The 58849-nt window shown below is 46.5% G+C and overlaps 1 protein-coding gene across 2 annotated transcripts; it reads left to right on the top strand.

The window, feature by feature from the left end:
* Positions 1–19640: 19640 nt before the first annotated feature.
* Positions 19641–54565, top strand: LOC142577926 (cytochrome P450 4V2-like). Of its 2 annotated transcripts, none has more exons than XM_075687374.1 (11): positions 19641–20332; positions 34247–34356; positions 36812–36900; positions 38508–38707; positions 38886–38958; positions 45417–45543; positions 46017–46211; positions 47959–48132; positions 52235–52301; positions 53040–53219; positions 54256–54565. In XM_075687374.1, exons 1-11 carry the CDS (start codon positions 20083–20085, stop codon positions 54474–54476), a joined length of 1686 nt encoding a protein of 561 aa, XP_075543489.1. In that variant the 5' UTR covers positions 19641–20082; the 3' UTR covers positions 54477–54565. The 2 variants fall into 2 exon arrangements, with proteins under 2 accessions (XP_075543489.1, XP_075543481.1); XM_075687366.1 differs by lacking the exon at positions 19641–20332 and adding an exon at positions 28189–28702.
* Positions 54566–58849: the final 4284 nt, after the last annotated feature.

Here is a 58849-nt window from a genome sequence, read left to right as displayed (position 1 = left end):
CGTCACCTTAGCCCATTGTACAATCACGTGCTCGTCTATTGAGGGGTTCCTTCTTGCCCTCAACTGCGAGAGTATAAAAACAGCTGCCCCCGGACACCAAAAGGAGGGCTCCGATTTCTTCTGTTGAGTAAAGTGCTCTCCCGTCTCTCTACTTCGGTCAACCTGACCGCCAACTCTTTGCGATGTTAAAATAAACAAGTTGTTTTGTTGTTACCAGTCGACTCATGCTTTGCCGGGACCTTCGGATGCTTCCAGTTGTACCCCAGGCCGCCAGGCCAACGCTACCCTTGGGGCTTGCGACCCAGGTGCAACAACGGGCGTCAGCGCCGAGTTCGCAACAAATCGTACCAGCGGGTACGACCACAACAACTCGTACCAGCGGTGCGATTCAAACAACTGGTGGCAGCGGTGGGATCGCGACAACGGAGGCCAGCAGCGAAGAGATGCAGTTGACTGTATGCTGAGCAGCTCAACGACGATCCGGGAGCAGTGCAACGAGCCCTGTGTGATGACTGGTTGCCTGCAGCGGAACGACTGCGCTGAACTCTTGACTGCGAGGTTTGGTGAGTGCGGGACTTTCTTCTTCTGAGCTTTGCCAGGCTTTTGTTAGTGTCAGAAACAGAGCTGGTAATTGTGGTTGTCGTTGCTGCCGGGTTAGTTTGCGGCAAGACAATAATAGGCAGTAGAGAAAGCAGCATTCAGAGCAGCCATGGATTTGAAGTCGTTGCGCAAACCGAAATTGCTGGAGCTTGCAAGAGAGTTGGGTCTGGATGTCTCAGACAAACTCAGAAAACCAGAACTGCTAAGGGCTATTCTTGAGTTAGAAGCTGAGGATGACGAGCTGTCGGAATGCCTTGAGACCATTGAGGAGAGGGAGACTGCAAAAAGACAGGAGCGCGAACATAAAGAACAAAAAGAAAAAGAAGAGCGTGAACGTAAAGAACAGAAAGAGCGAGAGCAACAAGAGCGTGACCGTCAACACGCTTTGGAAATGAAGCGTCTTGAGGTAGAGATGGAACGCGCTCGTAATGGAAGTCAGGCACACGGTGCAGGAGAACGAGTATTGTTCAAAATGACTGACCTGATGCGGCCGTTTAAGCTTGGAGAGGACATTGGTTTGTTCCTGGTTAACTTTGAGCGAACGTGCGAGAAGCAGGGGTTCTCTCGGGAAACGTGGCCACAGCGCTTGCTCACTTTGTTACCCGGCGAGGCGGCCGACGTAGTCGCTCGCTTGGATAGAGAGGAGGCAGAGGATTTCGACACAGTGAAATCGAGTCTTCTAAAAAAGTACCGGCTGTCTGCGGAGGCGTTCCGTCGGAAGTTTCGGGAAAATGAGAAAGGCAAGAATGAGTCATATACAGAGTTTGCGTATAGGCTTATGTCAAACATGCAGGAGTGGCTCAAAGAAGAGAAAGCGTTTGGTGACCACGATAAAGTTCTGCAGTGCTTCGGGCTAGAACAGTTTTATAGTCGGTTACCGGAGAACGTGCGGTACTGGGTCTTGGATAGGCCAGACGTTTGTACGGTGGCTAAAGCCGCTGAGCTAGCCGAGGAGTTTGTGACGCGTCGGGCTCGCGGAGCTAAGGACGGTCAAAAGGGTGAATTTGGCTCAAAGTTTGAGAGGCCGAAATTCACGCCCATGAGATTAAAGGGGGACACGCGTAGTGAGGATGCGAGTGAAAGCAGTCTGACCAAACGTAAAGAGACGGCGGCAGCCAAACGCAGAAAGCGGTTCGAGATGAGGCGAGCGCGCGTTTGTTATACGTGCCAGAAGCCGGGTCACTTTTCGGCGCAGTGTCCGGAAACAACACCAAAAGTTGTGTTTTTTTCAATAGGCAGCACTGACGAGAACATGAAGCTTCTCGAGCCTTACATGCGAGACCTCCTCGTGAACGGGAAAGAGTGCCGAGTGCTTCACGATTCCGCAGCTACAATGGATGTAGTTCACCCGTCTTATGTAGAACCCCATATGTTCACGGGCGAGTGCGCATGGATCAAGCAAGCCGTGGAAGCTCATAGCGTGTGTCTGCCGGTAGCAAAAGTGCTTATTGAAGGACCTTTCGGAGCGCTTGAGACGGAGGCCGCAGTGTCATCTATGCTGCCACCTCAGTACCCGTACCTATTTTCAAACAGGTCCGATCACCTCCTGCGCGAGAAGGGGCTTTTGTTTGGTGAAGCTAGTGTTCAGGCCTTAACCAGGTCGAAGGTTCGGGAGCTCGCTGCAAAGGCGGTAGTTGCGGGGCCGACGTTATCGAACAATGAGAAAGGGTCAGAGGCGCAGCAAGCCGATATTCAGAGCACGCCCGAACTGAATAAAATTGAGTCTGTAGCGTTGAAAGCGCCAGATACTGGAGAGGAAACGCCCGACACGGGAAAGTTAGAAGAGCTATCTACTGATTTGCTCATCGCGCCTACGTCAGACGGACTTGATAGGTTGCTAAAAGTCAGCCGGTCGGCTTTGATAGCCGAGCAAAAGAAGGATGGTAGCCTAGAAAACATACGCTGCAATGTCAAGGAAGGTATCGCCAGGAAAAATGCGCGTTTTGTGGAAAGAGGTGGAGTCCTGTACCGGAAGTATCTAGACCGCAGAGGAGTGGAGTTCGATCAGCTGATGGTGCCTCAATGCTATCGTCAGGATCTGTTGCGCTTGACGCACGGGGGTTCGTGGTCCGGACACCTAGGAGTTAAGAAAACTAAGGACCGTCTCTTGCAAGAGTACTATTGGCCAGGGTGTTTTCGGGACGCAGACCATTTCGTAAGGTCATGTGACACCTGTCAGCGGGTGGGCAAACCAGGGGACAAATCAAGGGCGCCGTTGAAATTGGTACCTATCATTACGGAGCCTTTTAGACGGCTCGTTATTGATACAGTGGGACCTCTGCCGGTAACAGCCACGGGGTACAGACACATTTTGACTGTGATCTGCCCAGCGACAAAGTTCCCTGAAGCAGTGCCGCTTAAAGAACTCAGCTCAGTTGAGATAGTCAATGCACTACTGTCCATATTTGCGCGAGTTGGTTTTCCTGCGGAAATCCAATCAGATCAGGGCTCAGTGTTTACTAGCGCTTTGACGACAACTTTTCTCGAAAGGTGTGGGGTAAAGCTGCTACACAGCTCAGTGTACCACCCACAGTCGAATTCCGTTGAGAAGCTCCACTCCGTCATGAAGCGCGTGTTGAGAGCATTGTGTTTTGAACATCGAACTGACTGGGAGCTGTGTCTGCCTGGGGTGATGTTTGCATTAAGAACCGCGCCGCAAGCAGCTACGGGGTTTTCGCCAGCTGAGCTGGTGTACGGTCGCTCGCTTCGGTCTCCGCTTCGCATGCTTCGAGAATCATGGGAAGGCAGGGGCGACGACCCAGTCGTGGTGGAGTACGTGCTTAAGCTCCTCGAACGCTTAAGAAGGGCACAGGAATTGTCAGGTGAAGCAATGACAAAGGCCCAGCAGAGGGCCAAGGTTTATTATGATCGGACCGCCAGGGCCCGTCGTTTTGAGGTGGGCGATGAGGTCATGATATTGCGCACATCGCTAAACAACAAACTAGACGTGCAGTGGGAGGGCCCAGCACGAATTGTTCAGAAACTGTCGGACGTTAACTACGTGGTAAGTCTGCCAGGAAAGCGGAAAGCACAGCAAGTTTACCACTGTAATCTGCTCAAACCTTATAGACAAAGGGAAGCAGTGGTGTGCATGATGGTAAACGTTCCTGAAGAGCTTCCGGTCGAGCTTCCGGGACTAGGCTCAGTGACGAACAGGGAAGACACCGGTCAAGTCATTAGTGACCTTATCAGTAAAGCACCGCTGTCGCCTGAGCAGAAAACCGAACTACACCAGCTATTACAAGAGTTTCAAGGTCTGTTCTCTGAGAGGCCTGGTAGGACTTCTGTCCTTACTCATGACATAGAACTTACCTCCCCAGAGCCAGTACGATCCAAGGCGTACCGGGTGTCACCCCGCCAGAGCGATATTATGGAGGCTGAGGTAAAGAAAATGCTACAGCTCGGTGTTATTGAGGCAGGTGAGAGTGATTATACCTCCCCTTTGATTTTAGTTGAGGTACCGGGCAAGGAACCTCGTCCTTGCGTCGACTACCGCAGGCTTAATTCCATCACTAAGGATCAAATTTATCCGATCCCTAACATCGAGGAGCGCCTTGAGAAAGTTAGTAGCGCTCAGTTTATTTCCACCCTAGATCTTGTCAGGGGTTATTGGCAGGTTCCACTTACAGAAGAGGCTAGTAGGTATGCGGCGTTCATTTCACCAATGGGAACATTCCGTCCTAAAGTGTTGAGTTTTGGTTTGAAGAACGCGCCATACTGTTTTTCAAGCCTCATGGATAAAGTGTTGCGGGGACAGCAAGAATTCGCTTTACCGTATCTAGACGACGTAGCGATATTCTCCGCATCCTGGTCTGAGCATATGGCACACTTGCGGGCAGTGCTAACCCGCCTGCGCGAAGCGGGCTTGACAGTAAAGGCTCCTAAGTGCCAGTTAGCACAGGCCGAGGTTGTCTACCTCGGTCACGTGATTGGTCAGGGTCGTCGCCGCCCCTCTGAAATAAAAGTGGCCGCTGTGCGAGACTTTCCGCAACCGCGCACGAAGACCGATATTCGGTCGTTCTTAGGTGTCGCCGGCTACTATCAGAGGTACATCCCCAGGTACTCTGATATCGCGGCTCCCCTGACGGATGCTCTAAGAAAAACAGAGCCCCAAACAGTCGTCTGGGACGAGACAAAGGAAAGAGCTTTTAGCGCCCTAAAGAGTGCCCTAACAAGCCAGCCGGTGCTACGATCGCCAGACTATACAAAAGGGTTCGTTGTTCAATGCGATGCTAGTGAGCGAGGCATGGGCGTTGTACTGTGCCAACGGGAAAATGGAGAAGTAGAACACCCCGTCCTGTATGCTAGTCGTAAGCTGACCAGTCGTGAGCAGGCGTATAGCGCCACCGAGAAAGAGTGTGCATGTCTCGTGTGGGCCGTTCAGAAATTGTCATGCTATCTAGCCGGCTCGAGGTTTATCATTGAGACGGATCACTGCCCTCTCCAATGGCTGCAGACCATCTCTCCCAAAAATGGCCGCCTCCTGCGCTGGAGCCTCGCTTTGCAACAATATTCCTTTGAGGTGCGTTACAAAAAGGGGAGTCTCAACGGTAACGCCGATGGCTTAAGTCGAAGCCCCTAACGTAGGAATCAGCCTCAAAATTGTTTGTTACTGATGTTTTTCTTCCTGAGGCAGGATTGTTTAACATATTGCTTTTGTTTAGTGTTTCAAAGTGATGATATGCTTTCTAGTGCAATTTTCCAATTTGTGGACGCGTTCTGAGTGATGCTAGACTACTGTAAGGAACTAGGCAGTGGTATAAAAAGGGGAAAGAGCCTGGCAGGGCTTAGTGAGGGTTGTGCCGTGCTTGCTGACTGAGCGGTTGAGTTTCAGCGTAGTTCTAACGCTTGCCGGGAACGAGAACAAGAATGTGAACTCTCCCGAAGTCACTTTGCAGTGTCCCGTGCGAACCTGAACGAGAGAACGAGGCCTTCTCTGTGCGCTGCGCTCAAGAAACGTCGAGGGACGCCCGACTTCGGTTATGAGCATCATCGAGCGACATCCCTCCGGACAGCGGATGCAGTCCCCTGTCCATCGGGATCTCCTTCCCCCGGCGGGGCGGTCTATTACGTTTCGCCTACGACGCGCGGTTTAGCCGGCGCGATTGCAACAAAGCGGCAGACATTTTGGCCCGTTCGGCGTCACCGCTACGCTCCCCGCCAGGCGTTTCCAGGCGTTTCCAGGCGTTTCCACCGATGCCACGTGTCTTCATGTGCGTGTGTGAGTGTATGTGCCATTGTGCCCGACGAGAGGCGCTACGAGAGCAGAAGTTACCTTCTCCTTCCAGTCATTGTGCCTGACCCGAGGCGCTACGAGAGCCGAGGTTACCTTCTCCTCCCAGTCTTTGTGCCCGACCGGCGGCGCTACGACAGTGTGCGTCACCTTAGCCCATTGTACAATCACGTGCTCGTCTATTGAGGGGTTCCTTCTTGCCCTCAACTGCGAGAGTATAAAAACAGCTGCCCCCGGACACCAAAAGGAGGGCTCCGATTTCTTCTGATGAGTAAAGTGCTCTCCCGTCTCTCTACTTCGGTCAACCTGACCGCCAACTCTTTGCGATGTTAAAATAAACAAGTTGTTTTGTTGTTACCAGTCGACTCATGCTTTGCCGGGACCTTCGGATGCTTCCAGTTGTACCCCAGGCCGCCAGGCCAACGCTACCCTTGGGGCTTGCGACCCAGGTGCAACAACGGGCGTCAGCGCCGAGTTCGCAACAAATCGTACCAGCGGGTACGACCACAACAACTCGTACCAGCGGTGCGATTCAAACAGCGAGTTGCGACTTTTCCTGCTCGACTTTTCCTGGTATACTGAACCCGATGTTGCCTGGTTGCAGCCACGCGCGTAGTTCTACGAACTACGCGCGAACTTCAGAAGCGGTTCGTACCTGGTGAGGAAGCGCCATAACGTGTACCTAAGAGTAAACACTGGTATCCAGACAACGTGGTGCACATGAAACATCCCTTGACTTGTGGCACGGTACGTTGCTGTTGATGATGATGACGATGGTAATGATGGTTTATTTGCATACCCTTCGTAACGGGGTGGTGGTAAATAGAGAGAGAGAGATAAGTTTAATGATACGAAATGCTGGGAGGTCGGCCTGAGGTATATTCCTTTAGTCACCTAGCCTGCTTGTGTTAACCAGGTCTAGCTACATGCAGCATGCAAGTGCTATATGCAATGCTACATGTCGAGACACGTGGTCGAATATAACAGAACTACAATGAAAAGTTTGTAGGTATCAACGCTACGCGGCGCTCATCTCACATCGCATGTGAATGGCACGTCATGATGCTAATCGTGGTGATGATAATGGAAAGGATTTTTTTTTAAACGGACGGTGACAAAGTTATCTAACCTGCTTGAATTAATCAGGTATGCCATACATGTTTTTCGTCACGTAAATATTTATACATCTCCATATACATCTTTTTCATCGTCAAGACTTCTCGATCTACCTTTTACCACTACCTATGGAACTGCTACATGGCGTTCCACCAGGCGCACTGTGGTAGAATAGGAGAGGTGGCCAAACGGCGCCACTTCGCCAATGCACCGCGCAATACGCGACGGCTCTCGAGTTGCGGCCGCTTTGCGCAAGGTGGCCGCAGGGGTAGTCTGGGTCGAGGAGCAGAGTTGGTCATAGGTCAGGCATTATGTCCCAGCTATACAGTGAAGCCGCTACTCGCGGGCGCAGGAGGCTAATGCCGCGCAGTGTCCCATTTGCTTTCGTTTTTTCTTTTCTTCTTTTTTTTGTCTGTTGGTCGCGAGCTACATCAGGCAATTGTTCGCAAGTGCTCAGAAAGATGGCACATTTTAATGCTGGCTACGCTCGAACCATTGGCGTGGCCGGAGTGGGGTAGAGTTCCAGCCTACCGGAATTTTAGTTTGTATGTACTAATGTACATGTACATATACAAACAAAGGCACGGACGTGCATATAGGAGGTAGGACCCCTACCCTCCCCCCAATTCCCTCAAATAAAATCCTTACTAAGCCCGTGGCTCGAATTACCAGCTCAAAGTTCGCGTGCAAACACGCAGTACCTTGCAACAAATGCGGTGCAATGTTTTTCAGCTTGCGTACGAAGTTTGTCACAGCAACTGGAAAGGCAATTCAAAGCAACTGGAAAGGCGACAAGCTATTAAGAGTAACAACAGGTTATTTTTGTTGAACTAATCACATCAAGATGGCAAATTTGCAAAGTAATTATTCACACATTGCATAATGTAATATGAGAACATACTTTTCTTGATCTCTTCACACTACACAGGTCAAATTACTATAACACAGCGCTTATTGATCATACAGGCAAAATTTTACATTCCTCGTGTCGAGTAAGGCCGATCTAAGAAGCAAGATTTTGCGGGCGCTAAATGCTGAAGCTATCACAGCTGTCTCATAAGCGGTAGCGCGCGATGTTTTCGCTTACAGCAAAAAAAAAAATTAAGACTAGCACGTGAATCAATGTTACATGAAAATTAAAACACCGACAGAAATAAATAACAGAGGAGAGAAAGACCAGGGTGCAAGGGTCAAATTGTATCTGCTAGTATTTACTCCGTTTTGAACCGACTGTTCTAGACCCGCATAGTCAGAACAATCGTACAAGCAGCACAGCGAATTGGGCGAGTTGGTAGGTTATATGTGGTAGGCGTATATGTGGGCAGCACAACGCAGACGAGTCGTTCATTCTTCGTCTCGCCTCTGTGTCGTTCTGCACATATACGCCGAAAATCATACAAGTGAACAACATCTCCTGCAAGGCGTAGGCATCTCAGCGTTGACAGGGGCGTTAATGGAGATAACTTATGTTGCTTCAGTGCAAACAAGGCGAACGCACCTCGCATAGCCCTTTCGAAGCCGGCCGGTCTCGGCCCATACGCAGTAGTAGTCCTACCAGTCGCCGGCTCACATTTTTCCGCCCGCACGGCACCGCGTAAAAGCTTTGCCACCGCGCATGCGGTTTGTGCAGTTAGGTGCGCTGCGCCGCGTCATGATGAAGCACAAGTGTCAATATGATGTGTTTCGTATCACTTCCCCAAGGTCCTTGACTTAATATTTTCGAATGCCGTAGCTGCAACATGGAGTCGATGAATGCAACGCACGCTCGACGGTCCGCTGATTGCAATGCCGATGGCACTGACGGAAACGACTAGTCGGCCATCGCGCCTGTAAAGTTGGCTTCGCAGCGGCGTCGTTGAACATTTGACGTCATTTTCCACCGCGTGATAACACTCGGTTAATAGCGGTGCGAGCGGCGCCGGAGAAGTTATGCGCAATTCTGCTCCCTGCGGGAGCATATATAGGAACAATATCTGGGCCCATTTCTCCGCTCCGCCATATGTGAAAGTACGTACCTGGCGGGTGTTCGCGAGCATTCAAACTGTACTTTTACCCCTGTGACCGTCGCCTAAAACGGACTTTTCGCGCGGATTTACTCGTGACTTCAGACGCGTCGTTTATTCCTTGTTTATTTAGTTGTTTTATTTGTTTATTTTGCGGGATACAGATTGATTCTGAGAAATATGCGGTGACTAATGCGCCATTGTCAAATGAATCACGTTTGACACGATTATGTTTTTGATATGTTCACGATAAATAAGTACATCTGTTTCTTCTTTCTTTTTAGAGTATTAATAAAAAAATTTTATTACCATGTACGACTACGCAGAAAGAGTATTTACTGTCTTGCCAAAAGTACTGTGGTCGTGTTAATCAGCACATATGTTGATAAACGTATTGATATACATATATATATATATATATATATATTAGAGCATATCAGAGCACACTCATCGACCGTTTTGAACCCTCTCCGGCCGATGCTACGGCCGAAGAGTATGCTAGAGTACCGTCGTAACCTTCATCCGGACGGCTCGGAGTTCGTACTTGTAATACCTGAACAGCTCCGCTCCACTGTTCTAGAAAAGCTTCACGACGCACCAAAGGCAGGCCACCTCGGCATATCTCGAACCTATGACCGTGTAGGTCACCGTTTTTTCTGGCCGGGCCTTGCCCGTTCCGTACGACGTTACGTCGCCGCTTGTGAAATTTGCCAACGACGCAAGAAGCCTTCCCAGCTCCCCGCTGGTTACCTGCAGCCGCTCGACATCCCTGCCGAGCCCTTCAATCGTGTCGGTTTGGACCTTCTCGGCCCACTTCTGGAATCTACATCAGGAAACAAGTGGGTTGCAGTCGTGGCGGATATATATATATACACACGTTTGCGTTTGCATGCTCTGATCACAAGGAAGCCATCATGGTTCATTTGCTGCACTACTACGTATCAATGAGAATGCAGTATGCAAAAGTAAAAAATCGAAAAGCGGAGGAGAAGACTAAACAAACTAAGGAAGCTATAAAAACTGGTTTGAACTAGTGCTTCGCAACAAAAGGCGTAGGAGATTTCGTGTTCACGTGCTTTCCTGCGCTCAATTGTGCCTTTGTGGTGCATTTTATTTAATTGTACACTGGAACCTTGAAAAGGTATTCTATTTCTAACATAGCGTAATTGTATTCACAAGTTAACTACCAATAAAATGTTTTGTTAAATTTCTTTTGCGCACTTTTTTTTCTCTTCTACAGGAAGCTGAAGAATAATTAAACAATTGGTGAGCGCACAGTGAAGTTTGGTTAGAACCAGGCTATCGTAAATCAACTACGTCCAGACTCCCAATGCTACCCACAATGACATGAAAACCATAGGTGTGTGTGTGTATATATATATATATATATATATATATATATATATATATATATATATATATTGCGCTCTACACACCCCGGTAAGAATACTTATTTTTTGTGGGCAAGGCCAATAGGCAGCCTCTAAAAAATAGTAAAATCATAAACACGGTTCTAAAGCTAGAGAAATTGCGACAATAACCGCCCTTTTACTGCACATCGAAAGCTTGCGATGCGCGTCTTACAGCCAATTAACCTCTTTCGCCACCTGGCGACGGCTGTAGAAACTCGAGAGGGGCGGCAACGCGCTTGCGGCGCTCGTTTGGCCACCGCTCTTATTCCACCCGTGACCTGGTGTAATACAATCCACTGCATTGCAAAGGGTCCACATATAGACGCCACGCGGCGCGCATCTCACACGGCAAGGTAAGTGGCACGATACGATGCTAATGATGATGACTTATTGGTGTCCGATTTGAAACGCGGCGGTGACGTAGTCACCTGGCCAGCTTTATTTAATGAGGTATACAATATGTATATAGATATATCTTTCTTTCTGGTATTTTTGTATGCACCTTTTTAAACTTCTTTTTTCTTCTTCAAACCTTCCTTAACTGCCTTGTGCCGCTCCCTGTGTTTTTACATGGCTTACTACCATGTGTAATAATATGCAACTACAATGCAAAATGTCCACGTATCGACACTACGCGGCGCGCATGTCACATCGCGTATCTCCTTGCGCGCTAGGATGCGTTTATAAGACGTTTTTTCTGCTGCATGCTAGCAAGCGCTGGCGTGGCTAAGTGCGTGAGTAGCTTACTCCCACGCAGCGGGCCCGAGTTCGCATCCGGCGGGAGGTAAGTATCTTTCATTCCCGGCGATAGCTGTTACAGACGGCGGAGGCGGTGGACACCATCGCCAACAGAAGGGGCTATCGGAAGGAGTCCGTAACAGCTAGCTTACGCTGCAAGAATAATATAACATCAATGTTAAAAAGGAGGAGAAGAAAAACCCAGCAGTAAGATTTAGGTGCTTTCAGTCAGCCTAATGTTATTTTTTGTGAACATAACGCAAACCAGCCGCGGTAGTTCAGTGGAGGCTTTGTGTGTCTGAGCACTGGGTCGCGGGTTCGATTTTCTGCAGCTGCGGCCGCATTCTGAAGTGGACAGAATACAAGACCAATTGCGTATTCAAACTAAGGTGCACGGTAAGGAACCCCGGGTGGTCGAAATTTATCCAGAGTTGCTCAATACGGCGTCCCCCCATAACCCACCGCGTAGTTGTTTCGGGACGTCGTTAGCCACTGCAACTTTAAGAAGGTATAATAATAAAACAGAAAGAAGAGCAGGCTAGCAAGTTTCTCATAAAGTGTACACCCCACCCACTTGCTAGAGAAGCCCTCCTGACGCTGTTTCATATGCATTTCAATAATTCCACGCGTTTTCTGTGGAAAACCGGGAGAAGGTCGGAGACGGAAATTCAAAACCGTGAGCAACACGAGAACAAGGTGAAAGCGGGAGCCAACGTTTCGACAAATGGACTTGTCTTTTTCAGTGCAGACATATGCGTTCCTCGGCGCAGTATATATATAGGTAAGGTTCTTCTGAACGGGAGAGGGAGTAAGGCGGGTGAGTGCGGCAACGAGCGAAGGTGTGTTAGCGGCGAGGGTGTAAAATTGAGAATAAAGGAGTGCTGTGCACAAGGCCGGCGACACGGCCGCCTGTCAGTCACGTGTCAACGGCCGTGTGTCAGCCGGCGTGTCAACGGCGTGCACAGCGCCCTTGTATTACCGGCTTCGCTGGTGGTCGTGGGCTATCGTGGCTCTGAAAGAGATAATAGAAAGAGCGGCAGAAACCGGTGCTCGAAACCGCCTTCAAAGACAAGTCCACCCGTGGAAACGTTGGCTCGCGCTTTCACCAAGTTCTCGTTTTGCTCGTAATGGGTTTTCTCTGTAATTCATAAAAAAAAAATCACGTAGATGTTCAGTATCAATTTCGCATTACTCGTATGAGAATAATTAGGAAAGCCGGTGCAATTATTGGAGCACATACGCACAAATGAAAAAGAAAAGGTATACCCGAAAGGGGAGACAGCACATCAGAAAACAGACCACATGACATAACATCAAGCGCTTCTGCGCAAGCTCATGCTCTGCACAGCTCTACAGCCTTACCTTACCGGGGGCCGTTGACACACGAACGACCTGTTCGACCGCCACCAAGCCAAACGTGATGACGTTGTTGTCTCCATCAAGAGAACGGCATTCAGCTAATTTTACGGAACCATCATATATATATATATATATATATATATATATATATATATATATATATATATATATATATATATATATATATATATATATATATATATCAAGCTTATCTAGCTTTGTGCTTATTACAAGAAGCCTTGCAACGGCTACACAATAAAGCTGCAATGTAATTCTTTCGCCTTGTTCGGCAGTAGCTAACAAGTAAGTTCTGTGGTTTTACTTGCCAAAACCATCGTTTAGGCACGCCGTAGTGAGGGACTCCGGATTAATTTTGACCACCTGGGGATCTCTAGCGTGTACCCAATGCACGGTACACTGGCGTTTTTTTTTCCTTACATCCCTGTCGAAATGCGGCCGTTGCCGCCACCGGGATCCGATCCCGCGCCCTAGGGCTTAGTAGTGCAACGCCATAGCCATTATGCCACCACCGTGGGCGTTCCACTGTAGTGAACGCCGCAGTCTGCCACTGGCTGTTGCATCTATTACCGCACTCTAATGCCGCGTTCACTAATTCAAGCCTTAAATGCACGTAGTAGGTTCTCTAAAAGCAAATAAATGGAAATAATACCAACAACTAACCAATAATACTAGTAATAATAAAATCTAGCTAAGGTGTATAGTCGAGCTTTTGAAGCGTTCCTCTGCTCCAGAGATGTCAGCACTGCACCCAGTGTGTCAATTACGTACACAGCACATTTAGCTGACGTACACGGAAAACGTCCATTATTGAGCGCAGGAAGCATATGATCTGACGACCTGCAATTGACACTTCATCAGTAGGAGCACTGTGTAGCGGAGTAGGAGCAGCACACTGCGACTCCTGGGCAGCCGATGCGTACGAAAGCCACCCGAAACTCCGCCTGGTTCGCGATGTTCGCCCGGAACAGCCTGAAAGAAACGGGGATACGTTTCCAGAAATAGCGAGGACACCGAGTTGTACTCTGCCTCTGACGATGAATTCGAGACCATCTTGCGTCGCAAGGCTACAAGAAGAATGCTGAAGGCACCTTCCATGTCGAGTGTGTTTAACCTGAAGCGCGTGCCTCAGTGCTGGCCCCATTAATTCATGTGGGTACAACAACTCTATGAATAATCGGCGAATCGTGAACAGGCAAGCTGTCTCCGTGTATCTTTAGAAAATACCGCGCCGACGTAACTAACGAGACAATAGCAGCGTTCGATAATCCGCAGCTTTATACGTAGCTGCTGCCTTTTACCGCAGGCCATACTGTGAACCTCGTTGGAATGAATTTAACTGCAATCGCCCACACACACAAAAAAATATACGACTTATTTCAATTGGCCTCTTTGGATTCCATGCACATAAAGGTTACCTTTTGTTGGGCGTGCTTAGCCTTCCCTATTCTTAGCGGTACGGGGCACGACCTTTACGACGTAGTCACGTGTATAACGAAGGATTTTGGAGGTCCTGAGAGTAGTTCGTTATAAAGGCGTTTGACTCGTTATCTGAAAGTTTCGAATGTTCGCACACTCATAGAATACCGCGGCAATTTTATTAATCTTTTTTTTTTCTTAGAGCTCGCAGCTGCGCAGCCCCGGTGGGCTGACCGTGTATGACATTCTGCAACTCAGAGAGCTGACGCGCGTTTGGTTTCTTGCCGCCCATTCCCGCACTCCGAAGCGGCCGAAGTGCAAAGCACCGAGAGTGTATTCAGATTTCAGGTCACTAAATAACCCAGCTGTGCAAAACGAAACCGAAGTGCTCAACCACGGTTCCCATCATACTAAATTGTGAGCGTTGATTCGTACCTCAAAACCCGTTAACCAATAAAGCGTGACCTGGCCAAGTCATACGAATACTTCTTTTTTCTCTACTAAAGCAGCGAACGCAATTAGTGTAAGCAGTCAGGGCAATCACCCTGCAATGGTTAACAAACAAACAAACGAAAAAAAGAAATATCGAAAAAGCAACACCATCCGTCGCCTGCTTGACAACAGCGAACAGCACTGAAGTTGTTCTCATACAATGATCTAAGTGCATTAAGATCACTGTCCTACTCATGCTTCTAAAGCAGGTGTTATCTATACGAGAAAGCACACACTGCCGCCAGATATGTCTTTTTTACACGCTAAGTGGCGTGAGTTGCGCGATGCACTTCCTCTGTTGAAGTCTTTGTCATCTTAAACGAGTGTAGTGCGTATAGAATATGAAACGCTCTTCGCACTGACGCTGAACTCCTGACATTTCATAACTATGACGTCATCCACTGGTGAGTTGTCGGTGTGCAGGCTTCGCAACGTTTGCACGTATTCGCTGAGGAAAACATCCTTGTCACCACCGCGGCCTGACGTAACTGCCAGCTCCGAGAGGGGACTTGACGCGCATACGCTGTCGCTCGTTACGCTGTGCGGCTCGCTATCTCCAGCTAAGCAGCGGCGTGGTAGTTCTCCTCAGGGCTGGCAAGGGCTGTGACGGTGCCACTGAGAGTCATCCTTCAACAAAATTCGCTTTCATTTTCTTTCTAGCGTGGACTTGGAAAAAAAAATGTGCTCAATAGAAGGCAATGCGTTCGCAACCGCGGTCGAACCAATAACCTCGACAGTTCCCGTGGCATGCAATGCCTTATGCAAACGAAACAGAAGTTCAGGAAAATTCCGCAGTGGGCTAGTTGGTTGGACATATTTAGCACTGTTGCGCAGAGCGATTAAGGCACAGGATCTGAGCGAGAAAACAACACACGACAGCTCAGCGTAAACTACCAACTGATTTATTTTTCCGCGAACGAAGCATCCATATAGCCTACACGCATGCGCACGGGTGCTTTTCCCGGTCTACCTAGACCCTATAGTGTCAGTGATTATGCTAATCTCTTCATTGCTGAGTAAGATAGACGGCGCGCTGACACATAAGCCTTGGGTGTCCATCTTGAAGTTGTATGCTTCCACGACTTCTTTTCTTCTTTGGTTCCTACTTTTCAGCAGAATCACCGTCTTGTGAAAGGTCGCCTTGCACTTGCACGAAGCGCAATGTGTGTCTAGGTGCCATGGTGCTTGTATCAGGCTGCAATTGTAACAATGTTCGCGCAGGTTCGCGCAACCAGGTGTTTCAGGTACGTAGATGACTTCCATCTATGCCTACCTGCAGAAAAATTTACTGAGAGCTGTAAGGACGAGGTGCTCAGGCTGTTCCACAATGAACACAGCGGGCTGCAGTTTACGTTCGAACTGCTGAGCGAGGATTCCCCTCAATTTCTAGACTTGAATTTACCCTTTGACAACAAGCACACATGCTAGACTTACAAGATAAGAAGTGAAAAAAGGATTTTGCTATATGACTCGGGGCACTCAAAGGTAGTGAAGAGAAGCGTTACCACTGTGTGCCTGCTGCAGGCTACAAGGAAGTCATGCGAACACACTGGGAAAGTCGGTGTTCGGATGCAGATTGAGCACTTGAAGAGCGGTAAATACCGGCGCCATTTCATAGATTCCATCATGAATGCTTTGCTTTAAAGAAGCCCTGGTGAGCAAAGTGCCAAGGAAGATACGAAGGGCGAACCTTTCATAACCATGGCCTACATCACACCGACTGAAAAAGTAGCTGCTAGGTATGGCGTACGAGTGGTCATCACAGCAGCACAAAAGCTAAAGGAAGTGTGTGCAAAAGTAAATTGAATGACCAGAGAAAGGAACACGCAGAGTGCATGCACTACAAACCACGACAAAAGATTTATTTACTGCGCGACGGGAGTAGTCTACAGGATGCCTTTGTCCTGCGGGGCTGATTACGTGGGCCAAATAGGCAGGTGCGTAAAAGACAGACTGCGAGAACGTCTTTACAACTGCAGCCTGATACAAGCACTATGGCATCTAGACACTCATTGCGCTTCATGCAAGTGCAAGGCTAGCTTCCACAAGACAGTGATTCTGCTGAAATGTAGGAACCAAAGAAAAAGGGAAGTCATGGAAGCATACAACATCATGATGGACACACGGGGCTCATGTGTAAGTGCGCCGTCGATCTTACTCAGCAACAAAGAGATTAGCATAATCACTGGCAACAAAGGGCGTAGGTAGACAGGGAAAAGCACCTCTGCAGGCACATGCGTGTAGACTATGTATGGTTCGCTTGCGGAAAAATAAACCAGTTGATAGTTGGCGCTCAGGGGTCGTGTGTTGCTTTCTCGCTCCTGTCCCTTCGTCACTCTGCGCAACAGTGTTAAGTAAAACAGAAAGTTCACATGAAGATTAAAACGAAGTAATCTAAAGGGATCAAAGAAGTGGTGTCTCAGGCTGTAGCCAGCGTTTCGACAAGAGAACTTGTATTTGAGTTGAAAGTTGCCCTGATAAAGATAAGTACCCTTGTCGAAACTTTGGCTACAACCTGAAACACTCCTTTCACTGTACTGTCCATTACTTAAAAATTAAACTATGGTGTTTTACATGCCAAAGCCACTTTCTGATTATGAGGCACGCCGTTGTGAAAGACTCCGGAAATCTCAGCGTGCACCTAAATCTAAGTACACCGGTGTTTTCGCATTTCACCCCCATCGAAATGCGGTCGCCGTGGTCGGAATTCGATCCCACGACCTCGTGCTCAGCACCCCAACACCATAGCCACTGAGCAACCACGGCGGGTTGTCCATTACTTATAGGTACCAGTTATGTTATCACAAGAGTTCTTTTCTGCTGCAGAATCGGCGGAATTTCTTAGAGGTGAAATCTTCAACTGACCATCTGTGAGTCCGATAACTGAATCTTCGCAGGACACTGAACATTTCATCGTTTATTCAATCATAAACTTCTTGCGATTCGCTTCAAGATTAAGATTCACATGACGGTCACCGGTGGACACGGGTGGCTACGAAGGACATGACAACCACTAAGCGGAGGAAGCCCTTACGAGATTTCACTGTGAAACGGTGTGTTCGCATTCTTTTGGGCTCACAGACGCTAGCTGCTTTATTTGTTCACCCAAAGAATTTCTGCCTTGCTTTGATTTAAATATCCCCTCATCTGAGTGATTGTTCACGGCTACCTGTACTGCGCAGATTTCTAATCTGTTAGTGTCTAAGTCATAAGTAGCACAAGGGGCTATTCCAACCAGATGATTGCTGCTTTACATAGTGCTTGTGGTTTGAGAACATGTTCAGTATTCTGCGCCATTGTGGGCAGCGATGGATGTTAACGGTCTGATGATGAGGTGGCACACAAATACGTGGGAAATTTCATGAAGTCAAGCGTAAGATCTGGAAGAAAGGGTTTCAATCTGCGCTAGTGGCATGTCATCGCGTCTTGTTAATTTCCTCTATTAGTTTGGTGCAATCCAATGCAAAGCACAGCGATTGTTAATAATTCTTTTAAAATGACAGAATTCAATGCATTTTGACTTTGTTTAGTTTCAATCTACTGTTGGCATCTTCACTTGTAATGTTATTTATTTATTTATTTATTCTTTTTTGCATACCAAATTATGAAGCTCAGTACTTGCATCACTCAATTCTAACCTGAACGTACTGTGGCTCAATCGCCATAAGGGTAGTTATATGCTGCCAGCTTTCACGAATGATTTTCACCGATTTCGTTTGCCACACTTTCCAATTGTCACACTGTCATCGTGTGCCCCTGTTCCCTGTGAGACTGCAGAAACTGCACGTTGTACTCCGAATAAATGTCGCAGAAGCCCTTCTCACTTGACGAATATCCGGTAGGAAATTATAAACCAGAGAGCACACCTACAATAACACCAAAATGGAGGAGGCATGAGCACTCTCCCATATCTTAACCAAATTATTATGGCCCTCAAACACGCGTCATGAAATATTTTCCCTGCTTTACTTACTGCGAGTATAGGTTGCGAGAAAAGCACTCCTACAGAGATACATCGGAGCTTGTTTTGACGTCTAGTTTGTCGATGTTTCTGGCGCAGGGCAATTTCATATTTGTGTGAGAAACCTGTGCCGGCTTCCCTTACTAATTTTGCCTTGAGAAAAGCAACATGTAGTACTGTTGATGTTCGCATTGTTGGCTGGAGAGTATCATTGTAAGGTGGTGTTGTTTCAACTGCTATATGATAATGTCGTTCAGTGTCCATTAACTGTTCTTCTGCCCTTTCTTCTGGAAAACAATGCACAAAAGTACACAAAACTATACATCTAACAGTACCAGCTGTTCAAGAGCCAAGGAGTAGCCGGTTCCGTAATTATGTGCCAACATCTCCTTCCATAAAATCAAAACAGCCAATAAAGAACAGCAACAAATTAAGGACTCGTCGGTCTACGTAATATTTCCGTCTGCATATATAAACAGGCTGTGAGCACAGTCTCTTCGGAGGTCAGGACAGCGCCAGACACAACGAAAGCTCAGTTTAGGCAATAGAGGTCACATGTGTTTTCAAAGGTGGGCTTCAATGATGACAATGTAAAATTACTTTTTTGTCCTATTGCATATGCCTCACTGACACTCCTAAAGCCATGGCCGTCAAGGGTCCTCTTGTCACAAGAAAGAAGAAAAGAAGCAATGTTACTCAAAAATATCACAAGTGCGCCCACCGGGAAAGTAAGTGTCAGTTCAAGAGCGCAAACGTGGGACACCCCAAAGCTGAAGGCGTGAAAAAAATTACAAAAGTCTATATAGGCTCTGTGATCACGCAGTTTCATAAGCGAGGCCCACGAACACAGCGCAATAGCGAGGAGCGTGCGACGCTCTCGGTGACGGACGGGGCTCCAAATAACAGGTTAGACGAAGTGGAGGCATCATCGCTTGGGAAGAGCGAGCCCATTTACGCAAAGTCGAGTGACTTCGTGCCTTCGCCTTGGATGACGTCGGCCCTGGGCTGAGCACAAGAACAATACATGCTGTCTTCTGTACGGCACAGAGCGATTCGCTCGCAAACGGCTTTAATTAGCAGATGGCAAGCTCGTTCTCAGCTACTCGCAGGAATTCCCGCGCTACGTGCGATAAGGAAAATGACTCTCACGTGAACAAAACACATTTCCGGTGTCAAATGCGCCGAGCGGCAAAGAGTGCGAGACATGCGCGAGTTTCCGTTCTCAATAAAAATGACGCAGGTGCCGATGAACAACAGTGCCATCAACGACAGTCACGGAGTCTTCGCCAGTGTACTGACGACAGGACATAAAAGCGAGTGACGAGAATCTTTCCGTTGACTGGACACTGTTATTAACCTCGAGAAAAAAATCATTAGGCACTGAGGCGCTGCGATCGCGGCGGACATCTTCCCGTGAAAACTTGTGCAACAGCGAAAGGCATATATGGCGGAGCGACGCCATCCCGGCCCTTTTGCTGTGAAGCCTGACGGACACCACACTCGCAGATCAGTGTTGCTTCCTTCACGGGTGTGAACAGTTCTGCCTTCGGGACACCGTGTTCAACTTCTGTGCGCGATAAACCCGAGTTAAACAGTTTACATCAGAGAGGGGAATAGTCAAACCTTTTTACCAAAAGTACGCCTGGTTTCGTCGGCTGCGTTTCAAGGTGCTCATCGCGAAGCTTCTGTTTGCTGTAGCGCTCACGCTCAACTGCTCTGTTAGTGCCCACGATGCAGGCGAGCGTCGTTGCTGGTTATTCGACCGCTCGGGCCAAGTTTCAACTGGTGGGTGACACAGTTGTGTGGCTGGTGTTCTCCTACTTAGCCTGGGCCCTCGTCCTTCGTCCAACAATTGTGTGGGTTCGCAAGTGGAATGCACTGAGACCGCTGCCGGGACCGTGCAATGGGCTCCCGTTCTGGTATTCCATTCGCACCTATTGGGAAAAGAGCCGATCGAATTCTGTCAAGGATGCAACGTATGGTAAGTGTCCGTGCTGCTCTTGTTGATGTGGGCCATCCTTGTGGGCGACGCTGCGCATCGGGACGAACGCTGCTCGGTGGGAGAAAGTATTGACTCTCGTGAACACCTTTCGGCCCAGCTGCCCAAATTCATTGCACGATCTCCTGATGGCTCACAGTGAACAGAGGCACAACACTTTTGCGCAGGAAATTTTTCGTGATCGTGCCAGCATGTTTTATTGGTTTTAGGCCTGTTGGTTATGATGTAGCCGATAAGTCATATTGAATAGATCCTGTCTGGTATAGCAACGTTCGAATGTCAAGCCTGCCTCCTTTTCTATGCTTTGTTTTTCCGCGGGACATTTTGTCACCACTATGGGCTTGCTAATATTAGGTTATCTTACTAACTATTCCACACCTTTGACATTTAAGTCATTGCCAAGTGCTGATGCCCATAAACAATTGTTAAGGCGCAGGATCAACTGGGAGCGCGAGCGCTCTGAAGAGAGAGAGAGAATACAGAGAAAGGCAGGGAAGTTAACCAGACGTGCTTCCGGTTGGCTACCCTGCACGGGGGGAAGGGTCAAGGGCGATAAAAAGAGAAAGAGAGTGGAAGGGGGGATAGAGAGAAAGCGAGACGAGCACTAACAAAGCGCGTGTACTATAGAGCGGTAAGGGGCGGCGTTAAAGTCTATCGTTAAACCCCGTAAACCACAGCAATCTTAATAACGCGAGTGAGGCCTTCGACGCGAATGTTCTTTCAGAGCACTGACCTAAAAATATCTCAGTAGCAGTAAGAGTGGCAACATGCGTTGCGTGCGTATGCAGTTTGCCATGTGTCGCTAGACACTCTCCTCAAACACTGTGGTATATCGCAGGATTAGAAATCTGACTAGGTTGTTCACAGTAGTCACGAGTATGTATAATTAAAGCAATTATTTTTCGGCGCCATTAAGCAGAAGGGAGAACATTGTGGTCTAGCCCACGGTGGTAGAATAGGACCATGGTCTGTCCTGTTAATTCGTGTTTCTTATTTTAAGGATATTTACCTTCAATCAACATTCTCGGGGCAGTTAATGCGGCACTTCAGAACCATGCGTCTATCTACGCCCTAGACTAACACTTACTTTCACTCTCTTCGTCAAGCTACAGCTCATTTTTAAAATTAAATTATGGGACTTCACGCGCCAAATCCCACATTAGATTACGGGAAACGCCGTAGCGGGCGACTCCATATTAATTTGAACCACCTGGGGTTTATTAACGTGCACCTATATCTAAGTTCACGGGTGTTTTTAGGAAATTCGACCCCATCGAAATGCGGCCGCCGTGGCCAGGATTTGATCCCGCGACCTCGTGCCAAGAGAGAGAGAGAGAGAGAGCAAGGACAGGAAAGGCAGGGAGGTCAACCAGAAGAGCATCCGGTTTGCTACCCTACACGGGGGTGAGGGGAAGGCGAATAGAAAGAGGAAAAGGGGAGGAAGTGAGCACTGAGGGCGTGTGGGCGGGACACTAAGCGCAGGGACACTATAAACGCTCTCTTAAGCCTTTGCACTTGAAGTATTGCACTAATGGCAAGCAGCACAACACCATAATACAGGTCGTTTTTGATGCGGAAAGTTAAGGCTTCCTCAAGCATAATCACTGGTGATGACTAAACTTCTCATTAGCAAACAAATCAAGCGAAGCAGCCATGAATCCAGGAAAAGCATGGGTGGAATTAAGCGTCCTTTATTAAAAATTAGAATTAATGCTAGCGAAGTTCTTGACTCTGACAGCGTTGTTGCCTCGAGGCATCATGCAACTGTTCCTAATATAGCGTACTATATGTCATCTGCTCCTAATATAGCGTACTATATGCAAAGCCTGTGGTTGAAAGGTACCTCCATATTGTTGTCATAAACGGGAGTGGCGCTGGCTGACACTCCTAGGGCTACGTTTAGTACATCTACGCAAATACCTAAACAAGTAGACGGAAGGACAGCCACCGCCATATGTGAATTGGTATATTGCAAGCGTCATGCGGAGGTTGTAGGTTCGGCTTCCACCGACGGTAACTTGTTTCCACCTTCATTTTTTAAAAGCGTAGCTCTTAGACGCCCGTTCCTGCGGCGATCCTCGGTCTCGGCGTAACCGAGCGAACGAGTACAGCGAAAGATGAAACAGCGAACACGTAGCGCAGCGGGGGATGAAAGACGCGAGGATTAAAGAGGAGGAGGAGGAGGACATGGCGAGAGGGTGAAAGGAATAGCGTAGTGCGGCGACGATGGCTACGACATGGCTGCCGGAGTAGTGCGCGTCGTCTGGGAGGTCTGTGTGCGGCAGCTGCTGTGAATCGCGCCCACCTACACGCTGCATCTCACGACCTCCCGATTAGCGAGGCAGTCGCGCCACACTTCGCTCCGCTCGCAGTGTGCCGCACGAGACAGATTGTCCGTTCCAGCCAATATATCGCGAAATGAAAACACGCATAGAGCTGCGCTCAAATTTCGCATTAAGGATTGTCGTGATCGCCGGCGAATTTTTTTTCTTCTCTTTATTAGTAGTATAATATTTATCGCAAACATAGCCCCTTTTACATAATTATTTGTGCAACTGAAAAGAAATAACAACTAGCTTTTCATATAATTCATTGGGCTTCATTGCCTGTTGACTTCACGCCCTACTTACTAAACATTGACTCCCTGGATTCACTAGACTCCATGATTCATTTCGGTAAGCCTTTTGTTGTCGTCCTAGTCAAAAATGATTTCCAGAAACAGAATACTCTTTCAAAGTCTTATGAGAAGCTGCATTGGTCTCCCGGTACAAGCAATATTCTAAGCTTTCATATCTTCTTAAAAGTTATAGCAAGTGTGAAAATTTCCTTGGAACATTTTTTGCGCTCCTCCTGTAAGAGACTTTTTCTGACTAAGCCGCTTCATTTTGCAGAATATAAAACTGGTAACCGTGCTTGGTTTCTTGTTTTTCTTCGCCATGAGTCTGAAAATGAAATCTTTGTATTTATTGAAAATATTTAAACGAATGACCATCGAAATTTCGCTATAGGTACGACGACGCTGGCATTCTATTGTTTTATTTTTTACCAATAATATGAGTGTTGCGACACTCACAGTACTATCATTCGCCGCGCTCGCTTCTCTGGGCCTGGGACACCGTCCTCGGGACCTTTTTCTTGTATGTAGTGTTGTTCCACCACTGCATTGCTAGCGCTGCAAACATTCCAAGCGCCAGGAAACTGGCTTACGTAGCCCGGCATTTTGACTCGCACATCAATGCCAGTGAGCGCATCTCTGTCCAGCGTAATAAAGCAATAGATCGCGGCATACACTCTTCCAAAAAAATTTGCACCCTTCAGGGCTTATCTTGTCGCCCAACATCAATCATCTATCGTGCATGCGTTATCTTTCTGAAACGCTGAATCGCCCCTTCCCCGCCCATGCCACCACTCCTCACACTCTTAAGAACGGCCCGCTGAAGTGCAAGTTTTGCCAGCCAGTTGCGACAGCGGCGTCAACTTTTCGTGGAACGCCACCGCAACCCTCTAGCCTCACGGCGTCAACAATAACCGCGACCTCGACTCTCCGTCGCAGGAGCCAAGATGAGTTCGACGAAGCAGGCTTTGTGCCTGAAGCCGCCACCGCCGACGTGGTCTGCTATGAACAAGAGAGTCTCCAGGGGAACGTAGTTCGAGGTCCCTTCCCACGCGCCGTTCAAGACGCAAGACAATGGGCAATCGGCCGCGCTGCGGGGGTCAGCTCGGGGAATAAAAGGCACCTCTCCTGATGTAAGCCCCGAGTTCTACGAAGCCCGTCTGGCCTCGGTTGGGGACAGTGAACCTCGCGAAAACAAGTGTGTGTGAGTGTGTGTGTCCCGCCCGCAGAGAGGCGACTCGTTTACAATGACTGGTCGAACGTTTCCCTCACCGTTGGATCGAGGAAGGACCGAGTGTTTATAAACCGCTGTTGTGCGGCTGCTCAGTACACTTTCTCTCGCAGTCATGCTAGACTGATGAACTGCAACGCCCTTATGTAGATACTGTAAATACACCCATATTCCTCGTTCTCGATGAGAAGCAGTCCTTCCCTTCAACAACGTCCTCAGCGTGGATAAGTTGGACGACGGCATGGGCCAGCTACCATCTAATTCATGCCAGACTCCAATCTTGACAACTGGTTACGAGCGGGGGATTGAGCCCACCAATCCTTGCAACACACATTCCTAAAGCGCCGCCAAATCGATGTTGAGACTTCTCAGCTATTCGGCGGTCAACATTTTGCTGTCTTTTTCACTCCCTTTCGATGGCGGTAGTTATCAGCATCTCCTGAGGTGTGAAGACCAGTTTTTTCATAGATTTGGTGCCAGTGCGATTACCTCGAGATCCGTTCAGTTGTCACCACCTATTCAACTGTCACGCGCATCACTGTTGCTTTGTTAGTTCAACCTTCTTTGTTTAGACTGATCCATGGACCAGGAAAGGGATTCGGTTCGAGCCAGTTGGCCATATGCTCGAGGAACGAGTTGCGGTAGGAGAAAACACCAGCTGCGTCTAACTTTTCCTTTTGCTTCATTATTTCCTCGAGTGAAGGCTGGCCGCGACGCTGGCAGATCCTCGGAACCATGTACCCGTGATATTGGTAAGTGAAGGTGGAAAATAAAATAATGCGAAACAGCGTCCATCATCAAACTCTGCAATAGCCCTTAAGAGGAAGCTTTAGCTCGGGCCCAACTTCGACGCGGCCTATTCGAATGCATGTAAAACGCAAAAACGCTTTTTTGAGATAACCCCTGGACCGATTTTAATGAAGTTGGTTGCAGTTGAGAGAGAAAGTTAAATTCTTTAAAACAAATTAAGAGAAAGAAAATTCTGATTTATGAGCTGATTTTCGTGAAAAATATTTTCAAAAACCCGAAAGTTCGAAAAGAAACAGACGCGCGAAGTTTATAAATTTATAGCTTTGCATGAAAAACAGACACCGCGGTTCTGTAAACCGCATCCATTAGATTTTTCTAAAGCGGACAAATTCAATATGTCAATTTATATCTTACGTGAATTTATTGCGTTGTGTACAAGGGTTCAGCAAAAGCTGTATTTCCATATTACTGAAGTTATTTAGGTTCATGTGTAACATATGAATGTTGGCCCCTTTAGATGTGACATCAGATGCAATTCACAGAATTGTGATATTATTTTTCCTTGCTGAGTTAGAGAGTTGTAAACTTGATAGTTTCGCTTTCTGAAATTTTTTGATTTTTTGCCAATTTTAATAAAAAATTTACAATCTAAATGAAAAATTAGACACCAATGGTCACTAGATTTTGTCACTAGAGTTTATTTTTAAGCGCAACAAACCTCGTGAAATTTGGTGCCGTGGTTGCCGAGAAAACGAATTCTCCTTTTACATGTGTTTAGATAGGAGCACCCGAGCTAAAGCTTCCTCTTAACCCCATAAGCAATATCACTGTCACCCGTTACCTCGTCTGGTTCTTCCCTAATTGTACAGCACTTTTCGCGCAAAATTGGCAACTGGAAACAAGAGTCTCAAGGAGCTGAGAAATTAAGCGATCTACTAAGGGAAAGAGCCAAGGCAACAGCCAAACAGGAAGAAAAAGCGAATATTAACAAATTTAACCGTTGTTTATGAAAATCTTTATGGATCAACATCTTATTTAAAAAGGAAGTAGAGAAAACGCCGCTGGAAGGGCAGAACAATTCGATGAGTTTTGAATGACGCTTCTACAGTTATGAGTCGAGCCGCCTGACGTAGCCACTTCTCTGCTGTGCTTATGTATAGGTGTTTTTCTAACCTTCCGCGGTGGGCGCAGTACGTCTATAACCGCAGCGTCCTGCAATACACCTGCGCACTACGTGCAAGGTTTGTTCCATTCCCCCTTGTCCGTGGACGTTATGGGAAAATCGCATACGGTCCTCCGGTCCTCCGAACCTGCGGCACATGTACAGCGTAGACAACGCCACGGCAAACGTTCAGTTTCTTAAAACTCGTATCTATGTGCGTGTTCTTTCGCAATGATACGGCCTCATCTTTCCCCATGACTATTTTCCATGCATTGGCTCCTAGAGCTCCGCATCCACTTCCCTAGTATGGGCAGCCTACTTAGACTTTTCATACGTCTAAAGTTTCCACGAGAATGGAGCTATATGGCCGTGTTTTTTACAGATCTTCCACTAAACATCCCCCCGTAATTTAGGCCGAGGTCTTAGTCACTTCACCTGCGCTACGTGCACTACATGTTGCTCTGGATATATGCTGGCAGCAATGCGGTATAACTGAGCGAGAGGGCCGCAGATTTGGTTATGGCTCAACGACGTACGTTTCATAAATTCGTATATCTGGCTTAGCGATGATTTTCAAAGAAATAGGCTATACAAACTGGTGTAGCATGCAAAGTAATACAGCACATTAAACTTCCTCTATTCATTTTATGTCTTGGAAGTCGCTGGAGTTACCTTTTTTATTTGTATTTTTTACGGTACTGGAATGGCTGGAAATTTTTTTCCCCGCTTTTCTACGGCAATTGAATGTCAAATAAGGGCGAAGGAATGACGTAAAAGGAAGCGAACAAAAGCAATGGGCAGCGCTTCAAAGCAATGGTAAACTCATATGACGAAATCTAAACGCCTTTCATTCATGAAAAAGAAATCGCCGTAAAGTGGTTTTCTCCATGACCGTTGTCTACGCTAAGTGCTCAGTTCCGGTATGTAGACACTCCCGACGTATCGTCCTGACGTCAGTGCGATCTATGAATGATTTCCCAATGAGGTTCATTTCTTTCGCGGCGGAACAACGAAGGGGTGATTCCCGCTCTTTAAGGCCGGTGCCCCAAGCGACAGAGAAGAACAGCCCCTTATCATTCGCTTTTTTTGTTGTTGTTGTTGTTATGGCCATCGCGAACGTCACGTTGAGACAAAAGACTCATTATACGCGACATGTACCTCACTCGTTTTTTAGCACACAACTAGAGACGCCAGCCAACGGTTTCTCCGAGTAACGTGAAAGACGTTCGAGTCAGACATGTGTAGCCACCATGCAAGAAAAAAAGAAAAAAGTCACACCATGAAAAGAACAATTTCTCCTTGCCTGAACAAGGAGACCAACGGTGAACTATACAGCGCTGAGGAGGCAAGGTTCGAGAAGCGAGAGAGGTAAGATAAGGCGCGTTCGCGAGTCAGGCAGTGAGAAGCGCGTGGACGAGGCGGAGGGGCGCTAACTCCCATAACCATGCCTCAAACGCTCCAGCACGTGCCGGAACAAAAGAAATGTCTGGGAACCAGCTCCCGGCAACAGAGCCCCGACAGCGTGCGCTCCGGCACACGCAACCGCATTTTGTAAGATAAGCGTTTGCTTTAACCCTCTGTCACCGTCTCATATGAGCAGGTTGGAGCAAAGGCAGCTGGGCGAATTAATATGTTCATGAACCGGGAAAGACGCCCCTCGCAAGTAATTATGGCCGTCTTTTCGCTATTTTGGATACAATCAAACGGCAACTGGGGACAACGGAAGCTGGGGGCGAACAGAAAAAAAAAAGAAAGAAAAAGTGAGAAAGGACATCGGGCGTTTTGAGATGAAGGAGGGGGCATTCCGCGACGGTTGCAACGTGCAAGCAACGCGTTCTCGAGAAAACGTGCTGGCTTAGCGGCGCCACGAGCACCTCTTCTTTCCCGTTGCCTCACGTCTACCCTCAGTGACCCGGCTTGCGGTAAGACGTGAGCTGGGTGTCCTAACGAGGGTGCATTTTAATTGCGCTTAGCAAACATTCGCCCTCTCCCGTTGCATCCCTTTCACCTTCCCCCCCCCCCCCCAATATGGCCAAAATAAATCCGCGTAAAACCTTTAAAAACCCTGCATAAGACAAATGTTAAAGCCATCGTGTAGCATCCACTCCGAGACCCGTACAGCCGCCAGCGCCGTCGTCCCCTTGTGCGCTGACGTGAAGTCTGTAGACGTGCGGCTCATAGGAATACAGGAAATGATCTGAACCAGCGCTGTCCTCGGGAAAGTGCGACTATGCTGTTCACTTGATCTGCTCTCTACCTGACCGACGGTGACAGCCGATGCGCGTTTACAGCGCGCTCTCCGCGTGAAATACCCACAAAGCGTACACGCATCGAATCGCATCATGATCGGCAGCGCACTGATCTTGGGCCGCTCTCCGACGCACACCCGCTTCCAAGTACTGTGCGCGCGAGTGATCCTGTTGCTCGCAGCATACCTCGTCTGGAAGCACGTCGTGCGGCCCTGCATCGCTTGGTTTAGCCAGTGGAAAGCACTTAGACCCATGCCCGGACCCAGTGATCTAATACCTTTCTGGCATACGGTGTCCGTGTATTGGAGATGGGCGGGCAGAGTTCAGTACAAGGACGCTTCAGCGGGTAAGTATTTCGTTGGGGACACCACAGGCTGTTGGGCCTGTTGCATTTGTTTTATTCTTGTCTGTCTTTCGCTTGCTCTATTTTTCATATCTGAGCACTGGTCGGGGTCAGATGCTCACACGTGAGGAGTTCTTGAGAAGCGGCAGATTTTTGGAATGGAATAGGAAGATGACACGACTGCAATGCCCCGCCTGCAAATATGCGTTAAAAAAGGCCATGTGGCTCTTACCCGCGATTTCAAGAATATGATACACATGGACTAGACGAGAAGATGGACGTAACAAAATAATCCTTATAATTCATCGCTTGTCCCATCCTATCGTTTCCCACCTGTGTTGCGCGCTGTTTTAGGCACACCAGTGAACTGTTCCAGCGTACAATGACGTAAATTGACGGGGTAGTTCAAGACAGGGGGGGGGGGGGTTTAGCCGCTTCTGAGTGAAATAGCACGATGTCGGGGGCAACAGTTGAATTCGCACCTTCCAGTCGAACGGGAATAGGTCGTTGTTCCCGTGGCTGACCTCACGAGAAGGATGACCTGCTTGCCGTGGTGTTCGCGAACTGGGCTCATAGCTACGTTATTCAGCCGCTTCTCAACTTCCTGAAGGAACGATCGCAGAAATTGGGGCACATATGGAAGTTCAACAACGCATTCGCGAATTGTAAATTATGATCACTGCTCAAGAAATGTTACTACATGCACTGGAAGTCATAAACAGTATCTGGTAAGTTAAGAATCGTGTTATAAAAGGGAAGCTGAAAGCTTTTCCAGAAAAAATGAGTGAAGAGCAGTACGTCATGGTTTTCAACTCTCTGAATTCGAATATCGCATCGAAATTGAGCGAAAGAAAGCGCAAATATATTTTATTTCGACGAAAAGTGCAGCAGCAGACACGCCCAGCTCGCGCGCCTCGTTTTCGCCTGTGATTGGTCGGGCGCCTCGGGACGTCAACAATGGTGTTCGTCCGGACCAACTGCTGCCGCTCACACGAAGCACGGTTCAAGGTAGTTTGGCGGTGTTTTGCTGAGACGGGGGTGATGGAAAATTTCGAGAGCTTGCGTTTCTCTGAGGACTTCGGCGTTAAGTCCAAACTCCACGAGAGCGATCTTGCGCGCGACGGTGACGGGCGACGGCTTCGAGCGACAAAACGGGCCGTCGCTTGAACAAATCGCTCGGTGTTGTCGCTCGATCGCTCGTTTCTAGAAATCCAGAACTCGTCGCTCGTCGCCCGGAAATGCTATGAGCGACTAGCCAATAGTGCGAAGCCGAAACTGGATGTACATAACTCAAATACTACTGTTTGTCGCACCGAACGAGCAAACTACTGAATTTTACACGTGCAAAAATAAGAACCTAGTGCAAGACCTTCAGAAATATTTTATGCTCCTTCTTCAGTAAAATATATCAACTTAAATTGATAAAGCATGCGTCACGCTAGTTTCGGCGCGTATATTGCTGCCCTCATACCGGGAAGTCGTTGCTCAAAGGCGTCGCCCGCGTGGAGTTCGGCTTGCCGGCGACGGGTGAACGCGACAGACATCGCCTCGCATGTCGCGCTGTCGCTGTCGCGTTCAAGATCACTTGTAAGGGGTTTATACTTTACTCCCTACATGTACGAGCCGAGTGCGAAGAGCCGGCCTCTCCAAGAAGCAAAAAATGCTGGTGCAAGCACTGCTTTCCACGCGAACGAAGGCGAAGTGTTAGCATCTCCTTGTGTTGGAAATGTTCTTTGGCGAGTATGTTTTTTGCTAAGCTGCATTCAGCGTTCCAGTACGTACGTTTCCGGGCAAACAACTGTAGTGTTATGTTCCTGCATGCCTCCTCGTAGAACGTAAGCGGTGATGCGATCTTCGGCATTTGTGCGCTGCCCCAAAGCTGTCGGCAATCTACACAGACGGTTTAAACGCGGGAAAAGTTTATCGGCTGTTGTAGCACGTGCAGTATAGAACCTTCATCAGCGCGCCATCCGCACGCTACTCGTAACCGGCGAATTCCGTAAGCTACGTGAGATGGTCGGTTTCTCTGTGTGTGCGAGAGAAGGGGGAGCGCAGCGTCCTGGCGTGAGCAGGCTTTTCTACACATGCAAACTTTACGCTTGCACTGCGTTATGGTAGCTGCATGCAGGCTGTTTCACAACACACGTGCGAATAGAAAATTCGCGGTGCTTGGCTATGAAACCTGCGTCAAGGGTGGGAGATAAACAAGCACCTTCCGTTCAGCGTGCTTTTTTTTTTTAGGAGAACCCAAAGCACGCATTATTGATAAACTCCGGTAGTAATCGTCACGGAAGTGGTTAGAGCACAACACTGTTGTTCTTGAGCGCTTGAAGTTGTTTCGCTTCACAGCAGCCTCCCACTTAGCTGAAAGCTTCTTGTCTTGCAGGAACTAATGGAACATCGAAACATCGTCGCGGCCGCTGGTGTTCGTGCAAGCGTAGGCTGCACAGAACGCCGACATGATCGGCCTACAAGTTCAATTGATGCTGCGCACGTCAACTACCACTCCTATATACGCACAAACAAAGGAATGTAGGGTCGAGCGAAGCAGATTAGGACAGCACGCACGCAGAAATAAGCCCGGTCAGGCATGGTCGCGGAGACTGCGAAAGAGCGGAACACCAATGTTGACGTCACTACGCCGCGGTTTCCGGTCTCCGCTCGCATCGTCAGCGTCAGCAGCAGCGCGCGGCGCTCGACGGGGGGCGGAGCTACAGCGCAATTTTAACCGACGATTGCGTCACTCCTAAGTGAAAAATCCCCCCCAAAATTTTACCTTCATGGTTTATAAGGTTCCCGCATCCGTATATGAGCGTCTTATTGAATTCGACAGACTCTTCAGCTTCCCTTTAATGCAAGCCCAGCTACCGACGCAATGTGGTTTACATTTTCAGCATTGTGTTTAGCCGTTTTTGTTTTTTCTTAATGTGTCAAGTATTTTTACAGGCCCCTTGCGAAATGTGCTGATTGAGAAAACATTCTGTGCTAGAGAAGGTGGTGCAGCAGGCGGGGTTAGCTTGGCGTGTTTCGCCAGCAAGTGTTCCCACCTCGGCATATCTTACGATATTAGTGTGGGCGTTTCATGAAACGTTTGCCAATTCAATGACTCGGAGGAAAGAAATCAAGAGGCGTAGAACTATCTTCCTGATCACTCGGAATCTTGTAAGATCGTGTGTTGAAGTCCGCGGTTCTGTATAAGCAGCCAAGTAGCGCTCCTCGTTTCTCGTCCAACTACGGGCGCAACCAGACCGAGTGCTCCACATCACCGTCCTTACCACATAATACACGAAGCGGGAAAATGGATCGTGTATTATTACATAACTATGACTGTACGTAGACGGAGCAACTTCTAATGCGACAATAGAGGGTAGCTTCGAGATGCCGAAATTTCCTGCATTATTTCTGGTACTATGTGTTCTCACGTGTCTAGCAAATATGCTTTGTGTGGCCGCATATTTGCTAGCCGTTAGATGCATGGACAGACCAGGAATCTCCCATTAATTATGGCAGGCAGCATATTTTGTGATGCAGAACGGTGTTCGTATAGGTGCTTATAAATTGTACACTGCTCGAATTGAGCCTCTCCGTGCTAGAGGTTAGAAGTGGTCAGTCATTTTTTTTCCCTTTACAAATGAAGAAATTGAACCATATTTAGCATTTGCCTGCAATGTTCTGCTTGACGAAAGGAAGTGGCATCAAGGCGACAAAGCTTTATTGCAGGGTATGTGGTTATTGGGTATTTTTGCTCGTGATACCTCTGTCCATGTACCGTGTCAAACTACTGTTATCATGTCATTTAAAAGAAGCACGTCCTGTCAATGAGGAAACAGGAGAAACGTAACGAGTGACGAAAAAATGACACCGCGTAAGTTCTTTGTAATCCCTAGCGGAGGGCGTACTTCAAGAGCACGAAAATCTCCCGGATGCAAAGCTCAATTTTTCCTGACTCTTGTTTTTGCCTGATTCGCCCTTTTTTTGCACCTCGTTTTTTCTATCTCTACCTCGTTCTGCAGTATAAATACTGTGGCGTGTAGCATTTACCCTCAGCATCCAGTGATTTGAAAGACAGTTTTTGATTGTGTAAAGGCCAGCTTCTATTTTAACTTGTTTCGCCTTATCAAGTGCGCCCCTTCCGCCTTTTCTGCTGAGACACAGAGTGTCATACCGACCAAACATGAAAGTCGGAAGGCTCCTGTAGGCGTCCGTGGTCGCCCTCTGCCTAATCGTGCCGTTAAAGCATTCATTCGGGCAAGACGGCGTTCCACAGCATGCCAAGATCAAAGACTGTTTCCTTCCAGTGGAGAGCTTGGCACAAGAACACTGCAAGCCACCCTGAGCATTACCAAGTTTCAATGCACTTCCTGAACCACTCCCCTCACCGGGTTCTTCGCACAATGTGGCTTATTATTTTTTCATTAATTCCCGGAAATCTTTCGTTTCCCTGCCGTTTGCACTTCGAACTTCACCATACTGTAGCTGGTAGTATAAATGAGAAAATTACAGCTTGTTAACGAAGAAAGCCAATCCACCGTTTCTTAGATCCGCGAAAAGACTTCCGAGTGAGAACAAAGTGTTTGAATTTCATCTTACGTAATCTGTGTGATCTTACGTTTACTACAGATTGAAACAGGCTGCATGCTATCAAATAACTCTTTAACTTAATATTAACATTTAAGAATGAAAATATACTACGCAATTCCGGCATCTGTAGATTACATATCAAACCGATGCTTTTAGTTTTGGTTTCACAAACACTGTGGTTGCATCTATCACTATATGTTCTAAAAAAATAGAAATAAAAGAACGAAAGAAAACTGCAACAATGAAGCAACATACTTCTTTCTTAAAATTTTTCTCCACTCTAACATCTAATCTATTCGAATTAGTCAAGAAGCAAATAAAACATGTTTATTTAAAAGTTTTCAACTTGACGTCGTATCTTAAATGTATTTTGATATGCATCATACTTCTCTGTGCATGCACCTATCGTTAACATTCTTCCCTCGGCGAGCATCATACGTCCCCTTCGGCCTCCTGACACGGACAGCTTAAAGCTACAGGCGACGATGTCATGTGCGTGTCATCAGCTACCTCGCGAACTAGAACAAGCTTTTCGTCATTTAGATTCCAGCATTGCGTTGGATGTGCGTAAAGGTGCGTCTGTGTTGTTTTTTTCTGCACACTATTCTTTGGTGCAGAGAGCAAGGGAGGCAACAGGTGATCTTTTATTCATGCTTATTTTTATAAGGGTGAGAAGGTAAAAGAAATTGTGGAGGGGCACAAGAACACTACAATGCAGGGTTGCGGGTCAATGAACAGCATTGCTTAGCTGTCACGACGCATAAAACAAGGTGATGGTGTGGTGCAACTCTGGCGCAACTGTGGTGTGGGCAGCAAGTAGGAGGCACCCAGTTAGCCGCACCTTTCAACTTGGTATGCCGCGTGTGCCAGTCTCGTTACACAACGTCTCAGGATGTCATTCTTTATATCCCGTTATGCGCGGGTTTCGAGTCTTTGCTTCTCTCTCTCTCTCTCTCTTCTGTCCAGTGTTCTTTCAGATAATTTGCGACGTGTCTCAACAGTACAGGGGAACGACCTTCAAAGCCTACCTCGGGATGACACCGGTTGTGATATTGCACACTCCAGACGCTGCGCAGGTAAACGTCATGGAAAGCGAATTCTCCGTCTCCTTTTCACTTACCGCCCCCACCCCCACTGATTAACCCTATACAATGCACGGACGGATAGAGGCGCGCGTAAGAGCGCTTAACGCAGGGCACGTTAATTAGTGCGGTCACTTTGAAGCACAAACGACAAAGGGCCTTTGTTTTCATTTATTCAAACATTACGGCGTGAACTTATGATATCTGGATGTAGGTTTCTTGGTTCGCAGCATACTTGGCCGGAGTTCGCTGCAGTAAGCAAAAATTAAAGAATAAATCTACAGCTCAAAAAGTCACCTTCCTTACTTATGCGTTTACAGAGGGCACTTGTGGCGCTTGAATGCGTCGTTGGCCACTCATTCTCACACGATGTAAAAAGAAAGAAGAGACAGCACCTGTAGGCGACGAATGTAGTTGAAGTTCCGCAGCACTTACTGTTTCAGCCGGCCTACTAGATAAGCTGCACAGTTTTAAAAGGCACACATTTGGTCACACAGTGACTTGTAGACCCGGAGGACGTATCCGGCCAGAGCGAAACAGAACGCATAAATTTTGTGAAGATCTAGCGTTTTTGGTTAAAACTGAAACAACCAAACTGACAAACAAAAAAATACAATCGCAGCATAATTGTGAACTTGTTTTCTGTTAAACAGTGCAGACAACTTGATTAGCGTTTGAGAGCTGTTTCCCAAGCGGTAAAAAGCAACCTCAGGCAAATATGCAAATTTCTTGCTTCATCGCACCGAACCACCGTAAAATTAGCCGCGAATCTGGCAAGTGTTAGGACTAGAGCATGGATGCAAAACACACTTGCGTCTGTTTCAATAAGTTGAGCTTCATAAACATGCAGCGTCAGGTTGAATTCAGGAGTGAAGGAGTTTTTCGAGACAAATATTGTCTGAAGGTCAACAACGCTGTAGAATAGGGTTAAGCATAAGGAAGACTACCGTATATTTTTTGTGTACAGTTATTAAGCAACAACTTCGCATTTTAGAGTCCAAGGTAGCTACCGAAGTTGTATATCATCCAAAATGTAGTCAACTCAACCATACTCACGCAAGCTTGTCGCCCACATATGTATATGAAAGAACCACATTTCGTGGTTTGTACTTAGCATGGTTTCATATGTTTGTCAATGGCAAGGAGACAGGCATTTTTACATTAGTTATAAAAAGTTTTCTCCCCCTAATGAAAGCTAACCGCCACCGGTCAAAATGTATTTTGTTAAGGAGTTCTTACTGAGAAAATAGCTAAAGTATTATGAAAATATTCTCGAAGACACAGCGGTACCTTTTAATGTCATAGTTGCTGGAAGACACCAGTACGCTTTCAAGTTAATGAATGAGTCACTAAAAAAAGGAAAGCCTGGAAATTTTGTCTCTGGATATATTGGTAGCAATAAAAGTATTCCAAGTTTTTGAAAAATTCACCCTGAAAATGCTCACCTCTCGTTGTGTGGCACAGCTCTGATCCGTGAAGTTTCACTGAAGCGCAGCCAGTTTCACAACCTGCATGACATGTGACCTTTTATGTCGAGGGTCGCACTTTGTCGTCATGTGTGTCCTGCAGTTTCGTTGTTCTCAACTAGGAAAATACTTAGTGGATAAACAAGAATGAAAAATCGACATTTTCCATCCTCGGCTAATACAAGAATACCCAAGTGAGTGTCGTGTTTTAGTTCACCTAAATATTTCGCCCTTCACTATTGTCGTACAGTACGCGAATTGTATGAGGATAGTTTACGCAGATGGAAGATAAATGTTGCAGCGACAAAAACCCTGCAACTAGAGCACTCCAACATAATACTTAAATTGGTGTTTGATAAATTTATATGAGTGTACCTTTAGATTTACGCTGGTGCCATTTTCGTCCGTGTGGTTTAAAACTTCCTGTGCGTTGTGTTTATGGTTATTACTCGCACAAGTGTCTTTACTACGACAGGGAATAACTTCAAGTGCTAAGTAGTCAAATGTCAACAACGCTAAAACCAGTAATCGATAAAATGCTGCAAGAAAACAAAATTTGAAGGATTTTTGCCAAGAATGAGTAAACGACGAAATCATAAGAAAGTAAATCGACAAGACCGCGTCGAAGACTGTAGAGCCGTGATTTACTGAACGCTTAAAGATTTTCAACAGTATCAAAACTTACATTACAAAGTACATTTAGCGTTCTTTTTAATGCAGATTCATCGCAAAAGAACATTCGCGAATAACGGTGGGACAAAAATTAGCTCTCCGGTTTAGAATCACGATGTAGTTCTAACATCGAAATAGGCTATCATTAGGCTGTTCAGGCATTTCAGCATGACTTCCTTTCTTTACCGAATAAGCTTCGTTTCAATCGTATTTGGGAGAATCTTCTTTAAGTGCATCACGTGTTCTTCGTTCTTCTTCTGAGGTCTGCATTTATAGTTTGTCTTTATGTGAACCTTTTTTTCCCACATTAGACCCTTTTGACAAGCAAGACAAACCTACGTAAACCTGTGGTATACAACTTCCTTGCATCGTGGCTGGGCCATCACAATATCCTCACTGCGTAAGTATCAATGAAGAAACACAACGGGAATTTCTTTTTCACGCTTTCTTTAGGATTACAATCAACTATCAATGTGCCTATTTACCTCAAGAAACGTTTTTATTTGTGTTTGCACGTTCGTCCTTCGTATGTACGGTGTGAAAGCACTTGTAAGCGTGACGATCTTCGCTATTCACGTAATAGTAGCCAGCAGGTATAGCAGTACTTACCACAGCAGAAGTAGGTTCCTAAAGCTAACGAGATGCGTCTCGCGATAACCAAATTCAAGTCTGTGATCACCAGTTTGTCAACCAGAATTGGGGGGGGGGGGGGGAATCGTGCGTTCAACAGGCCAGGTCCCTGGTGACCGGGCGGGAGACAGCAATGCGGCTACTTGCAGCAGAATAAAAAATAATTAGATTGTCTGGGTTTAACGACGGCCCAGAACTGCAGAATCGGTGCAGTTCCGGATGTGAGGCCGTATTGGAATACTCCTGATTAATTTTATCCACTTGGGGTTCTTCGATGTGCATCTAAATCACGGTACGCGAGAGTTTTTTTTTTTGTTGTTTCCCTTTCCTTCCGCCCCCATCGTAATGCCGCAGCCGCCACCGGCAGTTCAATGCGCCATCTCGTGCTCAGCAGTGCAGCGCCACGGACATTGACCCAACTTGGCGGCTGAGTAGTATGATGTGCGATCCCTCCTCTCTGGTATTGCCGCTTTAAACACTGTCTCGCCAAGAGTCAGTGCAGCTAAGTGTAACAGCACCCAGTGCCAGACGCGCCACAACGCGTGGAAATTTATTCCTGCATTCCGGCATTCATGCAATGGTGATCAGTGTAAGAAATTTGCAATGATAAGGGAGCACCACACACCGCGTTTGGCGCGCGCCGTCGACAGCGCTTGCGATTCGTGTGCGCCGCGAGAGGAAGCTTTTCGCCCTCTCACCAAATCTGCTGGTGCGCGTGCGACCGTCATGGGACGCGAAGATTCCCACAAACTCTGCACCAAGAGATTTAATTTTTTCCTCATCTTTTGATGAAAATGAGCGGCACAGTTTGCCGGGAGACAGGCCACGCATATATAGAGAAATGACGCAGCGGGGTCGAAAGTCATTCCCTCTCTTGGTTTCCTTCAGCGCAACAAACCAGGGAGGAAGGTGTCCGATTCCAACTAAGCTAGCTAAGTGCAAAGTGCTGCACAGGCCCAAAAAGAGAAAAGACAAGAACGAGGGGTGCTAAAAATTGCTTGCTAACAGGTGACCTTGCCACATGTAGTATTAGGAGCGCAAGCGCCCCCTCACACCATCGCGTCACTGCGGGATAGTAAATTTATCGGCGGGTGGTCTCCCATTAATAAACAGGGGCTAGCAGTGCTCGTCCGTGTCGGTGTGGTGTCTTTGTCTGTACACCGCATTGCTCTCAGTTAGCGCAGTCAGAATACAACAGCAACGGTCCCCACAGTCAACCTTTCTAGAGTGGTTTCTGTCTGGCCCTCATGAGGGCCCCTTGTTTGCTGTACATGGAAGTCACTTATTTTGAATATATAAAATGGGGTTGTAGAAAGTTATGTTCTCGAACGTTATGTTTTCCTGACGTAAACGTCTCGGATACGTGCGCCATCGCAGCGTCGGCGACAGCTGGCGGTTCAAGCGGCGCTTGATGACGCCAGCGTTCCACTTCAAAGTCCTCGAAGACTACATAAGCTCCTTCAACTACAACGGCAAGCTGCTCGTGGAGCGGGTGGACAGGCTGACCGCAAAGCATCCGGGCGAGCCTATACCCGCATTCCGCCTTTCTCAGAACTGCGCCCTGGATGTCACCACAAGTGAGTGCCCTTCCCAATTTTTCTGTTCCCCAGAGCATTGCGAGCTTATCACAGGTATATACCGTGTGGTGTGCTTAGGTACATGACACGCGTTCTTCCAGCACGAGAGTATACATCTCGGTATGCTTCAAAAACCATTTTTTGTATTCTAAACTCGTTTCTTCTGGCCTCCTTGCAGAAGTCCTGATGGGAGTCGACTTGGATTCGCAATTGGACACAACAGAACCGACTTTCGCCAACCATTTTAACATGTGAGTATGCCTATAGCATTGACAGGATGGAATGTGCAGTCTCGGAACAAGCATGTCTAGACGTTTCGTCGGAGTGCGATCTAGGGAGGCCATTCACCAACAAAGGCCACAAACCCCCACCAACCATTGTCCACGAATTGTGGGCGCGTGTCAGCGCTAACCTACAGAATATAATAGGATTCGGTTCAAAGTAATTGGGGTAGTAATCAAGCAAGAAATTTGCGTAGGTATAGTGCAGAATATCTACAGGTTGATGGTGTTTCTATAAATGAGGTAATTTAATTAGAACTCCCTCAATAACTTTCTAAACAAAGCCAGGCGTGCGGCCTGGCGAGCTGGTGCACAAAGGTTTAGGGCCGAGGAGGTCGCACCTGGTACGTGTCTGCACGTCACTTTCGTACTCAAATTACCAATTAGGCTTTCAAACAATCGCCACAACGCGTCTCCTTTCAAGCGTTCGCCGAGTGATGCTCTTTACGAGCTAGAAAAATGAAGCATTGGCACCTGAAGGGGCCAATCGCAAAATGTTAGCCGAGAAAAATAGCAAGAGAAAAAAAGACGTAACGAAATAAGAAGACACGGTCGAAACGAATCCATAGATAACGAAGGAAAACAGAAAGAAAAGGCTAAACGGTAAAACAACTGGCAGCGTCAAGACAAGCTTGCCCTACGACAAGTATGCTGCCACGGCCAAGGACTCTCGGGGGGCGCACTCGTCGCCTAGATACGCTCAGATGCGAAGAATGACCCATCCGACGCCTCGTTGTCATCTCGCGCTGTTTATTCTTGCGTGTTCAGCACATGCACTATGTTGACAGATGCGTGGAAAGCCCCTATGCCAATGCGCCTGCCGTGCGCTCTGATTTTGCGTCATGAATTGCCGCTGCAACTTTTGATATAAGCCACCAGGAGACGCTTAGATCTGCAGAGATCTTCAGTTCCTCTCGACCTCCCTGCCTTTGTATGTGGGTTTTTGGAGACTGATAGATAATTTGTGTATTGAAACGACATAAATACGAAAGCTACTAGCCGCGCCGCGAGATAAAAAAAGAAAAAGAAGGCTTATTTCGAGCGGACTGTAATAAAAGGAACGCTCTTGCGGTATCCCTTTTTCTTTTTATATATATAGCAGCGTTTGCATCGAGAACGGCGACCTATTCAAACAGCGCTCGGCCTGGCAGAGATAAGAACACACCTGCAGAAAGTCAGGCTATAAGAGCGCGTAGTGCAGAGTAAACAAATAATTAGCCGCATGAGTTGAGTGAAAGTCTGCAAAGGGAAGGAAATGAAGTATCGTGGCCTTAGACTAGTTGCTGGCTATATATTATTATCTTTTGGAACGAAAATGACTCAGTTTTTCTAGCAATCTTTGAATAATGTTCATCTCGCGTTTTTTTTTCTTTTATCTTTTTTTAACTCTTCGCGACGATTGGTCCTTTGGACATAGACGCGTCTCGCATATTTATTTATTTATTTATTTAAAATACCTTACAGGCCCTATGGGGGCATTGTGTAAGGGGGGTACAAAATCAAGGGGGAAAAGAAAGAGTAAACAGCCTTCTAAAGTGTAATACAAAAGATACGCCTCAATGCAGGGCTCATTACTACCAAAAACATGTAAAAGGAACAACTGAAGTAATAAAAGGCCACAAAGGTACACTTAAGGAAATAACACGAGTAAAACTCAACGTAAGGTACTAATACTATAAAGTAAAATACACGAAAAATGAACATATCAGGGAGTACAATTCTTGAAGAGATATTTAGGGAAACAGACGCAAAAAAGCTATAATATATACAAGGCTTACAAGTGAACACGTGGCGCAGCATAAAATAGCAATTCATAGGAGCGAGATAGCAATGCATCAACAAAAAAAAATTCACAAGAAGTTCGAAGCATATTGCCAAGGGCAAGAAACGAGATAAAGTGATTTGTAAGTGCTATTATGAAAAATGCTCGTGTAGGAGATGACGAAATTTTTCTTGATCTGACTCGGAAGCAATGTGATCAGGCAGATTGTTCCACAAGCGAATGGCCGTAGGGAGCACGGAAAAGTTAAAAGCATATGTCGTACCGTACATGTGCGCAAAACTAAAGTGGTTATTTAATCGGCGAGACGTGTTCGAGACGATCTGGATATGTAGTGTGGATTGTGCGGCATTGTAAACATATTTGTGAAACAGGGATAACAGAGCGATATTACGGCGAAGAACTAAAGGCTGTATGGAATGATCGAGTTTCATTTGTGTTACACTGGAGTGATGGCTATAATTACGTGTAATGAAACGGGCAGCTCGGTTTTGGACTGATTCAAGCATGTCGATTAAGTATGTAGGATGCGGGGACCAAATGGATGATGCATACTCGAGCTGTGGACGAACAAATGTCTGATAAGCCAATTTGCGAATGTTGGAAGGTGAATTACCCAGATTACGACGTAGGTAACCTAAAGTCTTTGAAGCTTTTGCGCAAACGGCTGCAATGTGGTCTGTCCGGGAGAGGTTTTCGGTTAGGTGAACACCCAAATATTTTTACGATACTGTATGTAACAATTGTTTATTATTGACGTTGCATAAAAAATGTGAGTTGTCACGCTTACGACTAAAACAAATTACCTGACATTTTGATACATTTAAAGCCATTAACCAGGTGTTACACCAATTATGAATTAGGCTAAGGTCATTTTGAAGGGCCAGGTGGTCGTCAGTACTGTTAATTGATCTGTAAATAATGCAGTCATCAGCGAAAATACGTAAGTGAGAAGAAACATTAAGTGGCAAATCATTTATGTAAATTAGGAAGAGTAAAGGGCCCAAAACGCTGCCCTGAGGCACACCAGAAGTAACGTAAGTAGAAGACGAAGCGATATTGTTAACTACTGTGAACCGTTGACGATTCGAAAGAAAATTACGAAGCCATGTTAGAGTGAAGGAGTCAATTCGAAGTGCAGTTAATTTTGCAATAAGGCGACCATGAGCTACACGATCAAATGCTTTGGAAAAGTCAAGAAAAATGCAATCGGTCTGCTGGTTATTGTTCATGTTAAGGTGCAGGTCAGTCGTGAATTCGAGTAACTGTGTCTCACATGATAATCCTTTCTGAAACCATGTTGATGGCGAAAAAAGAAATTATTGGACTCTAGGTGATTATAAATATGAGAAGCAATTATATGCTCGAGTATCTTGCAGCAAATGCAGGTCAATGACATTGGACGGTAATTTTCCGGGGAGGTTTTATTCCCAGTTTTAAATATGGGTATAATTTTGGCCATTTTCCAGTCATTGGGCAGCTGTCCCGATGACAAAGACTGCTTGAATATATGGTACAGAATGTTACTGGATATAGAAATAGTATATTTTAATATCTTGGAACTAATATTATCAATACCAGATGAAGTAAATAACTTCAAATTATTAATAAGACATGCAACTCCCTCCACCGAGATTTCAATACTTTCCATGAATTGCCAGTCATAATCAGCAACATCAGGTACATTGGTATGATCCTCGCGGCTGAAAATCGATGAAAAAAACGTATTAAACGCAGAGGGGCATTCATTGTCAGAGAGAGGAGTATTTGTATCGCTATGTAAGGCTATCCGGTTTGAGTCACGGTCAGGTGATATAACTCGCCAAAACTTTTTCGGATTCGAATGTAAGAGAGAAGGTAAATCTGTGGAGAAATATTTATCTTTAGCTGCAGCTAAGGCGGAACAGTACGTTTTTAAGCAAATCCTGTACCTTTCCCACGAAGGAGCATTATTGAGGCGTTTAGCGGTATTGTAGAGACGTTTCTTTTTATTCCTGAGCTTACGTAGGGCCTTAGTAAACCAAGGATTTGTTTTGTCATTTGTTATCGAGATCAACGGGATTTGTTAATTAGGGCAGACATTTTATTCTTGAAATATACCCAGTTATCTTCCACCGAGCGATTATAAAAAGAAGGAAGTAGCGTGCGGTTGAAAAATACTTCAAGTTCATCGTTTATTTTAGAGTAGTTTGCTTTGTTATAATCACGTATTGTTTTCTTTGAGATCCCTGAAAAGGGTAGTGGAACACTGATTGTTACCTGAAGTAGATCGTGATCACTAAAGCCGTTTAGATGAATTACGGATTCAATCGTTTCAGGAGTGTTGGCGAGTATAAGGTCTAGAATGTTAGTACCACGGGTAGGTTTGTTAACGACCTGGAATAGGTTAAGATCTAAAGTTAAGTTAAGAAAATCCACTGATGTTCGACAGGATGATGATAGATTACTCCAATTTATGAGCGGAAAGTTAAAATCACCGAATAAGTAAACAGAATGCGCTGGACAGAGCTGGAGGGCCGTGTTTATGCTATTGCGTAGTTCTGTAACGAAAGAAGTGCTGTAGTCAGGTGGACGGTCACAGGCACCTACCAGTAGTTTTGTCGTATTTATGATTACTTCAACCCACACAATTTCAAGAGATGAGTTCGAGTCGATAATAAGAGAAGACAATGATTTTTTAACACCGAGAAGAACGCCACCGCCTCTCTCGCTAGTTCGATCTTTGCGGTAAATATTATAAGAATGGTTATCAGGAAGAATTTCGTCGTCTGTAATGTCAGGATTTAGCCAAGTTTCGGTAAGAACAAGAATATTAGATTCGTTATCGTCAAGCAGGGAGCAAACTAATCCGCGCTTGGGCATGATGCTTCGTATGTTTGCGTAACATAGTGTCAACAAAGACCCAGTGATAGGTAGCTTTGACTGTGGAAGAGCCCGTGGGCAAGTGCTTATGTCTAGCTATCTTTGCGACATGACAACGGTATCAGTGACTTTGTCGTACGTGTAAGTCTGGTTATTTATAAGCAGCCGATCTACTGACAGCTTAAAAGACACATTTTGAGGTTTCGCGAAGTCAAGCAGCTTCCTTCTAGCTTGTCGCGTAGCTGGCGAGAAATGTTCAGCGATTGAATATTCTAAGCCTTTTAATTTGTGTGCAGATGAAAAGATGCGTTGCTTGTCTTTAACAAAAGTTAGTTTAGCTATTATAGGTCTGTTCTTTCCTTCTTGGTATTTCCCAAGCCTATGTACGCGTTCAAATTGCGAACTGATTGTTGCAATTTGCAGTTTTTCAGAGCACAGTTTTATGACTTTCTTTTCAGGGGTAGCCCTGTCCTCTTTAGGGTCATCTTTTATCCCGAAGAACAGCAAATTACTTCGTCTGAGCCTGTTTTCTGCGTCCTCACATATTGAACTTATTCTTTGCAGCTGATCTGAGACATCACGTAAAGTCTTACTCCCTTTTTCCTTCACGCCTGAGTCTGTAACGCTTTCTGAGGAAGTGGCTAACTCAAGCGCCGCAACCCTGGCTGTTAGAATGACGAGTTCATTATCAGTGGCAGCTTGTTTGTCCTTTGCGCTTTTTAATTCCGCCAAAAGCGCCTCTTGTGCGGCCTCTAGTTTCTGTATCGCCTCAAGAGCGGAGGCAAACGCATCTGCCTCAGCTTTTGACATTGGACCTGGGTTCGACTCAACGTCGCCAGAAAGCAAGAGGAGCAACTCAAACATTGCAGAGTAGAGCGAACACAGAAGTAAATTAGAACGCTTTAAAACATCAATCCACTCAACTGGGCACGACACCGCGATCAAACAGCAGTTGTTACTCCTAATGCATGAAGCACACCGCACGTAACTAACCTGCAATAGCAGTAGCTGAGTACGCTGCATACTCGATGCGGTGCCGTGCCCGAAGTGGACGCTTGCTGGCTGGCTTTTAAGTCCTCTTCCGGTGGCGTCCGTCGTAGTCCCCAATCGCCGTGGCCAGATGTGCGCGAAGGTCTTGTCTGGATTCGGCGCTGCGATTACCAAGGCAAGCCGAGGTGGTGTCGCGTCATCGGTGCGCAGTCTGCACGTGCCGGGAAGTGCTGAGCAAACGGCCCAAGTGACGGTCACCTGCAATAGCAGTAGCTGAGTACGCTGCATACTCGATGCGGTGCCGATATCTAGTTGGGTTATACATTTGAAGTATTCAAAAGAGCTGCCATGCGCCTGTGAAATCATTCTTGGTAAAGACCGGTACCCGGCCGGAACATCGAAATAAACTTGCGTTTTTCAACCCGGACTTACTGAAATGCCCAAGCAAAAAAATAAAACATATGCAAATAAACATAACTGTATGCACTATATCTATAATAGATTAATTGACGGGTACGTCAGCAATATTTCTTAGTGAAATTCACACTGAGAGCCAAGCTATACAAGCTTTTAATGTTTATTGGCACCTTATTAAGCACGTGTGGGTGACTGAGCGCTCTCATCACCGAAAAAATGCCTAAGAAACTGTAAAGTGCACATAACTAGTTTTTTGTTGTTGTTGTTGTTGTTGTTGTTGTTGTTGTTGTTGTTGTTGTTGTTGTTGTTGTTGTTGTTGTTGTTGTTGTTGTTGTTGTTGTTGTTGTTGTTTATTTTTCTCTCCGCTGGTTAAACGCAGGTTGATGTTCTTGATCGGCGTGCGCATCTTTCGTCCCTGGATGTGGCCCGACGCCTGGTACAACAGGACACACGAGGGTCGACTCTACCATAAATCCATTCGGGAGATGGAAAAGTACACACTAGAGGTAAGCACAATCCTGCATTAACTGCTCAGCGCACGTTAACTGGCCGTATTTAAATAGATTTTTCTCACGATACCACTGTTCTTAGGGGCAGCTGCCGTACAACCGTGATGTAAGACGTATTACTAGCGAAGGTCATCGGTCAGTGGCAAATGCGATTTGCGAACGAGCTTGCCGACTTCGCGAATTCAGCCCCAGGTCTGTCTGGCGCCAAGCACATTGCACAAAAACTAAAAAGTGGGCCAACGCAGCGGCGCACGGTCCGCTGCTTTTGCGGCAAGATAAGGCTGGCGGGAAATCGCGGCGCACACAGCGCGTGCGCGACGCCGTGTCTTCCAGGGAAAAGTACCGCGATCGCGCCCCAGGCTGAACAGAGCGCCGCGCAGTTCGCCGTGTTGGTCCGTTTGTTTTTTGACCAAGGGTGTGCTCGCGCTGATTCCTTCTCTCACAAAATAAAACGCATGTGCCCTCACCAGGTGCTGGAACGGCGCAAGGGCAAGCTGCAACAGATCGCCGATGAGTTGGAAAGCGTGCCGGGTGACTATGGCAGGGAAGGAGATGATGAAGCGCAGGACTCAGTCATTGTGGACCGGTTTCTGAAGGCTCACCTGCAAGACAGTCGGTACAGCATCGACGAGGTTAAGAAGGACATCGACTCCTTGCTGTTCGCGGTGAGAGTTTCCGGATTGTTGTATGTCTGTGATTAGTCTCTGACAACCCAAGACTATGCAGTGACAAACGCACCGCGGTCTGGCTCTGAGCCTGTTTGTATCGATGCGCAGGCCAACTTCACTCGGTAGTTTCCGGGAAGTCACAATGCAGGCTAAGGTTTTTCAGTACCTGCGTCTCTCGAACTATCTTGCGGAACGCGCAGGCGCGTACAGCACCTGTAGTGTGGCTTTGTATGCGAGGCTTGTACTGAGTTCATAATTCATTCTGAATAGTCACCGACTAAAGCGGACTGACCAGAAGTCTTCGTTGTGCCTCCAAAACGCTAAACAATCTACGACGCAGAAATAGCATAAGAAGCCAACAAACAAAGACATCAAGGACAACATAGGGGAAATTACTTGTACTTACTAATTGAATTAAAGAAATAATAAATTAATGGCAATGAAACTGTATGAAAAAACAACTTGCCGCAGGTGGTGAACGATCCCACGTCTTTGCATTACGCGTGTCATGCTCTAACCAATTGAGCTACCGCGGCGCCCTTTCCCCATCCACTTTCTTGGGTATTTGTGCTTTTACTTCCAGAACTAACCTTGGGAGTGTTAGAAAGTGCCACCACTCACAAACCTTGGCGCCCGATGTGGAACATGCTTTCTGCCGCAGGCGTCACGAGAACGTGATCTTTTTGGGTGAAGGCAACTGGTCCATAGACCAACACATGCTACCTGAAGGCATCAATGTTGCCGGATTCGGGACCCTCGTTATGTAATGAACGAGAAGAAAGGGGGTTAACAGAGAGGTCCGATTTTTATTAATCATATCATAAGAAGCCAACACACAAAGCTTCTTATGATATGATTAATAAAAATCGGGCCCCTCGGTTAACCCCATTTCTTCTCGTTCATAACGACGTAAAAATTATTTCAAAGGGCTAAACTTATTTTTACCGCGCGACTCAGTTCGCTGTGGTGGCGAAAATCAACATACTAAGATTGCTGAGGGAAATTGGAAGGCTTCAGTGTATGGGACATGGCGATCGTCGTGCTACCGGCGATTACAGCAATAATAGTTTAATCAGCGTAATTATTAGAGATAAATTGGCCAGCCAAGTAACGTGTCCAAAAGTTAGTGTTCCCGGAGGGACAGCGGATATTGCGCAAAGAAGTGTCAGGCATTATTCTCGCATTTCTGCGAGAGACAGGACTGATGTACGCATGGTGACATATTTGGCGCAGAGAGGAACGCTCAGGCGGACGAATTGCCGGCCAGTTCCGCCAGGCTAACCCCACCTGTAGCAACATAATCACCACCACCACCAAAGTACCGACAATGTTTTTTTTTTCTTATCGTAGGAGTGGATACGTTTCGCATTTCAAGAGACGTGTCGAATAATTTCGGTGATCATCACTTTATTTCAAGCTGCTGACAACGTCATTAGATCACGGCACTTTACATAAATTAGGAGCCTTTTCGGATACTGTTATGAGCAAATAATTCGTTTTTGTTGCTTCAGTACTGACCAGTTGTGCAATAAGAGGCATTCATAACCAATGTCAAGCTTTCTCAGAAGCGTTCGGTGAAGGGAGGAAAGAATTGGCAGGGACGACTTACCTTCTTTTCCGTCATTTTTCTGTGCACATGCGTACAACTTGATTCCTTTGCACGATGTCTTCTTGCCACTGCAGTTTAACTAAGTTGCTTTTAAAAGGATGTGCAGCGGTCACCATCGAGCTTGTTTTTACGCAGGGCACCGATACTACTACATCGGCAGTTGGGTGGGCTTTCTACATGTTAGGGTTGCATCCTAAGGTGTTGGCAAAGGTCCATCAGGAGCTTGATGATATATTTGGCAGCGACACCGAGAGAGACATCACAGGGGAGGACCTCAAGAGGATGAAATACCTGGACATCTGCTTCAAGGTTACTACCGTCCTATCATTGTTTCATACCTTGAATATATGCCTCCAGTGGCGCATTTATTCTTAGCGAATTGCTTTGGCATATAGATGCATGGTGACTTTATACTCCTATATACTCCCACAGGGAATACAATTAATGTTTATCTTTGTTGTTTTCGTGCAACATGCTACGTGAAATTGGAACAGCGCATAATGTTTAAAGGGAGTCAACTACCAAAATATCAAATCTTGCATCTGACTGACCAAACGAGCAAGCCTTCTAAACAGCGCAGAAACTAAGAATTGTTCCTGATAGACCTGTGAACTTCACCCTAAATACAGACAGCATGGCAAGTTAGATATTCTGCGGCGTCACTTTACGATGACGCCACGCAATATTTTACTGCCCATATGGGTGAATGGATCAAAGATCACTCTTGCGTTACCTTTTGCATCCTGTCCATGGCTTCTCATTACAATAATACCCGCATTACCTCTATGTCACAGATATATTTTGGAAGCGCCTCTAACTATGAACACCTCAGTCAAGGTCGATCCAAATAAGTCGCGAAGCTTCGGGCGAAAAGCGATTCAGAAAAAATTCTCACTGACATCGCCAAGGGTGGTTAGGGGAGCAGTGATTGCAACGCGACCATGTGAGAAGGGAACAAACAATGGGGAGAAAAGCGTGTTTTTTTTTAAATTAAAACACGACACAGTTTGAATCATTCAACGAAAATAAAATCCTAATCAGTTTTATGTGCCCGTTGCCAGGAAAGAAAATATAACTCTGTTTTGCTTTGTCATTATCAATAAATGTCCTTTTTTTTAATGTCGACTGTAACATTTGATGCCGCTATCACTTGCAATGCAGCTCTTGAAGTGTGCAGAAAGGCACGCGCGTAAAGTTCACCTGCTACAATACGCCCGCCTCACACATGCTGTTTTGCTCGTCGACGTTTGTCTGCATTTGGTGGCTCGGGTAGTGTCGTTGTTTCTTAACCTGTGCAGTCAAATGTACTGAGTTACGACCGCCAGATAATTATTTACTTTAGCTGTTTTCGTGCGGCTGCGATGGCCGACGCGCTTGGCGTCCGACGATGGGACCAGTACTCTACAGTCAAAGCTTTCGTCGGCCTCCAAAGGAAGTATGTTCTGTGCAGGGGTGCTATTTCGACACGCGTGCGGCTGGCCTTCTGCTGCATCGCTTTTGGCGCTGAAAGCTCGAAACTCCCCTCAGGTCGAATGCCGGGGCAATTGATATTACAGCTCTAATGGTAGACCTCCAAAACAAACTGCGCGCCATTGAGAACAAAATGACGTCATTTCTGTTTTTAATTGATGTGGCGGCACATTACACTCTAAAGAAAGTTTACACCCTTTGGGGTGTACATCGGCCACACAACGATAATTGTCATCGGCCTTGCTTGCGTTTCCTTTCTTGAAAACGCCGCGCCCGCTACTTCCCTGTCGGCAATGCTATATCATGCTGATAACGCGCATGATATAGATAACGCGCAGGGAAGTACTGGGCTCGCTGCGTTAAAGAAAGGAAATGCGGACAAGACAGATGAAGTTTATTGTTCTGTGGCAAGATACGACTCAAAGGGTGTAAACATTTCTTAAAGTGTATTTCTTCTTCTGCCGGAAGTGTTCCCTCATCACAGAGATGGCGCTGAGCCCCATGAACCGCCGATGAACAACCATGTTTTGAACGTATGGGCCTGTATGGAAACTTCGCTACAAAATATATTTATCTTCCCTCAGTGGCCGAAGAAACGTGAAGAGTGCGGAAAACAATACAGAAGGGGGAAAAGAGTTTGGGCGTTCGTTTTATTGCGTACATGGGACGACACGCATACCGCACGCAAGATGAGTTTTAGTTTAACCGATTACGTCTTCCAATCACTAGCAAGCTAACACCCGGCGTGCTTCAGGATACTTTGCCTAAACTCTAACCTCTCAACAGAAATTTCGGACGCGCACTCAGGAGCTGCTATTCAAGCATTAGACCAGTGACCCTTGACAATTTATTTTTATTTTTCAAATACTGCCGGCTGCCCGTTAGCGGCTAAGGCAGGAGTGAGTAAAAGTGGAAAGTAAAGCGAAAGTAAACATACACTACTGGAGATAGCATAAAGTTATAAAAATGAATACCGTCCAAGACACAGAGCAAACAACGTTGACAGAAGTTAAGCAACACTTGGGGATTCACCAATTAGGACAGCAGATAGAATTTATAAAAAGTAAGCAAAAGCACTCATGTACCAACAAACATCAAAAAAGGCAAAAAAAGTACTCACAGTTACTGAGAACTACTGCGAACAGATTTTGAACAAGAGCTCAATGACTTATACTACAGGCCGCGAAAATTAAGGCAATGTTAGCATACGCTATGTCACATAACCTTTCAAAACACTTAGGAAGGCGTCGATTGATCGCACATTCACAATCTGGTGGCAGAGCGTTCCACCGTGCTATGGATCGGGGAAAGAATGAAAAGCGATGTGCAAAAGTGCTTGTCTGAGGCATTACAATTGTTTTATCGTGTTTCCATCTCATTGGTCTGGCTCTGTTAAACCGCATGTAAGTGTCGAAGTCTAATTTAGTCTTATTGTTGATTATATGGAAGAGCATTTGTAGCCGATGAATTTTTCGTCACGTTTCGAGTCTTGGAATGCCGTTTCTGTTCATGAGATTGCTAACCGATATGTGCCTGCCGTACGCGTTTAAGATGAATCGTATCGCTCTTCCCTGAACACTTTCGAGCACGTTAATATCTGATTTGGTATGCGGGTACGAAACGACGTTAGTATATATCAGTAAAGGTCTTATAAGTGGTGTATAAGCGACCAACTTGGTTCCAGATGTGCAGTGTTGAAACGATGTTTCAGGAGCCAGAGTTTTCTTGAAGCCACTGAGACAATGTGTTTAATGTGACTACCCCAATTTAAACGAGAGGAAAGGGGGTTAACCGAGGGGCCCGATATTTATTAGTCATATCATAAGAAGCCAACAAACTCTAACACCAAGGACAACATAGGGGAAATTACTTGTGCTTAATAAATGAAATAAAGAAACAATAAATAAATGGAAATTAAAGGGCATGAAAAAACAACTTTCCGCAGGTGGGAACCGAACTCACAACCTTCGCATATTTCGCGAAGGTTGTGGGTTCAGTTCCCATATATAATAAAAAAATACTTCGCGCACCCCTCCGACCATCTGTAAAGGACCATATTGGGTATAGTATCTGGACCGGTAGAATTTTTGGTGCTTAGGTTCAACAGGGCGGGAAATACTCCTTCAGAAACGTCGGATACAGAAACTCCTTCACACGCAGAAACGTTTGGACAGTTACCTCTCCTCTACGCCATCGCTACACCATGTGAAAATGGTTATATGCCCCAACCTCCCTTTCTCCTCCACCCACGCCATTCCAATAGGCGTTATTCATTTACGTTTTTAGCGCCGCACCGTTTAGAGCAAATCAGTTCTGCGGAAGCCCTCAAGGCGGCTGCAGTTTCATGAGAGGGAGAAACTGTCATCCATCTGAGAGTAGCCCGACGCTACAAAGGCAACCCATACAACAGCTATGGAACTCCACTGTGGTGTTGCGGTGCTTCACTACACCCAGTCATCACTTCCTTCCTATTTTCTTCTTTCTATTCCCCCTTTCCCTCACCCCCAGTGTAGGGTAGCAAATCGAACGCTCGTCTGGTTGCCCTCCTTGCCTTTCCTCTCTTTGCTCTCGCTCTCTCTCATGCGGGTTTCTCAAAAATAAACCTTCGATGTTGAAGAAAAATTTGTCCTGCTCCGAAGATCTAAGCCGGCACCAACGCCTTTCCAGGGTGGTTCCCTTTACAGCTTCGTGCTACAGTCCAGATAGATGCAATTTTTTTCTGTTTTATTGCACTGTTTAGAATAATTAAATAAAAGCAGTTTTTGAAATATTCAGAAATGAAAAGTAGCCAACTGTAGGTCCTTTTTATTTTTTACCACCACTGCTCTTTTTTTTGGGGGGGGGGGGGGAAGGGGGGTTCTTCAATTTAAAAATTTAGAAACAGGAAGGTGGAAGCCTATTTCTAATGGGCTTAATGAACGTCCTTCTTCTTTTTTTTCAGGAATCACTGCGGCTGTTTCCGGCTGCTCCACTCATCGGAAGAGTCTTGGACGAAGACTTAGTAGTAGGTGAGTAGGGAAGGCTGCACTAACGAATTTAAATTTTTTCTCCCACAGAAACACGCCAACTTGTAATATGAAACAATAAAACCACTTCGGCTAGTAAATACACCACCATATTTATGTCCAACAAAACTTCATTTCAGCAAAAGCATTTTTATTGCTTTGTGACCCTAAATAAAATCATTCATGCAAATGCTGTAAACTGGCCTGGAATTGATCGTCGCATATTGCCTTTGTAGGTCTGCCGCGATAATTGTCTGCTTTTCATAACATTCAAAAGCAAGCAGTCGGTATTAAACAGCCATGGTGAGAACTTTTATTTGCAATGAAATCTTATCTCGCAAGACGCAGTGATTCATTGTAGGCATTTTCATTTGAAGCAACCTCACCAGGGCTGTCTGCCTTTCCGTTTATCAGCATGCATGCGATTTCATCTACTTTATTGTTACGTAGAAATCTTTTTTTATCTTTCTAACGAGTATGTCTCGTTACTGTGGCTGATAAAAAGCTGCCTGATATTTTGATGACATAGTGGGATGTTGCGCTTCATTCATTAACTCGAAACTTACTATGTCATCCAACGACTATCGGCGAAATTCGAAAACCTTACCCGGCGTCTTTAAGAAAGAAACTTAGCGCGTACATTCGGCATTTCTGAAAAAAATCGGTGCGTCATAAAATGTTTTGCACGATAATAAACTCGCAAGAAGCTTTACTGACCGTGAGACACGCTTCTCGTTTCAGACGGTTACAAGATCCCTAAGGGGGTCACGTGCTTCGTCAACATATACAGTCTGCATCGCAATCCTGAGTGCTTCAAGGACCCGGACCTGTACATTCCGGAGCGTTTTCTGACGTCAGAAGTCGGAAATCGCCATCCATTCAGCTACATCCCGTTCTCCGGGGGACCCAAAAATTGCCTAGGTAACACATCCCAGGCCCTGACATTACTACACATTCAAATGCCATAATACTTACGAAGCGCTTCAAGGTAGCTCGGTGACTACTGAACACAAGGTCGTGGGTTCGATTCTGAGACCCGACGGCCACATTTTGTTGGGGTCGTGGGGCAAAAACGCTAGTACACTTAGATTAATGCACCCGTTGAAAAACACCGGGTGGTCAGAATTATTCCGGAGCTCTCCACTGTGGCATCTGTCATGGCGGCAGTGTTTTATTTGTAACGTTAAACCCCCTCACTCAGCCAGTCGGCAAAGAAAAATGGCATCTTTTTCCTCTATGAGATAAGCTGCCGATCAGGTTCAGCCGTAGGTACCGAGGTCGCGTGCGCACTACTGGCCAAGGCATGGACGATTAGTAAAGGAACATGTGCACTAAAAGAAACAGTAAATGTAATGCAAGAATATGCACACATAACTTGGTAAACAAATTAGAAAATATAACAACGTAAATGTAAACGTCATTTCGACTCACGAATGGAAAAATTATCTTCATAGTGTGTAGTGTTCGGGATAATCGAAAATGTTTTCACTATATTATGTTTCATATTTTTTTTTCAATGACAGTTACGTTGAGCCTGCGTATAGCAATGACTGAGCATGTGAGGACAAGGCGTGACTAAGTATTAGTTTGATTTGGTTTGTGTAGTAAATATGATTTATACTAGTATCTTAAGGCTGCACACACATCAGTACTTGGTGCTTTCTTACGTGCAATCTGTAAATTGTGAAATTGGCCAGAAATTGAGTAGATGTTCAGCGGTTGCTTCTTGCAGTGCCTAATTTCTTGGGGAAACCGCGTAGTCAAGCTACTGCTTAGCAGCTTTTTTGTGTTTGTGCTAGCATTCTTTTTTGTTGCGTCTCTACACGATGCGACAAGATGTTGAACAAACTGAAGTGAAGAATTCTATAGCGCAAGGCACGACACACACTTGTGTCCACACGGAAGACGACTATCTACCAAGTAGGTGTAAGTGTGTTACTGTCTGTTTCTTTTGCAGGCCAACGTTTCGCGATATTGGAGGCCAAGACGCTTCTGGCGAAGGTTCTGCTCAAGTACACGCTCGAGTCCACGAGGCCCGTAAGTGAGCTGAGGATCACGTATGAAGTGATTCTCAAGGCCAGAGGAGGACTGCGCATCTGGTTCCGAAATCGGACTCACGCTGACCGCGCGGCTAAACTTGCTGGTTTCGAGGAGACAGAAACAAACTACGGATTATGAGTGGCGCTGTTACAGTGACGGTGCTCACATGTATATATTTGAAGTGTAACTGTCAATGTTGTCGGAAAATATATGTGATGTGTGTTGTATTATGTGCGACTTGTGTTTACGCGACGTGTGTTTATGCGACGTATGTTTCGCTAGTACAGTAGCCTTACTTCATCCTAAAGGACTCGAAAAGAAAAGCCTTCGGGATGAAGTTCAATGGGCAAGAAGCACGTCTTAGTGCTACCTATGCCTGCACGCCCTGTATTTCAAGAATGCATGGAATGAGTTGTGCCCATTTTTATATTGCGACAAATGTGGAAAGCATTTGTAATGTAAGCTCTGTGATAAAATAAAATGTTTTATGCGTAAAAACGTTGCATGAGTTCTATAATTATGCCGGTGTTGGCGGCGGCGGTTATTGTTCTAGGCCGAGGATTAGTCGCTTTCTGTCGCACAAAAAAGCGTTGCCACGTGTCCATCAATTTAGTGCCATGCAAAAATGCGAGAAGCCGCGAGGCCTCCTTTCACACACACACACGCACGCACACACCTGTTGTCATGCTAGCGAGACCAGTCTGCGAGAACAAGTAGCTCGCCTAAGGTCGCCGGGCTACCGGACGCACGAGTTCACCTCGATCGCAAGCGACGTGTTAAATAAAATGTGGAACCCCGATGGCGTCCCCCCGAACGCGTCAAGGAACAAGCAGGAGCTGCCACTAATTTCCTATCTAAGGTCTCACACGTTCTAAAAAAGGTGACCAGTCAGGTCACCTTTTTTAGGCGATGAGAGTACAGACCTGCCTGAATATACAGGGGAAGAGTGTGAGCCTATGGATCAAGACTTCACAGAAAGCGAAGTTCGTGCAGCCCTGTACGACCTCAACAGTAGATCTGCTGCCGGTCCAGATGGCATTTCCAATAGGCTGTTGAAAAATTTGGACGATCATTCCATAAAATATTTAACAGAGTATTTCAACGAACTCTGGAAAAACGGTGATTATCCGAAGGAATGGAGAATTGCTAACACAATTCTTATTCCCAAACCAGGCAAGCAACTCAATCTAGATAGCCTAAGACCCATATCATTAACATCATGTCTGGGCAAAACCATGGAGCATGTCATACTCAATAGACTGACTAAGTATGTAGAAAACAGAAATATTCTTCCGCATAACCTGATCGGTTTCCGTCCTGGACTTTCGACTCAAGATGCAATGCTTTTAATCAAGCATCACCTTATTCTTGCTAGCCCGCTACATAGGAGAGCTCTTCTAGGCCTAGATGTAGAAAAGGCCTTTGATCGCATCAAGCACAGGGCCATATTGGATATCCTCTCGGAGATGGGATTGGGTAAGCGATTGCACAATATCGTCAAAGCCTTTCTCGGTGGCCGTTCTGCTTGTCTCAGGTTAGGCGAACTCCAATCGACAACCCTGGAACTTGGGAATCGTGGGACACCACAAGGGTCTGTCCTATCTCCCATGTTATTTAATTTGGCAATGTCAAAAGTGGCTCGAGGTCTCGCGCAGATTGAGGGTATCCACTTTGCTATATATGCAGATGATGTAACAATCTGGAGTGCCGAAGGTAATATGGGACAAACAGAGATCAAACTACAGGAAAGCATTTATGTGGTAGAAACAACACTTGAGGGTATGGGACTGAACTGCTCTGCTAAAAAATCAGAACTATTGGTATTACGGAGCAGTAAGCGTGGGCGCAGGCCGAACGGATATATCCCAGAGGAAGAACCCCGCATTGACATATGCGCCAAGAATGGAGAACCAATCAGGCAGGTGGAGACTATTAGAGTGTTAGGACTTCTCCTGCAAGCGAACGGATCTAATTGCAGGATGATAGAATACATCTCTAACAAGTCAGAAGAAGTCATTAGGCTTCTGCGTAGAGTTACCAACAAGCATAAGGGGCCAGGAGAAGACAGTGCCGTAAGATTGGTACATGCATTCGCCTTTTGCCACTTCTCGTACGTGGCTGGCATGCTCCAATGGACACAGGCTGATAAGAACAAGCTAAACGCTTTAATCAGACGACTTATAAAGACTGCACTAGGACTTCCCATCAGCACGGCCAATGATAGCTTATTGCGCCTAGGGCTGCATAACACACTAGAGGAGATAGCTGAGGCTCAACAGGTGGCCCACCAGGAGAGACTAATGGGGACACGCCCTGGGAGGGCGCTACTTGAAGAAATTGGCGTAGAAATTAACCACACCAACGAAGGAGAATTATTAACACAATTGCAAGCGGGACTACGGGAAACAATAAAGACGACCCCGTTCCGTAGGAACATGCACCCGACACATAACCTCGAGAGACGGAGGGCAAGGGCGAAGGCACTCCTTCAAGACATAGATCAACATAAGCAGCAGGCGGTGTTCGTTGACGCTGCCTGGGTTAAAAATAAGGATGCGTATACCTCCGTTGTCGTAGACACTCAAGGTAACATACAGGATGCCATCACCGTCTATACCAAGGACCCCACAGTAGCAGAACAAGTAGCAATCGCCTTAGCCATCCGGGCTAATCGGTGGACACATATTTACAGCGACTCTAGAACAGCCATACGCAACTTTACCAACGGATATGTGACACGGATAGCAACAAAATTATTAGAGAAGGTCAAGAGTGAGAGGATCGAAATCCGCTGGTTTCCTGCACATCTGGGGGTGGTGGACGGAGCTCGGAGAAACCTCAATGAGGTGGCAAATGAAGCAGCACGAGGACTTTCTAGCCGTGCTCTTCAAGACCGAGCAACTTACACTTCACCCGGGGAACACAGGGATCGATTATTAACATATAACGAAATCACGAAGCATTATTATTTAAGCAGAAGGGAATACCCATTGCCACACGGTAAGCTTTGCAGAGCCCAAGCGGTCACATTACGTTTGCTACAGACAAGAACATACCCAAGTCCATATTTTATTAACAGGATCTATCCGGAGAGGGAAATTCAAACCAACTGTAATAAGTGCAATGGCATCATTACTCTTGACCACATGCTTTGGCAGTGCCCCGCGGTCTTCACAGACCGTGACAAGGAACAAGAATGGTGGCGGCAAATGCTACACAGTGAATCACTCTCTGACCAATTACGGGCAGTCCAGAAGGCCCGCGATGTGGCTGAAGGGCTCGGCCTGACAGTCCCAACGTGGGAGCGGCCCGCGTCAACGTATGGTTGACCTTCAGGACCCAATAAAGTTCTCCATACCATACCATACCAGTCAGGTCGGTGTGAAGGTGAATGGTTCGGCGCCGGAAAAGATAAGCCTTGGCTAACTGGCCCTTATTATAAAAAGCCAAGAAAGGGCCAAAAGAAGCCTCAGAACCCTTTCATGCTCTGTCCAGAAGGAGTGTTGCACAATGTACCACTGTCATGTGGCGGAACCTACATCAGCCAGACAGGCTGTTGTGTAAAGGATCGGTCAAGAAAGTACAAGCAAAACGATGCACGGTACAGAAAGGGACACCTGTTCACAGATTCTAGTGACTGAGTGCTCAGCGCCGTTGCCACTCGGGGTTCGAAGACGTGGGATCCTCTTTCCTCGTGCAGGGGTAATTGAACGTGAGGCGGGTCTGATATACAGGGCGTTTGACAAACACGTATATATATATACATAAGTACAAAAAAAACTTCAAAGAAATACAGAAAACGTTGATGATGAAGTTGTAGTCTTGCACCCACTCCCGCCGTCCGTAGCTCCTTTTATGCCTTGCGGGATCATTGTTTAGTCACTTCCCCAATCCGGTGTCGGGAGGCCGATGACATCAGGTCCCACCAATCCGGTGTCAGGAGGCCACTGACATCAAGTCCCATCAATCCAAAGGTAGGTTGCCCTTTTCGCCGACTCCGATCGTACTCTGACAGGTGATGGCCGGATCATCGCACTGAGCGTGTCTCCGGCTTGGACACGCCAGTTTGTGCGGCTGACAGATGACAGTCGTATCATTGCTAATTGCTCAAACCTCTCCTGAACGAGGTATTCCCGCACTGGTCATAATTCATCTGTGTCGAGATCCATTTGGACGAGGCCGTCGCCCCGTTCCCCATAATCGTGCGAGCCGTGACCGAGGGGTGTCGCGGGTGAACGGCCGATCACAACAGCGCTGCGTTAAAACTGCTGCATAATGAGCTACTCCAAAGATAATCTTAAGCTTAAAATTATATAGATGAGAGGCATAATCAGCGAAGTGACCAATTGTGTCCGTACACCATTAGTTTTGTTGTTGCAAAAATAAATTAGCTTCTTAGCTGGTCAGTAAGACAGATAGGACACGTCACATGGCTGGACGACGATGTATGCACGAATATAAACACGGGAAGTTTCAATAAACGTTAGTTGCTAGAGGGCTTCCGTATGTTT

Source organism: Dermacentor variabilis, chromosome 1 (genome assembly GCF_050947875.1).
Source record: "Dermacentor variabilis isolate Ectoservices chromosome 1, ASM5094787v1, whole genome shotgun sequence".
In the NCBI taxonomy this organism is placed as follows: Eukaryota; Metazoa; Arthropoda; class Arachnida; order Ixodida; family Ixodidae; genus Dermacentor; species Dermacentor variabilis.
This window is presented reverse-complemented; position numbering and strand designations above follow the sequence as displayed.

What these genes read in the sequence shown, in the direction of transcription:
- LOC142577926 (XM_075687366.1), top strand. Translation starts at nt 28,450, where the DNA reads ATGATCGGCAGCGCACTGATCTTGGGCCGCTCTCCGACGCACACCCGC. An exon ending in CGCCCTGGATGTCACCACAA is followed by an intron (nt 38,708 to 38,885) that starts GTGAGTGCCCTT and finishes GCCTCCTTGCAG; the next exon opens with AAGTCCTGATGGGAGTCGAC. An exon ending in TGGAAAAGTACACACTAGAG is followed by an intron (nt 45,544 to 46,016) that starts GTAAGCACAATC and finishes TGCCCTCACCAG; the next exon opens with GTGCTGGAACGGCGCAAGGG.